The following is a 72,089-nucleotide window of genomic DNA, read 5'->3' on the forward strand; positions in this document are numbered from 1 at the left end:
CGGTCGTTTACAGGTAGAAATAGTGTTACCTGTACGTCTTACAACACACCAATTTTTATTCTCATTGCCGGTGACCTTTGAAGTTGTGTTAAGTATGAAAAATCTTTTCAGTTCTATTTTGTTTGAAGTATTACAATTAACGAGCTTGTCGCCAACCATAATGCCCCTTTAGCACAAAAGAATTCAATAACGTAGAGTCAAACGATAATTACACTACAACACGAATACGCTATATTAGTTACTGTATGATCAATCATTTTCGTGTGTAATTTATTTTCGCTCATTTCATTGGTGCTCTTAATCCATGTGTCAACGAAATGTTAACATTAGTAAAAGATAATTTATTGTGGAGAAATCTTACGTACTATAAATGCCATGGTTGCCAATCTACACCCTATTGTAAGCTCTGTTACAAGGAAGGACCACATACTTTAAGAATATTTTACAGCAACTTATTAAGAATATTAAGCAAAAAAAGAATGACCAAGTCATCGAACAATTTTTCAACTAATTAAATTGGACAAAATGTCGATGAAATGTTTCAAGTTATAAAAATAAAATGAAACTCAACAGAAATCGTGTGTTCATCTGAATTTGTGTAAATAAGTAAGTGTACTCTAATTAGACAGTTAAAGTCCAGTTCTTAAATTCCAAAATCTCTGAATTTCTTATTTCGCCTAGATCGTGGAATAGTCATCCCGTCAACAAGTTTAGATACTAGCGTGCGCTTTAAGTTACGATCACAAACAAATGGCTGACGGTGGCGTTTCATCTACTCATTGAAAGAGTCTATCCAAATGAAATATGAATCATAAAAACGGAAAACACAATGAACAGGTTCATGAGCGATAGAAAACCTGAATTAACATTAGCAAAAGCGAAATCAGATGGAAGATGACAATCAGAGCTGACCTGGTCTAAACGTACGTCTCTGATCGAAGTTACACTCGCTAACATCCAGACATGAAGACTTTGATTTACTCTATCAGCCACTTTAAGGCACTAGACACGTTTTTGTCGCTCTTTCATTTTTTTAAATCATATTTCAACTTCTGTTTGCATAAGACCCGTAGTTGTAGGGAGGGAGATTCCTATGTAGCACCATAAAGAAAAGGCGGAAGATTCAAGTGTAAACGCCTAAAGACAGCATCTACATATAACGTATTTCCTATCCCCCTTCCTGTTCTTACTATATCAGGCACGTGTATCAGTAACATCTTCATTATTGTAGAAAAATAATGACGTGTTATATTTCTGCTGTTAGAACAAGAAAACAAACTCTAAATCTACTGCTCTATATAATAACCGATTCAGCCAGTCATTAGTCAAGTAACTTTTTCTGCTTCGTTCATGGCGACATAGTTGCCAAAGCATTTGTATTATCATGAAACACCTGTGTTATATTACAGATAATTCACATACCTTTGCTCAGCTGCAATAACAGGCTTAGGAACAGCGCCCATATAACCATTATTTAAGAATGTGTATCCTTCTTCTAGAACAAAATCTGTTTCTCGTAATTTGGATCCAAAATCTGGGAAATCTTCCTGGAGATTACACATGTTTGCTGCTACACGAACAAATAAAATAATGAGTTAAGGATAGTTCTTCTGCCAAACGAAGATAAACGAAACATGATACACAAATCTGGTACGTTTATTCATTCTTCAAACAATAAATTTCACGCTTCGCTTCCATTTGAAGATTTGAGCGTGTTTACTTAGTTTTTAGTTGTATTACTTACGTTAAACAAAAATGTATGCGTGTCATTATCTAAGCTAGACAACGTGGTGCAGTAGATCGTGAGGCAATACCCGGACTGAGAACAAGTCAAATTATCTTATTAACCTATTACGTGTATAAAAAAAAATTCAAAATAAAAAAAAAAATCACCCGTGTCTTATCATGACACCAATGCAGGGTTTACGCCAACACATGTAAAATTCATGATTACTAGAATTCTATAGCGCTAACATATAAGTTGCGTGTCAACATTCAATAAGACTTGTTTTTGATATAGTATAGTCGGTGATATATCAATATCTGTTTCGTGTAAATCATTTCAATACAGTAATTTAGAAGGTAATTGTCAGTGTGTGTCAGGTACCTGGGTAATATTCAAGTGTCACGTCATTTCTTCTTGTTTATCTGAAACCCGTATCAGATCCACTGTTACAAATAAAAGCCACTCAACAGCGAATTGAAGTACCATATACGATGAGGTCCAAATTAGTCAAAACTTCCATAACTTTCAAATTTGACATATTTGTAGGAAAGATTATCCCTGTACTGGATTATAACCATCAATGTGTTTAATGTATCTGCATGCCAATTAACAGGGGTCAGTGGTTAAAAGAGCATCTAATTCAATTCGACTAAAATACAGATCGCCATCATACACTACTTTATGAAGGTCTGAAAATGACCGGTATTGGGTCACGTTCAGATGACTTTTCAACCAAATAATCAAACCGCGACTGGCAAAATCTTACTAGTGTCTGCATCTATTCGGCTCTTAGCGTGGTAAGTGATTATTAAATAGATGATAACCGAGTGTACCGAATGGCAACAATACCAAGATGCCAAAGCATTTGTATTATCATGAAACACCTGTGTTATATTACAGATAATTCACATACCTTTGCTCAGCTGCAATAACAGGCTTAGGAACAGCGCCCATATAACCATTATTTAAGAATGTGTATCCTTCTTCTAGAACAAAATCTGTTTCTCGTAATTTGGATCCAAAATCTGGGAAATCTTCCTGGAGATTACACATGTTTGCTGCTACACGAACAAATAAAATAATGAGTTAAGGATAGTTCTTCTGCCAAACGAAGATAGACGAAACATGATACACAAATCTGGTACGTTTATTCATTCTTCAAACAATAAATTTCACGCTTCGCTTCCATTTGAAGATTTGAGCGTGTTTACTTAGTTTTTAGTTGTATTACTTACGTTAAACAAAAATGTATGCGTGTCATTATCTAAGCTAGACAACGTGGTGCAGTAGATCGTGAGGCAATACCCGGACTGAGAACAAGTCAAATTATCTTTATATTTAATTGTTGCTATATATTGTTGACTTGTGCAAGTCTCAAACATGTTGTATTTGTGTTTGTAAAAAAATATCTAAAGGGCAAGTAAGCTTCTAATGTCCAGGGTTATCCGTCCAGCTATGACTAAGAGTTTTTCTGCTATATTGTTTAACCATCTTCTTTCCTGGACTTAAAAGAAAGCTGTTAATTATATTTAACTGGAAACATCATAAGAAAGTCTCAATTCAACATTGCACAGATGAGGGGGCAGACTACTATGGAACAGAACCCATATGGAGTAATTTGTCATATTGCTTGAAGCATTTACTGTGGAACATATGCACAGATATAGTACTGTTAGTCATAAAGATCCAGGTGAGCGATACAGGCCCTCTGGGCCTCTTATTCATATACATAATCCCTCATACTCTTGAATAGAATGTGAATCTTCATAACCAATATTGTAAAATCTTCACATTTTTAGTAGAGAAAAAATATGTGCTGGGGCCTCAATAACAATGTTTTTGTTGCTGTGACATCATAGAAATCGTCTTAACAGAGATAGGTAGCATTAAATACATTTTACATGTGATGCAAATGACGAAAAGGTAAAGAAACATTTAGGCAATGGCACATATAGGATGCAACACAAAAATATTGAAGTATTAGTGTCCTTAAGATGTAAAACTGTATAACCATTTCACGAGATCAACAATTTATATAAAATAGAGAAAATGTCTTTAACGCCATACATTTGTTAACTAATTTCGGATGAAGCCCATGGCTTTGAACTTACAAACACAAAACTATTCAATTGAAATCGTCATTAATGAAGAACATACTGAATATTTCAATTACTAAGGATCTGAATGCAAAATACGTCATTTAGGTAATCTCCCCATTTTAACCTGAACGATGCTTTCCCATTCTGTAACGGTGATATTTAAGACCAGAAGGAATTAAACCTTAACTGGAAAAATAGTTGGGTTCTGACAAATTTACCACATGTCTTACATTGACACGCAGTTGCATGACTTTGAAAGATTGTTTTGTGACCTGTTTTGGTAAGCTCTTCGATAAATTCAGCCTCGTATGAAAACAAAAAACAAGTCAGCCAACAGAGGGTTTTAGTTAGTTCCAATAGGTATGCCGATAGTCTGTTGAAAGATTTAACCACAAAAGTCGACAAAGATGTTATTGACAATAAACTAAATCATTTTTATGATTTCGTCCTCCGTATATTTCTTCTTTGATTTGGACGTAATTTTTACGCTTCAGTATAGCTCACAACCATATATTCATACCGCCGCTCACCTTTCTTGGAGAAGAAAATTCTCTAAACAAGGAAACAAAGGCTTTCCTCCAGTTTAGAATGGGGTTTGGTGGTGTACACGGTGGAAAAATCAGTTTTTTACAGACATTATTGTTTTTAGAAAAGGGTGTTGAAGATTGGTCAAAAGCTCTTTGGAGTTCTTCAAAATCAATATACCTTTAATTCCACTCTTGAGTACACAGTATCACAATAAGATTGCAACCCTGACTTGCTAGTACTTAGAATGATGGTCAGTACATTAAAAATCGTACAAAAGACACACAAGTGAATAGCAAGTTTTTTATAATTAAGAGTGAGATACAGTAGAGCCAAACAATGAATCTGTTTCGTCCTTCTAGGACTCGTCAGTGATGCTTAGGGCCTATATTTTAAAGTCTAGGAGGCGACTAAGGGAAATCCAAAGTGATCAAAAGAAAAGTCAATCTCTAGACGGGGAGGTACAGCATTCCCATTATAGGATAAATTTCGTAATTTTCATACAATAGATAATTTAAGGAAAGAGACATAAGCAAAAGGCTCGGTTGAACAGTTAGACGACCCCGTTATAAAACGTTACTTTTAGGGATTCTTCTGCAGTTTGGGGATCCAGTAAAGTAATAATTCCAATTAACAGAATGGGTTTTTACGATATTTTAGAACCCTTCACTAAAAACTCTCGTAGTTTAACACTTTGAATAGTGCTTAAATCACCAGTTACTATGTGCCCAATTGGACAAATTTACAACTAGGGGTAGAACAAGAACAGGCTGACGGAGGATGGGTTCTAAGGTCATCTACATTCAGTTATGGCAGCGGTTGCTAGTGGTTGAAAATATTGGATGCAATGAGTTACTGTAGGAAATTATAAGGGTGTTTCTACTTTGAAAGTATGGTGGAATATTAGCCTGAACAGACTTCTAGTGTAAAATATTGCTGATGTGTTTAACATCCACTCCCTTTTTTACAGAATTGATATTCAGAAATTGGCGAGTGTTTGGAGGATCGCGGCCATCTTTACGATAGGTTTTTAAAAGCCTGATGTGTGCCACAACATCACCATTATTTTATAAAGTCTCCAAGCTAGATTTCACGGGTCACCAGAAACAATATTTACTTAATCAACTTGAAGCTTTCGTAGCACGGAGAGAGTAAGCGAATATAACATAGTTAGAACGGGATCGACACCTAGTGTTTTCTGTAAAGTATCCATTTAATTTCAAACGTGACAGTGCATCCGCGAGATTTATGATAATGCCTCGTGTTCATGGCTATGAATATGACTAGTTTGAGGAGTGAATAAAGCCATAACGTTAGTATTACTACATCCAGGACTGTATAAATGTCCTACAGAGTCCACGTGGTCAGTATATAACAATCGGCTTGACGTGAAAGTGACACGCCCCTGATGCAACCTGACTGAATTATATTTTTCCTGATTGCCATGATAACGTTTATCGTTGTAAAACAAATTTTGTTATGGTTTGTTATGTCTTGACAATCAACAGTCCATGTGGTAATGACTATGTTATCATGTACAGACAATATCAACTGTGTAAAACTAGGTTATCACATTGCAGTTTACATATCTAGGACATTTCAAAACAGTTCACGGTCACTAGACAAGAAATAAACATATGTCATCGTTAAATAGTGTGGTAATGTAGTTATGTAGCACATGACATGTTCATAACCTCGTTACTTAAATTCGTGTTAGGTTAGTTTGAGCTTACTATAAAAAGATCATATGACAGAGTCACACTTACAACAAAGTTCAAATAAACTGTGGACAGGTACCCTTTACATTTGAGTCTACTATAAGGTAAGCAGTACTGTCTCTTTATAATTAAGTAAACATCCGACATTTTAGATAGCAACTCTTTCTCTACTGTCATTATATTGTATTGATAGCCTCAATTGATTTTTCAAGGAAGGTAACCACAAGCAGTTTTTACCGTTAGATAACAACAACTGAACTCACAAGAAATGTTGTCCTTGCTGTTTGTCATATAACATTTATTTACATTTAAAACTCGAAACAAAGTCGATCTAAGAGATAAACCTATTCTGAATAAAAGCTTGTAGTTACTAACAAAATAAACTTGCATTTGCTTACCAGTAAAGGAAATAAGCCGCATCTTACTGTCGGGTTTTTTATCGTGACTTATGCCCAACAATGTTTGCTTAGGTCATTATTGTTTAATACATTTACGTTGCATATCAAACCATCATTTACACGTATTACTTAGTAATTTGGTATTAACTGTTATCGTCCCAGGACATCCAAACGGCTCGAATTAACGAGATGGAGTTTGTAGAAGTATCTGATGAATTTCAAACGAACAAGTACAGCTTTAAGCGTTATAAAGGTCGACCCTTCCACAAGACAACACCAGGGAATGTCAGGGATCAACTCCAAAGGTTCTCGGAATTCCAATGTAGGGCGGATGACGTGCTATTATGCACATTTCCAAAGTCGGGTGAGAGTTTGTACCAGTTACATTGCATGCCATATTCCATAAATACATGGAGGTTCGAGTAACGAACCATCTTGTTTTGAATGAATCATGAGTGGTTTTATGTGTATTGGTATAATATATACTAAACAAAAAAGGAAAGGTAACACTACTTTATTCTGTGATTGATTAATTAACCCCTTCATAAATCCTTACCAATCATGTACGAATAAAGGAATTGATCAATTCTGATAAAACTGCAGTCATGGTTCATTATAAAATTTTGCGTTCAGTTGATTTTATTCGACTGTAAAGGACGTTGGGGTCAATTTCAAAGGTAACACCATAAGTAACGGGTATGGCCACCGTTTGCGAAGTAAACAGCATTGCAGCGTCGTCGCATGGAACTCGTAAACCGGCGGATAATTCGAGGAGAGATGTTGTTCCATTCAGCGATCAAGGCTTGGGCCAGCTCCTGCAAGTTTGACGGCTGATTTTGACGTTCTCTCACGCGTCGCCCAAGAACGTCCCAGACATGCTCAATCGGTGACAAATCAGGTGATTTAGATGGCCAATCTAACACCTGTACATTATTCTGCTGCAAGAATGTTCTGCTGCAAGAATGTTCTGCTGACACGACTGGTGTGCGCTGGTGCGTTATCCTGTTGCAAAATGGCGCCAACGCCATGGCGTCTTAAGAATGGCAGAACCACTGGTCTTAAAATTTCGTCCCGATATTGAATGCCGGTTAAATTGCTGGTACGAGTCCCCCAAAAATACCACCCCAAACCATTACACTTCCGCCGCCAAAGCGGCCCCGTTCTGCGACGCAGCAGTTCGCAAAACGCTCCCCTCCCAGTCTGCGCCTTCCGTCACCGTGTTGCAGACAAAACCTGGACTCATCTGAAAACAGAACATTGTTCCATTGTCCTAAGGCCCAACGACGGTGAACACGGGTCCAGTTACGCCGATTATTACGGTGACTTCGCAACAAATTGGGTCCTGTGTAGGGACGCCGCGCTTTCAATTGGTAGGCCCTCAACCTGTTGCGGACTGTTTGGGGAGACACACGACGCCCAAACAATGTCCTTGTAGTCTCTACTGCGATTACGAATCGATTGCGCAAGTGTATCAATCGTATACGACGGTCATCCATGGCGGTCGTTTTACGGGGTCGGCCGCTTCGGGGACGATCGGATGTTGACCCAATTTGGCATAAACGACTTACCAAAAGGCAAATTGTCTTAACACTGCAACCAAAATGCCGTGCAACTCGACGGCGAGACTCCCCAGCCTTGATCATGCCTACAGCCCTTTCTCTCTGTACTTGTGACAGCCGGGGCATAATGATAAAGTTGATAGATAGCAAGATTCGGTGATTTCTAAGTCCTAAGGATATAAGGAACAGTTGTCAGTTTGAATGTTTATGAAATTCGAGCGAAGATACAAGTTAGTCGCAGAAAACCTCGTGTAGCTCTTTCGCTAATACAGACTTTCACGCTTGAATGATTTTGGTAACCCCCTTGCATTTTGTAATGTAAAACATTACCATTTTCTAATATTGCACAAACGTCATTTTGTTTTCACTCATTTACAAGTATTCGCCAAGGAAACATGTTAACCTTTCTTTTTTTGTTGAGTATAGTATTGATTAATAGGCAAAGCACAAAATTTTGTAACGAATTTCAATTTGTATTGTTCATGATATCTACAATTATTAAATAAATATCTTATAGCTTTGAGAGTTATCTTATTGGTATTTTCTATACTACATTAATCACAATTTTTGATAGAAATTTTGGATATCAAAGTTCGTGCTATACATTTATTGACAGCGCATATAGCGATTTTTTTTCATATAGCGAAATTGGACCCCTATTGATTATTACTATCCATACATTAAAGAGATTTTGTAGCCAAAGAACTGCATACAGCTCATTGTAAACCACGAATATATATATTAAAAAACGGGTTTTTATATTATTTTATTCATACCTATTCATTCATTTACACCTTTCAGTATATATTGACTATAAACTCTTTCCTGGAGGATTTATTTCCATTAATTTCGTGGATACTCTTGACATACTCTCGGCCTACGAGTCGATATTTTAGTAGAAAATTAGTTTAAAGAAGAGTTATTGAGTTACAGATATCCATCAAATCGTATTTCCACGAAATAGTCATTTTTAAAAAACACGAAAATAGATCAGTTTTACAGCATATTTTTGCGCTGGCTCCATCATGCCATGATCGTTGAGAATGCCCAATATTTAAGATGACTGAAATTGATTGTAACAGATATTCGAATACCAAATAACATTAAATTCTGTGAGATTGCTTATTTTGGATTGATTCCACTTTCGTGTTGTTTTTTATGAAACGATTTTGGGGATGATTATTGCCCAATGAACATATTTATACTCACAGTTGGTGGGCAAATGATTTTGCGGATTTAGAGTACCAACGAAATCAACAAAAGCGAAAACTTCACAAAATTAATGTTTTTACAGTATATGTATTTTGTATTGCAGGTACTCATTGGGTCTATAACACTGTACAGATGCTAAGATCAGGAACATTGAAATACTCTGGTACACCTCGGGTAGCTGACGCCGAGGATCTTAAATTAATAGAACAAATGGAGACACCCAGAACATTTCTGACGCATTTCACATTTCCATTGATTCCAAATGATGCTAAGAGAGGAATTCCAAAGGTCATCTTTGTCTCAAGGAATCCGAAAGACGTGCTAGTGTCTGCTTTCCATTACATTGACAATATGTGTAACACTGGATTTGAGGGAGATTTCAATTTTTTCATGAAATTCTTTTTGTCGGAGGAATGTAAGCAGACATGGACTTAATTTTCACGATCACGTTAATGTACCGCAAAATACAGCATCATGCACGCGAAAATAATTAGCATCTTTCGTTCAGAAAATTTTGCGATTGACATTGGTACTGCTATACCATTTTCCTTAATACTAAACAAATGAAAATTAATTTTCTTTAATAGACATTCGCCTTAATTTCTTTTAAATCGATCTAAAGTAAATGATATTATCTTGTTTAGTATTACATGTTATGCAGAGATTATGCATAATTTGAATTTATAACATCATATCGATAGTCGTTATCGATAATGTTTTGTCTCCCCTAGTTTACGTATCGGGTGCATCCTGGTTCACATATATGAAGGAATGGTCAGATGGGCTTAGACAGCATCCAGAAATGCGTGTCCTGTCACTAATATATGAGGATTTCAAGAAGGTATGTAATAACAAAATACTTACACACGTGCTTGCTAAATATGGTATGCAAAGTCCATTGCCTTTCCAGAGGCAGAAGTTGGCTACCTGTTTCTCTTAAGAAAATCAGAACTGACATCTAAATCCTAGTTTCGTTTAAGAAGAACGTTTATGATGACAAAATGATATGTCCAGTGCGCATCCGAGCGCCAGTTCCGTTTTACCTCACACGGAACTGGAGCCAGGTTCCTTTTTCGGTTTAATGTTTAACGGACCTAAAGTTTGAATGCGAGTTCCGTTAGGATAAGTTCATTTACAAACGCTATGGTAGTTTTAATTTCTGGCTGAATGGTTGTGGGTTCAATTCATGTACCGAATTAACATAATATCATTGGCATGGGACTTGTCGCCTTGTCAACGTATACACTTTTCTTAAACAGAATTCGATCTGGTTCCAAGTTCCGTTTGTCTTCAGAGGGAACCTACTTCAAGCTCACACGCCTTGGCTGCTTCCTATTTGCCAAATAATTAAATTTCTTTACATGCATTAACTCTGAACTTTCTGTTAAGAGAATGCCCATTTAAAATAGTTATATACCATGGTGGTTTCACTTAAAGATTTACATGATAGGTATGTCATCGTGCCTGCAGACAAGACATTGTATAGCTTAATCCTTGTTTGTATACATTTTTCATACCCTGTATACAAAGAGAACTAAGCAAGCTGAATAACCCACACATTATCCCTTCCTTCTACAGAAACTACCACCTAATCACGCTTCAGCATTACAATCATTCAAAATGCATATGAAAGATAAGGGTACGGACCTGCCTTGATAATACTAAATTCCTTAACTTTACAAAAATCCTCATATTGATAGCTCTTCAATATGTCCAACCACTCCTTTATCACAGCTTCTCACTATCATTCTAATTCTAATTAAGTACTATAAAATCATGGTTATAATCTTACTGTGATACTGTTTCCTCAGGAAATGAAATGAATAGTATGTGGTTTTCAAAGAACGTTTTAACCAAGCTTGAAAAACGACTCCAAGATAAAATCTTTCCTTTCTGTACTCGATTACAACTCATTCCAAACTGAATAACGTGACGCCACCCAAAACGATACCGTATCCAAATTGATATCTCTTACGGAAAAAAGTTTCCGTCACATTGATTACGCAAACATTAACAACATCTAGTTGTTCATTCAACATTGATTTATTCTACAAAGCATCTAAGTTTCTTTGCAAGACCTTTCGAAATGGGCAAAAATGTCATACATGTTCCTATCACAGATCACATCGTTGTAAGACGGGTGTTTTTCTAGTCCTTCTGGGGATTTTTAAACATATAACATGGTTCGATTTTGTATCGACGTAAAACGACTGTTGCCGTCTCCGTCATCTTGTTTACACTGCTGCTCTGCGCACGGCGCCACTAAAATAACGCAAGGTGCCCGACAGAAAACCCGGATATGCTCTTCGTGATGTGAGAGCTGGTTTTGCTAAGCTATAAAATCATTGATTGTCTGTAAATGATAATAAATTCTTATCCAAGCTTCTTTTCTTTCAATCTTATATACAATGATCCCAAAACTTCAGACTAATATACAAAAGATCCTAATGCACGTAATGTAGAAAGAATTATATCGCAACTTTAGACAGAATAAGCTGTTGTGGTGGCTGTTTTATCCTCTTTTCTCGCAAGATATCACACACACCTAGTTTGATACCGGAAGTGACGACATAACATATTTACTGTTCTTTTAATAAGCACACGCGCTCTTAAAGTCCTACCGACACACGGAGAGAAAGTTCTTAATCACTCTTTGTCAAAATAAAACAAACCTTTGGTAATTGATTCGCGGCAAACGATATATGAAGGTAAACCATTGAAAATTGGTATCATTTTGAGTAGCGTCACGTAGGTGGTGAATTATACTGAATCATATTTTCGTCAAATCCACAAGCTATAGAAGGAGGTTAAGGTTAGTGGTATTATTTACAAACCTGGGCTCAGATAAGCGAATGTAGTTAGTGATAAGGGATATCCAGATACTGACATTGTGGATGGCGTGATAAAGGCTCTACCTACTACATTATGACTCCATCATTATCTTGAAGTTCGTCAACATCTGACTCTTGCAACCTTAAAGGGAATCGTGAGAATACTACTCGGAGCTCGAGTCCTTGACTCGGGGTTCAAAGAGGTCACTTGTAATGTTCTTGCGAGTGCTATGAATTTGCATAGATACATCAGAAATAAAGTGTCCAAAGGCTTGGTCGATAGTCTGTTCACTAGATAGGTCCGAACGCTTAGGGGTTCTGGGTTAATAGTACATGTGAATCCTGCATTTCAAGATATTCCAGGAAAGGGAGAACTCAGACTGCAAAGTCTCCGTCAGTTTTAGCAGTTGAAGTTAAAGCGCTGCAGACAGAGGTCGCTGAGCTGATGAAGGTTGTGACTATGCAGAATAGGGGTAGCCACAATAAGAATTGGAATTCACAGTCACTCGACAAGGATTAGTGATGGACAGGGACATTAGTGTTGGAAATGTGGACAAAATGGACATCCGAAGAGAAAGTGTCCATTGCTGAGGTCGGGAAATGGTCAGTGATTTATGCGGAAGGGGGACGACTACACCCAAAAAGGAAACTGACAATATGTGTGACTGTTGTAAACAGGTGGTGCGAGGTCAATGTACAAATCTAATTTCTAGTAGAATCTTTTTGTTAGGAGGTAAAACTTTGGCTACAGAGGTAAGCAAACAAACCGGTTCAGTGTATGAGCTGTCACCATAATGACAGGAAAGATTGCTAAACTGGTTAGGGAGAAGCGTATGGTTGTTCTAAGGTTTGATGAAAGAGAGTAAAAGGTAATGTGGGACACTGGTGCCGTAGCGTAGCGTAGCGTAGTGAACCTTAATTGGTTCCGTACTCAGTTTCCTGAGAAACCAATAAGAGAGGGCTGTGAGTTGTTTGAAAGTGACCTTTGTCTGAACGGAGCAGTTAGAGGTGTGTTTCAATATACTGGGTGGGTGAATTTCATGGTGAGTATAGAAAGCACAAATATCAATGTACCAATTTTTGGTTACAAATATGGCCATGGATAACCCAATTGTAGGTAATAACATTATCACGAGACCAATATATTTCAAGGTAAAGATAGCGAAAAGGTTAGTAAATTGATCAAGGTTGTCAAGGAAGAAGCAGCCGGTGAAATATCTAAGGCAAAATAAGAGCGTAGACATGTTGTGCCACCAGGTGGTGTCCAAGTCAGACCTCGGACCAAACAGGTGGTTCTATTTGTGCCTGCCAATATAGGTGAGTCATGTGATGATGCCATATATATCCGAAACACTTGTGAAGTCTAGTCAAGACTCATCGTGTATGGTAAATATACCTGTAAGTTATACCTCTCAGACATTGATAACTCAGGGGAAGGGGCAAGAATAAGGTAATTCGGTAATTAAGTCGGTCGTTACTAGGAGGTAACCAGGGCCAGGTAACTGTAAGAATACGGGTATCAGATACTACCAGGGCCAGGTAACTGTAAGAATACGGGTATCAGATACTCAGTGGGTTGTGCAGAGTCCTGTGTTGCGTAAGGAAACGTTATTAGTGACCTGGAGATAGAAAGTAATACTGAAAACGCTGTTGAGAGAAATCCCAGGTTGTCTGATGTTTGGGACTCTCTTGTTCACATTAATTGAGTGTTGTTTCCTGAATAAGTACACCAGGTGAAGCAGTTGCAGGAGGAGTGAAGTGCTTATACTAGGGATAAGGATGACATTGGTGGCAGCATCAACACTGGAGCTGGATATTGAGTTAACAGATAAGGTGCTAATACAGAGGACATACAGAACCCCCTCCATTGTATAAAGAAGTCAAGAATTACGTGCTAGATCTTTTTACCAGAGGATGGATTCAGTAGAATCGGAGAATGGTTGCCGCATGGATGCAGAAAACTTGAAAGCTGTTGTTAAGTTGAAAGAGGAGATTCATAAGACGGTAAGGGAAGTGCAACAGCTGTTGGACCTCTTTTGCTATTACAGACGTTACATTCCAAACTTCAGTCATAGAGCAAGCTGTTTGTGCGAGGAAGATGTGATGGTTGAAAAGAAGCCTAGGAATAAGGGTTACCCCAAAATCGACAAGAAGCAAGGATACTCTAAGAAACCAGTTAAATAGCCAGCAAACATCAAGTACTAGAAGATTTATGCGATGTCTTGACAAGTCCAAAGATCATAGCGTTTCCTGACTTTAACAGGTCCTTTGTGTTGAGCAATGGTGCCTCTCAGTATGGTCTTGGTGCCATATTTTATCAGAAAAGAAAAGATGGAACTTACGGTACCATTGCATATGGGTCGAAGACCTTACCAAAAGCAGAGAAGAACTAACATTTACACAGTGGCAAATTGGAATGTCTACTCTTAAATGGTCAATAACTGAACGCTTCAGGTAGTTTTTATACTGTGCGCCAAGTTCTGATGTTTTCACGGACAATAATCCGTCGACCTATAACGAGATGGACTGCTGAGTTAGCGGATTATAATTCCAAGGTCCACTACACACCTGTGTGAATGAAGTTGAATACCTACCAAAGGATTGTACGGAGATGCGTTTTAAGGAGGAAATGATAGCTATGATGGAAAGGATTTCAGTAGAGAAGTCTACCTTTGAGGATTGTGTCAGTGTAGGCCAGAAGTAGGCAAGTCAAGTCTGAGGAAGAAGAGTATCAATACTTTGACTGGGACGGCGATTGGCCATTTGCAGGATAAAGACGCGGTTAAGAGAGTGGAACATAATGTTAAGGCAGGACAGGCTTTAGAAAGAAATGCCTTAAGAAGGATTCGGTGCAAGTATGGAAAGAGATTGGAAAAAGTTGACGATTGATGGAAATATTTTGTAGCGGGTGCGACAGGGAGTTGAGAATAATAAGATTTCATATATTTATCTTCCGCAGTATCTTAAGCAACTGGCGTATCAGGAACTCCACGTGAATATGGGACACTAAGAAGTAGATAAAGTAGTTTCCTTGGCCAAAGACAGATTCTACTGACCTGGGATGGCATTTTATACAGCTCATTGTGAGAAATGTGTGTTCATGTGTGAAGAATCGACAACCCAACCTTCTTCATCGAGCTGAGATGCATCACGTTAAATCATCCTATCCTTTTGGAATGATTATCACTGATTTTGGGCACTTGTAGCGATCTAAAAGGGACATTGATAAATTCCAATACTGATAGACCACTTTACTCGATTTGCACAAGCGTATCCAACAAGAAATAAACAGACAAGGAAAGCTGCTGGTCGTCTTTTATGCATTATGCGTTATATCATATTTATGCATAGGTTCGGTTTCCCGAAGAAGATTAATCAAGATCAAGGTGAGGAGTCAAAAAAGCAGTTATTCGAACGGCTTCAACGCAGTTGTGGGGTAATCCATTCAAGAACCACACCATACTATCCCGCTGGAATTTGACAATGTGAGAGGACAATATTGGGGATGCTCTGAACACACGCAAAGGCAGACAGGAAGTGTCATGTAAACAAGGTTGTACACACATATAATTGCACCACTAACGAGGAAGCTTTCCTTCTTATCATTCAAGGGATCTCTACGACTTTCAATATACACATTACACATCTGGATAAGGAGAAGAAGGAAGATGTGATTAAGTGGATATAAACCATGCATGAAGCTTACACTCTTGCACTGCAGAGGGCTAAGGATTCATCAGTTCTAGTAAAGAAGCGGTATGACAAGGTTTTAAGAATGCTGTCCTAAAGCCGAGATAAAGATTATTGGTACGGAACATCTGCCATCAAGGAGGACCGGGAAAGCTCAGATTTCACTGAAGGACAATGTCCACCGGGTGTGTCGGAGGATGTCACCTGACTGACAAGTCTATAAAGTTGATGTAGAATATGGAACAGGGAAGAGAAGATTTTACCAGAACCTGCTTTTCAGGGTGATTACTTGCCCGTTGAAGTGAAGCCAATAGAACCACTGAAGAGGAAGTTTATCAGAACTGAACAGAATACCTTACAGTTAGGATAAATCGATCAAGCTGGAGATCATAGAACACTTGGAAGAAGGAATCTCCGTCTTCGGATTCAGGAGATCTCGTAATCAACACTCCGAGATGTGGGTAGACGATGTCAACACGAGCTGGCTAACATAGTTGGATCTGATATCTTGAATCCGTTGGTTGAAGCCTTCCGAGTGGCTATGGAGCAGGTCGTTCAGCAGGGGTAGAGTGGACGCCTATCAATAAAAGCAGTTCGTGCGGTTCAGTAGAGTTTCGATCACGAAGTGATCAGTTTGGATCTTTAGAGGAAACTGGAGAAAACAAGGAAGATAAAGCATCAAGGAAATGAGGATGCTTGGTCAGAGAGGGACCTTGCTGTTGAGGGGGGAGGGGGGTTGATACTTCCATTGAAGATGAAGAATCAAGTACAAGGCCTCGATACAAAACAAGACCTCCTCAGATGTTGGCATAAGATGCAATCGGGAATCTTTCATTGGTACCAAAAGTTTAAGCAGTCTACGTTCAACCATATGGAGTGTTACGGTTCAATACCGCTTAAAAGCAGGAGATTGATTTATTACTTCCAGGATAAATTTAGAAACTGTCAGTTGTTATATTTCTTAGATCCACTAGTTAAAGAACATTAGATTTTATTACTTGTATTGTACTTTTATTGTACAATTAAAGCTTGCAAGCTCTAGTTTAATCGACTGACGTATACTAACTAGAAGTTTATATTTCATTTTCCCAAGTCAGTGGTTTTGATTGACCCTGAATTATTTCCAGGGGGGTTTTGTTGTGAAGTATGTATGCAATGAAAAGTATCTCTGGTAGACAACGGCAGCGTGACTGAAACGTGTTTGCCCAACTCTAAGTCCGGAAATAAACGTTATGCTGATGGTCACCTTATGTGCATTTTCTTCACATTTTCTTTACAGGCAAACAAGTTTATGGATATTGTCATCTAATATGATATAGTTATATGAGTTGGTAAATGCATTAGTTACGTTTGGCAGAATGTTGATGTTCGATGTACAGGGAAATTAGTTAAAAAGCAATGTTTAGTTTCGCTATATTGGTACATTGTGTCATGTGATGCTTTAGTGTGACAATCGTACATTAGATATCTGTTGTAGACATACATCGATTATTGAAGTATTAGGATGATCCAAGTTTATTAACAGTTACATTATCTTACTTTTTACGCTGGGTTTGCGAGGTAGTAGGCAACTTGTTACAGTTATAACTAAGATAAGCACGAGTTGTTTCCCTTTACGATCGGTTTGCGAGGTAGCAGTCAACTTGTTACAGTTATAACTAAGGTAAGCGCGAGTTGTTTCCCTTTAAGATCGGGTTGCGAGATAGTAGTTAACGTGTCACAGTTATAACTAAGGTAAGCGCGAGTTGTTTCCCTTTACGATCGGTTTGCGAGGTAGTAGTTAACTTGTTACAGTTATAACTAAGGTAAGCACGAGTTGTTTCCCTTTACATGGTGTTAAACACTGTCACTGTCACACTATCGGTGCCAAGAAGACTGGTAGATAATGTATAAGTGTCAGTGTGGAATTGTTATGAACAGTTTCCTATTAATTAGTATAACTAATTTGTATGGATTTTGTTTTAACTTAAAATAAGGAACCAAATAGATTACTAGAAATAAGGAACAGAATAGATTAAAATTATTAATTGGCAAAATTAAGTTTATTTGAATAATGAACAAGTCAGGAGTGTATTATTGTAAATAAATGTAATTAAAAAGTCATTCTAGAATTCATGTGATGCTGATGGCCACGCCTTATGTGCATTTTCTTCACAGTTCCGATGTAACAATATACGATAGAAGAAATATTTACACTGTTTAAATTTTTTGATTGACAATACATTTGTAAGTCTGAGTTTGGCGGTATGATATCACAACAAACTGTTGACACAATTTTGAGAACAAATTGTGTTCCTGATTTTGTTGACTTAATTTTTGTTTCCATACGAGGCTGAATTTATCGAAGAGCTTATTAAGACAGCTCTTAAAAACCTTAAAATCTCCTTCGACTTCACTTTCTAGTTACATTGATGTTGTCTTGTCCTTAAATAACAAGACATTAATGTCCATCCAACATACCCAGCGGAGTTGGAAATCAAGGACACCACAGACTCTTCTACATTCGCTTAACATATCTGTTCTTACCAGTAAATCAAAATTGTATTTTTTGTCCAGCTGTATGATTAGCACCATTCCTGCATCACCAACTTACAGCGTTTACATGTAAAATATGATATATATATCTTGGTGAGATATGAAGTAGGACATGTTTGATGCTGGTTAGTATACCTGCTGGTTTCGTTGTTGTTGACCATGTTTTCGTTCAGGTACGTGACATTACTTGCCTATATTGACCATCAAATCACTGGTGTCGTTAATGAAGCAAACGACTCTTACTCTACCGGAACAATCAGTCTTATTCTCCTTGTCCTTTTTTCAGGAGTATCCATATCAATTTCCTGTTTTCATATTTTGTCTATTTATTTAGTGAATTTGAGTTTTAAACTATGGTTCTGTAGGCATGTAACTTTTTGACACCGATTTAAATATATATATATATATAATTTAAAAAGATAAAAACTTTGTGTATCGTATATACAGAGAAAATTAATCAATTAACATGACAAAACAAATATATCACTAACGTTTTCAGGCCTCTCGGCCATCTTCAGGTAATTAGGTTACTAAGTAACGTACATTGTATATGTAATGTAATCACATGAAGATGGCCGCGAAGCCTGAAAACGTTTGTGTTATATTGTTTGTTATGTTAAGTAATTAATTTATATATATAAGTGTGTGTGTGTGTGTGTGTGTGTGTGTGTGTGTGTGTGTGTGTGTGTGTGTGTGTGTGTGGATAATTTTATCTTTGCGCCATACTGGGTAGTCCTTTATGATTCAAAAGGAAATATAACTAAGACCACCTTTAATGGAAGCATCTATTAAATGGTGCTGGATGTAATTTCACGTACAAATAAACCGCCAATTCCGTTTCCTTTCTGAAGTCGCATATAATAATATGTTTAAGTGATATTGATATAAATTCAACGTTTCTACAGGACACGTACGGCACTATTGAAAAGCTAGCTGATTTCCTTGAGGTTAAAAAAGATGCTACATTTTTACGAGAAGTAGAAAAGAACATCACTTTAGAACACCTGAAGGAATGTCATGCCAAGATAACAGGAGAAAGCGACAGATGGTCAATGGTGGACAAGAGTGGTAGGGTACCTATCTACAGGAAAGGTGAGATACTACTTTATGTTACATAGAATACGGGAACTTCAATAAAAGATGTATTGATGAAAGTTTTGGATTTTTTGGATTTAGTTTCAAAATAATTATTGTATTTAATCAGATGCCCATTAGCTAAATAGGGGAGAGAGCGAGAGAGAGCGAGAGAGAGAGAGAGAGAGAGAGAGAGAGAGAGAGAGAGAGAGAGAGAGAGAGAGAGAGGGAGGGAGAGAGATAATAATATTTGTGTCTAAGATTTGCCTGTTCATAACGATTTATAGAAGTGGAAAGTCATGGGAGAAGTTAGGAACATCTAAACCTATTTCTTTGTGTGATATGAAGCTGGATGTGTTTCCTGCTTGTGAGTTTTCGTGTTGGTTCCTTTGTTGTATACCTTGTTCTCGTTTGAGAATATGACATTACTTACTTAACTTGACCAAGGTTTTCATGTCACGTTTACTCTTCCGGAACTCCTGGTATTATTCTTCTTGCAAATTTCAGAAATCTCCTTGTAGATATTTGTTTTATTCATACGTTGCCCTAGTTTTATTGAATTAGAGTTTGAATTGTGATTATGTTGATATGTTGGTATTTTCTTATTGTTTTTTCGGAAAGGCAAAAACAATATTTGTAAAGGTGTTTTATTTTCATTGATTGTTCAGCAGTCATGAGACTGGCTGTTGTTTCCCTTTCTATGTTTAGCTCACCTGGTGAAAAGGATGAAAGTGATATCATGCTGAACCTTGTCGTCCGCCGTCCGACTGTCGTCGTTCAACAATTTCTTTAAAATACTAGGCACGAACGACTGAGCGGACTTTGACCAGATTTGTTTCGAAGCATTCTTGGTTTGAATAGAACCACATTTGTATGAGTAGAGTTTCTGAAATACTTCTTCTTTTGTGAGGAAAACATTTTATTCTATCCCACTTAGGTCTGAACCGTCCGTGCATGAAAAGGAATTAATTTTGTATAGATGATAGGTTTCTGTCGCCAGGGACAGAAGAGTCGGGGCCGAATAGAGGAAATAAGACATATTCTTTGAAGAAGAAAAAAGCTCAGTATGCATATCAGGATTATATCCCAATTTGATCTTTAGCATCCTTGTGTGAAGTAGAATCAGTTCTATAAAACATCGGATATTGGCTCTCTAAGACAGGAGGACCTTGACAGAACAGAGGAAATAAAAGGACATTATCAAAAATCCCTCTGTAGCGATTTGTAGGTTTTTCCCACTTTGATCTAAAAATTCTTGGATGAAGGATAATCAATTTTGTATATGTTTTGGGATGGGAGCGCCAAGCATGAGAAATAGAGCAAATAATCCAAATCCCTTTTCTCTATAGGAAAGATAGGATTCTGTCAAAAGTGAATTTGAAGAATTCTCAGGTGAAGGACACCTTTGTGGTCGTTTAAACATCTAAACGCTTACGAGTAGAGGTGTGGATTCTACAGGGGAAATAAATGGCAACCTTTAGAATTCCTTTTCCTTCTGTTTGAATTAAGCAATTTCAGTCAAAGCCGGGTGACCCATACGGGCCCTACGGGCCCCATGGGCCTCTTGTTGAGTAAATATATTTATTTTTCGAGATTTACTGTCTGTTTTACAGTATCTCCTTCGATAATGCACATTATACGGTATTAATACACAGTATTAAAAATTTATTAATAAAACACAGTATTATCTTTAATTTCATATTATTTTAAGGTAAAGTTGGTGATTGGAAGAATATGTTTACTGTAGCACAGAACGAACACTTCAACGCCGTGTATCTGGAGAAGATGGCAGGATATGAATTTGCTTTTGAGTACGAGTAATTTCTGAGTATCAAAAGAAATCAACACGGAGAAATATTCGTTCAAAGATTCTGTACCTGGAAAATATATTCATTTTCGGCGTGTTTTAATTCACCTTCGGACACATCAACAGTATTTTTCTACTTTAACCTGGAATATCGACGTCATAACGCCAATCAGTATCCAGGCTAGATATGCACTTGAATGTCTACTCTGGATACTGATTGGCGTTATGAAAATGATGTTAAAATGATGCTAAAACAATAAAGTGTTTCCTTTGTTTCATATTGTTACTATTATTATTCTTTTTTAGAAGGACCTTAGAAATAAATCTAAATAATCGTGTTCTTTCTTTTATTAAAACGGTACAAGTTATAATATCGTGTTCATACTGTTGCAAATTTCCATTTAACGTTCTCCACCACTAAGTTTAATGTCAAAAGTTTTGAATACTCCACCATTAATGGAGTGTGTCTTTAAGTGAATTATCCTATAAGTAATGTCTGGAGTACATAGATGATATCATTGTCTTTGACAAACCATTTTATGTATAGTTGGATCGGAAACAAGACTTAAGGACACTGACCTCAAATAAAGTATCCATAGTTGGGATGTACTTTTTCCACTGGTCGTAAGATAATAGCCACCGCCAAAACATGGTCGGTTATTAAGAAAACGAAAGATAGAAGCTTCGTGATATTTAATTCTATATTAGACATATCATTGATACTTATACTGACAAATAAGGGATGGGGAAGTTCCCCCTGGTTCAGGACGATATAATAATTAGCTACTTCAGTACAACATTTTCTAAGGCAAAAAAGAAATACGGTTCAGCTCAATTACCATTGGTGTGGTCTCAATCAGACATTTTCGGTATAACGTATATGGGAGACAATTTCTGAAATAACCCGGAGGCTTGAGGTTCTTCCAACCGATGATATTAAAATAGAGCAATGTACCGGTCGCCTACATTTTAAGACCTATACCAATAATGCATAGAATATGACTGCCAAATAAAGCCATTAAATTTTGTCATAGGTGTCTAAGTTAAAATCATGAAAGGCAAAAAGATAATTGTCAGAAGTTCAAAATTATAATAGTTATTAGTCCGCCGTGATCAATGCAACCCTGTCGATGTGATTCTGGCAAATAATGACTACATGAAATAATGAAGAAGTTTGTTGAACGATTTTACTTTCATTTTACTGTTATATTGAAAAGTCATGCTTTTATTGCTATGAGTCAGCACGATCACTTGAAGACAAGTGGTTAACAAAATCAGTTCACATGAACTGGAAGTTTAATGATATGTAAATTTGTCACATTTATTTGACAGAGTATATAATTAATTTTAATTCTCAAATGCCAACTAAATAAAATATATCATCTTTGCTTACAATACATCATTATAAACAAAATGATATCACTACACGCCCATCTATAATGATATGGCGCTTTACTCTTGGAATTAGACAGTTGACCATTGCTAACTTTTGCTGATATATAAATTGTACACATTGCAAAACAAAGATAATTGTTTCACTGATCTCTCAGATGATACTAAAATGCTCATATACTCAAAACAACTAAAGAAATTCCCCTATTACAGCGTCCCGGAGTGAGTGGAAGACATCCTGAAGGATTTCCTAGAAATGGTCATCTACACAACACTACTACAGGGAAAACAAAATAGCTTCTCTACATTTACCAACAGTGTTCACCCACTGCCACCACTAAAACTTTTCACCAGAAAGTAACCAAAAGGGTTCTGCATTATTCGATTTTAACGATTGGGCTCAAAAGAAATGCCACCATTTTATTTATTTTATGTTGATGCAATCAGGAGATATTAAGTATGTTTTGAAACGTCTCCTCGTGTATAAATCATTAACTTGTGTCAGATCAACAAAAATAAGTGTCTACTCTCCAGTAGATTCATACAAACAGATACATTATCCCGTTCTATAATCATTCAACGCTTAAACTGATGTTCAATAGAAATTCAAACATACTTGCTCTCAGCTAACTATTTTGCTACTTTCAACTGTTGATAACGTAGAGTCCCCTTTGAAGTTGATGCTTCGTGTTAGGATGAAACCACGCTAATATCCACATAAAAATGGTTTACATACTTCTCTGTGAGGAATATTTGTCAAAAAATTGTTTATCGGTTCCTAGTGTATATGTCTAAAATTCATCAGCTTTTTGTCATTTTTAGTTATGATTGTTCACTAGCCTAGATCGACGTACATCGTGGAGCGACTTCGGATTTTACAATCAAGAAGTTAGGGTGTTGTCAGAAAGTTTATTTCAAATTAGATTTCTTTTATCCTTTTTCATATGGTTTTTGTTTTCAGTAAAGGTAGTATACAATTCTATGTGACGGTTGACTTTACGTTGTTACGGTATAGTAATTGTAAAAGAAAGACAAAGATGTACTATATAAATTTAATGTTTTGTTTGACTCTAATGTATCCAATTCTAAATTTGTATCAAAATGTGCTATTCACATATGTGTGTTTTGTACAATCTTTGATCCAGTGGATTGAAAATTTAACTCGTCATATTTCCTGACTTTCCAGAACTAATGTTTATGTTCGGCCTTTGATTTGCTCAATTAGTTGCAATTGTACTAAATCAATTGAATAGAATTCAATCGATATTATCACTCTTGAACTTCCACCAGTTACAATCACTTACGATATCTTCACTGAACAACAGTATCATATAGAATTGATATATTATTACCTTGATGTTATGCTATAACACGTTTCCAATTCTCATAATTATTGTAATTGCTCCAAGTGTATTCATGCACACACTTAGTTCGAGTTGATTTTCACTGGGCGACAATGATGTATATACTTTGCATATTTTCATGTCATTAATACGTTTATAACTATTCTACATATCTGAAGTTCTGCATAATATTCCAACGCCATTTACTAACTGCTGTCACCTTAGGACGTCAAAACGAAAAAACATCGAAAAACCTAGAGTTCCCATCTATACATGTATCCTATCGAGATGGAGTTTGTTGAAGTATGTAGTGAAGACAAAACAAATAAGTATAGTTTTAAGCGTTATAATGGTCGGCCCTTCCACATGATAACGCCAGGAAATGTCAGGGATCAACTCCAAAGGTTCGCAGAAATCCAATGTAGGGAGAATGATGTGCTATTATGTACATATCCCAGGTCTGGTAAGTGCTTGTTTTTGTACCATTTACATTAGCAGGGTTCGAGACATCGTGCTTTAACTGCATAACTTAACGACGATATCAACAGATATGTGTTCAAATATCAATTGTTGGTTGATGTGGTAAAGAGTAATAGTTGTAATGTGTTTTGTTTTAAAGACACATCCAATATCGTATATCTATAAATCCTTTAAATATTGTATATCAATACTGTTTTTTACGAATTCGAAATATAATTTATATTTTGTCAATTTCATCGTAAACCATTCAGATATTTTGAAATTAAAACCTATATATGTCACTTTTTCTATGTATCACCAAAGTATATCTTTGTTTGTTTTTCACGTCATCAAATGTATTTGATAAAATTCAATAATTAATTAGATCGACCAAAACGCAAAGCGTATATATATATATTCTAGATCAAAAGACCAAGGCAGAATAAACAACGAGAGATTGGTAGATAATCAAAAGGATGAAACAATTTCGATCGTTTTGAAATGAACACTTGACTCAAATTGTAAGGTTAAGCAAGGCTAGGAAGAAGAAAGCCATAATAACATAATAACAACATGTACACTTTTTTTTTAATTTATTATAATGATCAGGTTATAATATCTTAAGTCTATGTCCAATCTTTTCAAACACTGATATTTTGAAACAGCTACTGACGGTCACAGAATATAAATATTAGATCTGTCAGAACATTTTCTCCAAGCTGGTAGTATCAATAGAATAGAAATTCTCATAACACAACCAGTAGGAGGTTAAAGTGTGTCGATTCGATGGCTACAAACAAGCTTTATCAGACTTATAAACAGTATGAAGCATACGAACAGTGACGTGTGCAGTTTAAGAGACGGTAAGGAATTGACTGCACTATGTATACTAAAGTAGAAATAGTGACACACTAATTTCTGATATCTAATATTAGATATGATTATATATATTTTACAGGTACTCATTGGGTCTACAACACTGTGCAGATGCTAAGGTTAGGAACATTGACCTACTCAGGGACACCTATTGTGGCTGACTTCGAAGATCTAAAACTAATAGAACAGATCGCGACACCTAGAACATTTCTGACGCATTTCACCTTTCCATTGATCCCGACAGATGCAAAGAAGGGTGTTCCAAAGGTCATTTTTGTCTCGAGGAATCCGAAGGATGTGTTGGTGTCTTATTTTCATTTCCTTGACAACATGAGAAACACTGGATTTGAAGGCGATTTCAATTTTTTCGTGAAGTTCTTTTTGTCAGAAGAATGTAAGCAAACAACACCAAGGTTCAGTTTTGAAGTGTACTTTGTGACACTTCTGGGTGATGTCACTTTATAATCAATATCCATTCAAAACATGCTTCCTTTCAAGCATTCATATATTTGAAATGTCACCGATTTATTTATAACTTTGTACTACTCTGACATCAATTAGTAACACTTTCTTTTTGAATTGTCAGAATAGTATTGATTATTTCAAGCTAAAATGCACGAAAGGCGATATGACAAGACATGGGGTTTTAAGTTACCTTCTATGATTGTAAAGATAAAAGAATACTCCAGCCGGAATAAAACCTCTGAAAAAGTTTTTTTTTTTTTTTTGTCCTTGGTGCAGCTGTACAATTACGCTTCAATTGAACACACGAAAAATGATATTATTTGTTGATTATACTTATTCAGTCGCCTCAATCTAACACACTAAACGTACACGATGAAACCCGAAGATATTAATATTAATCTTCATTATATTTGCAATGAAGAGAATAATTATCAATAGAAGAATGTAAGCAAACACCACCATGGTTCAGTTTTCAAGTGTACTTTGTGACACTTCTGGGTGAGGTCACTTTTAAATAAATTTCCATTAAAAACATGTTTCCTTTCAAGCATTCATACATTTGAAATGTCACCGATTTATTTATAACTTTGTCCTACTCTGACAATAATTTTGTGCTGTGATTGTCTCCCTTAGATTTCACATCGGGTGCATCCTGGTTCACATATATGAAAGAATGGGCAGATGGTTTTAAGCAGCATCCAAAAATGCGTGTCCTGTCCATAGCATATGAGGATTTCAAGAAGGTATGTCATTAAACAGATATTAAAAGACATTAGACACTCAAGTCAAGTGAATATTATATAGAATTAGAAAAAGAAGAGCAATATAATGAGTTTAACTGCAATGTATAGGTGCTTCGTCCTTCCAGGTCTCAGCGAACCTAAAAGCCAAAATTGTTAGAATAGATGTTTATTTAAGAGGCAACTGTGAAAGATCTATAATGATCACAGTAAATCACAAAAAAAGTGTAGAAGTGCACTTGCACGAGAACTTACTAATTTCAGATTTTTTAATATTGAACGATTTTAAAATGAACATGAATATCATGTGTATATTCCACAATTTAAGTGACTTTAAACGTACATGATTAAACGTTTGCTTTATGTCACATGCTAATTCAATAATTTAGTTTTAACTATTTTTAAAAATAAATGAAACACTTAACACAAAACTGTGAGTTATGACAGGTAAAGGAAAAAAATAATCAAACGCGATATGGTGATTTAATTTCGAAAAGCGACATCTTTCCATTTTAAATTTGTAATCATGTTTGCGTCTCTTAGTAATAATAATAATATTTATTTTCCGTGTTATATGTTAAGACAAAGGTCCTCGTATTAGTAAAACATACAACATAATAGGTTAGTAAAAACAACAGATATCGGGGAAAAATAATAACACATTAGTATTTGATATAATACACACACACACACACACACACATACATACATACATACATACATACATACATACATACATACATTAACAATTTATAAAAATAGTAGCTGGGAAATTGTATGAAATTCAAGAAATTGATTTATTTTACACCGTAAAAGGAAGGAGTATCTAGTGGTACATTAAGAAGCATTCTGGCTTCTTGTCTCTGAGCCTTCAGGAGCTTATCCATTAAATTCCCAGAACACTCTGACAACACAGTATTATAATATATAAAATATGGGTAAATGTAAGCCTGAAAAAAATCTGACTTTTCCTTCCGTGGGTAGATATGGACTTATAAGACACAACAGGCCTAATCTTGTTTTGCCCAAAATAGATGAAATATGATATCTGACCATGGCAAGGAATCAGTAACAACACCAAGTAATCTATCTCTCACAACCTGTTCGTGAGCTTCGTTATACAAAGTAAACAGTTTCTACCTTTGATCTATTTGGAAGTAATACACATAATTTTATTTTATCAAATGTTTTTTTAATTTTACGATCATTTTATTTTCAACATACCATGTATGAACATTGTTTAAATCAGATTGTACTTTGATTTTGATCTAATCTAATGGTTTGACAGCAGCAGAAAAAGTAGAGTCGACTGCATACATATATGTATCAGCTTTCACATTTAATGACAAATCATTTATGAATACTAGAAACATCAAAGGACCTGAAATAGATCGTTGTGGGACACCACGAGTACCTTCACGTTTGCCAATATACGACTGAAGCCACAATAAGGAACTTATAAATTTTGTAAAGAGAGATAGTTTCTCAAATAAAACAGAATGGTCAACTAAATCGAAGACTTTTATAAGTCTAAGAATATGACTCCTGTAAAAAGTCAATCGATGTTCCTAGCTCAGCAGTTTACAATATTCAGCAGTGCGGTTTCACATGAATGTTTGTGACGGAAGCTAGAGAGAGACAAAACAATAAATCCATGAACTGTAAGATACCTGTACGACAAACAGAGAACATGTTTATCAAAAATTTTGGAAAGAACTGGTAAGATCGATATTGGCCAATAGTTTCAATAACATCCGTGCTTCCGTTTTTATTAATGAGGAAACTTTAGCCATTCTCCACTGTTTAGGGCATTTATCTGTCTTGAGACTAACATTCATTATATGGGTAAGAGATGGAGCTATTTCAGTATGAACAATTTAACAGCTTAGTGTTTATGCCATCAAATACCTTTAGCTTTAGCTTTATGGACACCTATATGTTTGAAAATATTATATGAATAATGAAATAACGCTGGTAAAATAAAATCGATATCAATTTTCATTTTCTGAAATGATATCAACTTTGATTTATATATGAAATAACGCTTAACTACATTTATAAGTAAATGTGCAATGGTTTCAATTAGATATATATCAATACCTATAAATCAAATCTAAGACTAGATGCTCTGGTTCTTTAGGACACGTTTGGCTCTATTGTAAAGTTAGCTGATTTCCTGGAGGTGCAGAAAGATCCGACATTTTTACGAGAAGTTGAAAAAAATGTCACTTTTGAACATCTGAAGGAAGGTCATTCGAAAATAACAGGAGAAATAGACAGATGGTCAGTGGTGGATAAGAACGGCAGGGTACCCATTTACAGGAAAGGTGAGACAAAACCTTAACGGTATACAGAAAGCGTGAAAAGAAGAAGATTTTCTGACATGTTGCTGATGCGCTTTTATACTACAGCTTGCTATCTACTTATCGGTTAGGTGTTAATATGTAAACACGAAATTATGTGAATGTCGGTTGATAATTAAAGCTGAATTAAGTTTGATCTTCTAATTATCCAGGCAGGAAGTAATGTCAGTGTCTGTCTCGAACACATTTTTTAAAATTTCGCCTCTGCCTGCAAATCATGTCTTTTGACAACGTTGCAACATTTTATCTATCTGTGTACAAAAAGTGCCATAATTTCTTTCAACACATTAGGAAGTACCTAGCAGGCGTCTTTCAAAATGCTTCAACAACCGGTGGACTGCCTCCAGCTTTAGGCATGACGATCTCTTCGACATCTCTTCTCCTTTTTAGACAGACCGCAATCTCATCATCTCACTGTCATTCGCATTGTGCATGTACCCTTTGCACTCACCTACCATTTTTATATAAGTGTCTAGCACTTAGGAAAGGGCTCTAAGGAGTAGAAATTCAGAAGTAAATTTAGGAAAGTCTAAATTTTTTCAATGAAATGTGAAAACAAAAAACACACCATTTATTGTGCAACTTATTCCTGATGTCTCTTTCTTTTTCGTATGCAGCTTATATATTTTCTTTTTATATTAAGGGATCATATTTAATTTGAATGTAGATATATATCCTATGGTTGATTATTTAAACAAAGTTTTCATTTTATCGATTTCTTATCTTTAAGGTAAAGTTGGTGATTGGAAGAACATGTTCACTGTGGCACAGAACGAATACTTCGACGCCGTGTATCTGGAGAAAATGGCAGGATATGAATTTGCGTTTGAGTACGAATAACTATTAAGTACAGTAGTGTATCAAAAAGGAACAATATTCGCTTAGAGAATTTTTTGAGCTTGATTAAAACTTCGTTTTCGCCCAGTGTTTTATTCGATATTGAAAATATAGGCTTTTGTTTGAGCCTAGAATTTATGTGTAGCCAGGTGTTTATGTGTACATCCATCAACTTGTATGTAGTGGGCATAGTAGTGTGACGTCATTAAATTGTTTTGTGTGTCAAGTCTTTGTTCTGCTCCATAAATATTTCATAACCGTGTTATTCTGTCAAGGAATATGGAATTGGAGTGAACAGTATACGCTTGAGCGGCGACACTTGCAAGGACATTTTACTCGAACATTACCATATCACCTATACATAAAGACATGCCTTGCAACCTTTGGTCATTTACCGATGCCTAGCGAAAGGACCACGGGATATTTCTATGTGATATAAATTAAAATTGACATAGATATATTTAAGCAGTAAACGATAGGGGATATTGATTGTGCATTACTTTGGAGACAGCTGTTGCCGGTAGGTGCACTTGTATTGTGTATATATTATCTGCTCATTTGCATGTGATATTCAATAGTCTACTGTTGTAATCAATCGTGAGCTTTATTACAGTTAGTTTGATTGTGTTATATTGTGCTGTAGGGTATTTGACTCATCGTTTTATCTAATTTTTTTTTAAAAAACCCGTAAACAAGATTCTGGGTGTTGGTTTGATATCACATGACCTTCAGAGGGTTTCGTTTACAAAACGTACAAAGGAACGAAATGATAAGATTTTGTCTTTTCTTCTTATTCTTAGAATTTTGACAAACCAATCTCGCTCATCTTTTTATATAGGCCCAAACCTTGCAAGATTTTACTAATGCTGTAATTTTGCTTGTGCTACACTACAGGTAACTTTAGATGCGATGTGAAAGGAAAGAATTTCTCGTCTCAATGCATAATCGTGCCTCCTTACAAATGATAATATAATTACCTATCCATTAATTTTTTTTAAAAAGTAAACACGCTTGAGGAGTTTACATTTTGCGTGATTGATACTAAGGATGAACAGTTGTGGATTATGGGTAACAGTTTAGCTTTGAATGTTTGAAAATAGACATGGAGTTGGAGTTATTACAGAAAGAATTTCCAGACTTTGGACCTCAATTACGACAGACAGACTTTGTCCTGGAGGAGGGTTATACATTTATAAACCACGGTTATAAAGGTGCTGTTCCCAAGTCAGTAATTAGAGCTCAGCAAAGGTGAGTAAGATATATCTCATATGTATCATATGTAAGAAAACAAAAGTAAAAAAAATGTTAAACGCCAAGAGAAAACACATTCCATAAGAGTCAGCGTAGTGTTTATTACCTTGATATATGTTTACAGCCTAGGAGTACTGCCTTCTAGGTGGTAATCAGTAGTAAGAACGCTGTTGTACTTGTGATTTCATAAGGTGAAATTAATATTTTCTAGGGATTCTAAATTCCAATGTATTCGAAATTATCCACCTTATTTTGGTTATTATTAGTATTGACCTGGTCATCATTTAAATCTTCTGTATCCTATGAACAAATGGCTGTTTCGATGTAGCGACATTACACACTAGGAGTTTGAAATAAATACTGTGAACTTAAGCCCTAGGTGCTGACGGGTTTAATTAATGTCCTGTAACTTTCAAACGGAAATACCATTCATATGTCAGAGTGTTTTCTTCTTTTTGATTAATATCATTCAAGGTTTTTTAAAAAAAAATCTTTTGATTTGGGGAACGTTCAAACCACCGTGTACATCAATACAAACTTTATGGTTAGATATCTATCATTAACAGTCCGTCACACGTTGGTTAACCATAAACGTATGTTTAAATCCAATTTGTAAGACATGTGCAACTGGTGTTTTGCGATGTCATTATTTTTTGTAATCAAACAATTCCTCATTTAGAACTTGACCGAGATATACCGGTAGACTATTGTCTTCGGAGTGTGACGTGCACTTGTTTTCGTCGCGATCACATATATGTTCAGTGTCTAAAGTGCAAAACATACCGAGATTCAAATAAAACATTACTGATATTTTATTGCATACAACCAATTAGGATGATTTTTTGTCCGTTATAAAGGGCCTTCGTCGTCCACCGGCCGAAGGGATTATCGATACACCTAAATTGACACCGTCGCTCTCGATTTAGATTTATAAATTTGTAATTTTTTATGTTCTATGTATGTGATGTAATTTATGTAATATTTGTGTTTTAATAAATTGGTAGGTTGTCGCGAAAATTTGACAATTCGCTTGTCCGTAGTGTTGCTATTACTTCATTGATGTATATATATTAATATCATGTAAAGCTGGTCATTGGAAGGATATGCAGCATATAATGAATACATTGTTACATGTTTCATTTAGATTTAAAGCTGCAATTCATAAGATTTTCTGGGTAGCAAAACAAATAAAACTAACCATCCAGTTTTGTGTAAAAACGTATAGCATTTTTTTTCTAACGAATACGTCTACAAAGTCCCATTAACCTATTCTAGCATGTTCACGTAAAATTAGACTCATTCATGATATCGTTAAAGGACATGTTGTAAATAAAGATCTTCTCTAGCATGCCTTATATGTATAGTATCATATTCTACGTACACGTCAACAATTTTAGTGCATTTCATTTTCATCGACATAAAGATTACGTTATATGGTATTTACGGGATCAATTCACATTGATCCGTTTGTCTTGCTGATGAGTAAAATACAATGAATAGAATACTGCCCATTCTACATATAATTTAGATTCGACCTTTCACAGAACTGTAATTCAAAAAGTACATATTTGCCTGTAATTTCTGCAGGTAGAATGCATACGTCTGGGAAAAAAGCATTCCCATCTGATGCAAAATAGATAATTCAATATGATAAACGCGTTTTTTCCAAATATAACCTATATTTTACTTTGAACTTCTCGATCATTCACTGACAACTGTTTACTTATTCTTCTTCTCCACCAAGCGTGTACTAAACTTGGTGGACACTTGGTATATGTATATTTATGTCTGCTTTTTACATACAGGTTCCAAGATGAGATGAGAAGACAGCCTTCCAATTTCTTTATGAGGAAGAAGCTATCTGAGTGGGAAAAAGGTCGGGACTCCGTGGCAGATTTTCTAAAATCTGACTCAGAAGACATTGTCCTTGTTCCAAATGTCACAACAGGTAAAATTATAATCACAATACTGTAATAAACTGTCAAGTTTTTTTTTTTTTTTTTTTTTTTTGGGGGGGGGGTATATATTCTCGATTTCTCCGAGGATTATCTTTATGTATGAATGTACAAGAATGTAAAATAATAGATTTAAGTTGCTATACACATTAAACCATTTAATCTGTAATCCAATAAGTCTTCTTCGTCCTAGCATCTGATTGGTCATGTCAGTGCTTGTCTACATCGTACAGTACCATACCTAATGCCCTGAAAATGATGGTTAATAGCGAAATCAACATTGAGGTTTGTCTTAAACTTATTGACTTTTGGATGAAAAGGCTTACTGGTTTCCAAATGTATGAAATATCCTAAATAGTACAGGATACTGGCTACGTGGGTAAATATCCCAAAGTTCTCTGTCCAGTAGGACACTGGCAACTTTAATCCTTCATAGTTACCATTGTATTGTTAACTTCTCTTGTTGTAATTCTGTATTCAAAAAGAAATCATATATGAAGAAAATACTAGTTTATGATAGAGCAGATTTTGATAAAATGAATAGTGTTGATTGGGAATTACTGATAGAAAATCATAATTGTGAGGAATTTAATAGTACTTTAACAGAAACCATTATCAAACAAACAATATTATGTGTACCATGTAAACTTATAACGGTCCGACCTAATGATAAACCCTGGATGAGAAATAATATCAAACTGAAAATTAGACAGAGAAATAGAATACATGCAGACTGGGCTAACTTTAGACAAATTAGAATGAGGTAGTGGATCTTGTTAGGGAAGCTAAAAGTAAACATATTTGATCAAATTAGATGAATCTCTCCAAGACAATTCTATTCCTGCTAACAAGTGGTGGACAATTGCTAAGTCAATAATGAACTCTAATAATGTTTCTACATCTTTACCACCTCTATATGTAAATGATCAGTACGTCCATCATCCATTTGATAAGGCTGTGTGTCTAAATAATTATTTCATTTCGATTTCAATAACATCTGAAAATCTGGATCCTCTACCTCAACCTGATAGTAACTTCCCTTTTAAACTAGAAAATATTACCATTTCTGAGCAGGACATTAAAGATCAACTTCTCTTACTTAATGACAGAAAACCACCTGGTCCTGACAATATGATACCTAAAATAATAAAAAGATTAACCCCCTCATTAGTACGCCCTCTTACTCTTCTATGTAATAAAACTTTTGAAACAGGTACTATACCAGCATCTTGGAAATCAGCTGATGTTAATGCTATTTATAAAGGGAAAGGCTCTGAAAATGATGTATCTAATTATAGGCCCATATCTATCACATCTTGTTTTAGTAAAATTATTGAAAAAGTAGTTTTTAAATATATGTTTAATTACCTAAAAGATTGTGAAGTAATTACTAAGCATCAATCAGGCTTTTGACCAAAAGACTCTACTGTAAATCAATTACTGGAAATATATGAAACTATTATAAGTAATTTGGATAAAAATAATGAAATTAGATTTGTATTTTGTGATGTTAGCAAAGCGTTCGATAGAGTTTGGCATGAAGGCCTAATTTTTAAATTAGAATCATATGGTATAAGTGGCATGTTTTGAATTTGAAATTGCACAGAAATTAACCCATGACTTAAGCAATCTAAATATATGGGCTAACAGATGGGATATCAAGTTTAATCATCAGAAAACAGAATCTTTACTTTTCTCAAGAAAAAGGGAACAAATTAATCCTGATATATTGTTTACAGGTGATTCAGTCAGCTCTGTCAAGATTCATAAACATTTAGGTTTAACTTTTAGTAGTGAGGGTAAATGGTCTCACCATATCACTAATATATACAATAAAGCCTACAAGAGAGTAAATATTTTGAGATTACTTAAAAAAAAGTAGACAGGAAAAGCCTAACAACTATATGCGCTTCCTTTATTAGACCAATTTTAGAGTATGGGGATGTCATCTGGGATAATTCTACAAATCAGGAAAAAAACTTATTAGAATCAGTTCAATTAGAAGCACTTAGGATAATTACTGGGTTAAGAAGGGGGACATCTCATTATAAACTCTATGCAGAAACTGGAATTGAAACTCTTAGTAATAGTCGAAGCCAACATAAACTTCTTATTTAGAAAGTTACAGAAATAGTTATTTCCCATCAACTCTAAGTGATTTTAATATGCTCCAACCTGACTTAGTAAACATTAATTCAAAACAGAAATTTAAGAAAGTTATAAACCCCAATGTAAATAATCAAACAGGTGCCATCAAAACTTTTTAAATACACAGGACCTAGAAAATATAATGTTATTATGCCAGCTTAGAAACAATGCTAGTAACTTCAACTCTGATTTATTTAATGACCATTTGCTTGATACTTCACGATGTATATGTAGTCATGAAACTGAAAATGCTCAGCACTACCTACTTGAATGCCCATTATACACTGACTATAGAAACCGGTTAATTCAAAATATAGCTGAAATAGACATACACCTAGATCATGACCACTTAAACATTGAAACTCTTTTGAATGGTTGTAAGGTATGTAATGCTGACATCAATTTAGCCTTACTTCATATAGTATTTGAGTATTTCCATCTTACTAATAGATTTAATGTACATTTCTCCATTTAATCTTTATCTACGGATCACTGAAATAATACCTGATGTATGTAAATCACCAATATCAAGCATTTTAATAGCATTTCTGACTGAAATTGATGAGCATTTTGAAAGTATTTTTTGAATGTATTCTTTAAATTCATGATTACTACTTATACTTATGTAGCAGTAACTAATTTGTTAACTTATTATATACTATGTTAAGAGGACCAACTCCAATATAGATGAAAAAAACTGAAATACCATTTTATGAACCTCTCAAACTTAACCATGATCTTACCTATCAACATAGAAAATGCAGAATTGTTGATAAGTTATTATGCATATCCTTGGGTGGATGGTCGAGGTGTTTACCTGGATTCTTGCATGGTAAATCATTAGTAAACCTGTATTATTTCAACTTATTTATAATCCTATGAAAAATAATCTGACATAATGAACTACTTCACGTTCCACAATAAATTGGAGTTACCTCCCTTTACCTATTATATCCTAATTTAATATGTCCATTATTTTACTCACTGGTTTTTCTTGCAGATAAATGTAATGTATTTATGTATTAATTCTGGAAAGGACTGATATAGGCTCAGCCTGTTGTCCAATCCGTTTAACATATGGAATGTTAATAAAATTTTGTTTAAATTGATTAATGGCGTTGGAGCTGTCATGCTGGATCAAAACATTGTACTTCACACTGCTCTTCTAACTCGAGTGGATCTGTCATCGCACACTGTCTCGTTAGTGCCGATAGATCCAGATCTCGTCGTCATCAACACTGAGATGTTCAATTTATGTAGACAGCTGTCAATGATATTTGGTATGTGCCACATGATATTGTATGAAGGTAGTCTATATCTAACAATTATCCTCAGTAACATATAGTTTGACAAATAGTGACTTGGCCCTTCTGGTAAGATCTGCCTCTTCTTTTCACACGCTATCCTTTGCGTCTCGCTCTTGTGTTTTTATGCGTATATAACCTCGCATTTCATTACTACATGCTATTACTATTGTAACTAGTGCCTCGATGACACCAATAAAATAGTTGGAGGCACGTGGTGTTTTGAAAAACAACCCTTCTTTGAATCGTCCGTGATATGACGCCATTACCCATCTCTCAACGTAAGTTTGTATGTCGTCTGCCCACGTTTTAGATAAGACGTTTTATTTGTTGTCAAACCACGTGATTCCAAATCTGTCAAAACATCCCTAAATCCTCGATCAACAAAGACGTTGTTGTCTTTCTCCAACCAGGAGAGACTATCCGAAATTTGCCTTTGTAATCGTCACATCATTATCGCTTCTAGGAAAAGGTCCTATTGTGTCCAGAATGTAACCATAAGGTAGGGCTATGCCAATGAAGATCAAATAGTTCCGCTTCTTCTGACCACAGTACGAAATTCACCGAAGCTTGTGATCAAAACTCTTAGGAATAAAGATATATATACCGTCAAGTATGACAGTCGCCCGCAGGCCAAGAAAAGCTTCTGAGTGTTGTGCTACAAAATATTTTTTGTAATATGTTCACACCCAAAGAAGAAAGTAACAATGATTATTTCTACTCCTATTTCTGTGGAATGTAATGTTTTCGATATATTGTAATTGACATGTTAAAAAGAGTTGAACACTGTTTCTATGATATGTCCGAGTGTAAATATCAGTGCCAATAGAGGATGAACAACAAGAAAGAATTTTTAGAAACCTGTTTTGTCCAACCAGTTCATGCTTTACAATCTGCATCAGCTAGAGAGGAGAAACGCAGAGTAAAAGAAGGCTCCAGTTTTGATAGCAAATGTGATATCTCCAAAAGAGCATCGATGATTTCGTTACACCCTAAAGGTATCTGGGAAGTCAACATTTCTGTTTCATCAGATCGGATTTCAACGTTAGGGTTAAGATCTGTGGGTGATGTGAACAAATACGTGAGGACCAATGACACCACAGCAGTTGGTGTTTTGCGCGCTTGGGCAATGTGGTTGAGTTTTGATTGAATCTCTTCATACATAGTATGCATTTTGCGTGGGACGATTTACCATGATATAGATCATAGATAATATAGATATTAGGAAAGGCATATATGTACATGAAGTTTTGAAGTGACACTGAATGGTCTTCTATGCCCCCTTTCGTTTCTTGATAGTCATTGGGGCGATACACATTAAAGTAAAAAAAAATCTTCAGATCTTTCAGCAGGGTTAGGGTTAGAGATAAAGCTATCTATATGCTAAATAATTTTGAATGGATTGAATATGGAAGACATTCACGTTTAAAGCACGTATTGGTTTCGCTCCCATCTAAAGCCAGTTTTCAGTGACAATGCCAAAGCAGAAAGTGTATTTTAATTTTAGGTTACATTAAAACATTATCATGTTCTAGCAACTAATATTTTTATTACAGGTATTCATTCCATTTTGATGTCAATTCCGTTAAAGTGTGGAGACGCCATCCTTGTCACCAACCAGGCATTTCAGGCCACCAACAACTCTTGCGCACAGATTTTGCATCATAAAGGTCAGTGTTTTTATAACGATGCACGATTGTCTTGCACAACTTATTAAATATTCAAAACCTGTATGTGATATTAATAGGACAACTTTTCGTCAAAGAGTTCAAGCAGCACTTATTTATTTCCACGATGCTAAATGAAATTATACGTATCATATGTATATACTTTGAAATATTTCTTAATATACAAGCATTCAAATAGAATATCATCAGTTCATTAAACTTGGACAGTACATTAACAAAAGAAATACTTACACGAAGACTCCCAACAACGTACAAGGAGTATAGGACCGGGTGTTCCGGAAGAGTAAGCGCCTTCTGCTTTATCGACGACACCCGCCATGTAAATCTTTGTCAATCCCAATAACTAATGCCACGTTCTCAAATGAGAACAAGATGTACAACAACGAAACCAAAAGGCAAACTAACAAGCATCAAACAAATACATTTTCATATCGTATAAAGAACTATAATATTTCTGTAATTTACAGGTAAATACACTAAACTTCTTTAATAACGGCGACATTCTTTTCAGTTTCTAATAAGAATGAGAAAAAGATGTCAATTTCCCCCTTCTTCGTCTGAAGCAACGTGTCAACAACTGAAGAAATTACACTATTGTTCGTCAATTCAAGTAATTAAATCAATAATTCTGTAACTGAAAATCATCATTCATTTCTTCCACTCGTTTCATAACAATATTAAATTTTCATTTTACGACAGATTTTGTCTTCCTCCCTTTTTGAAAAAGCGCATAATTAGTACGGCTTCTGCATAACTGTATAACTTAATAAAGATGGAATGTGACTCTAGTGACACAATTACATCTTATACAGTAAAACTCACTTGTGTCGAACACGCATGAGTCGAATACATCGGATGAGTCGAACGTTTCGTTAGGTCCCGATTTTTTCTCCTCTATATCAAACACGGATGAATCGAACACTGTTGAATCGAATACTGTGGTTGTGTCGAATATATTTTGCAGTCCGTCCCTTCTAAATCGTACAAAAATTCCATGTTTGTGTCGAACATTCAGACGCCACGTTGTCTCAGGTAAAACTTCCTGGTCGGTAACGAGGGTGATCGGTGACCTATATGCACAATGTAATGTCAGGGTACCCAGGTGCACAGGTAAATATCTCGTTTAACCAAGAACTACGCGATCAAACAACCATTGAAATAAAACATCTCATGTTTACTTTTTGCCCGTAAGTTGTTATTTTATTTGAGTGAAAAGTCGGGATGTGTCATTCATTCCACACTCTCAATCATGAGTTCAAATGAGCAATCTAATGAGGGACCCAAGTCATCTGGGGGGATTACTGGATCTACTTTTAGACTTCGATGGAGAATATTTGTCTCAACGATACAAATGCTATAAATGTGAGCACAATATGTGTACATGTATTTTTAAGTATTGTTTGCACGAAGTACCCAGTGTAATCCACGTGTTTGTGACAATGATGATTACAGTAACTGTCATTGACCTACGATTTATTTGTATTTCAATAAAAGATAATTGTTATTATAAAATATAGATGTTGTCTTGTTCTTTTCATTAACACCTTGCTATATAAATAGGGTCAGTTTAAATATACGAAGTCTCGATTACAAACGATAGACAAAAACACTGTTGAGTCAAACCATCGGATAAGTCGAATATTTTACTTGATCCCATCGACTTCGACTTATCCGAGGTTTACTGTATGTAGAATCAATAAAAGGTTTCTTTTTAGTCGTGCTTCTCTCTTGAAAAAATATATTATAATTGAAATTTTATTGTTGTGAACAAAATGGCGTGCAAGTCCATTTATGCAGAGGAATTTGAGGACATGTGTTATGGGCTCTGATACAATTGTAGCGTCATTGTTATCAATGAGATATTCATAACTCATAATAGAAAACTGCATTATTATTTAGAGTATTACTGAATGTGCCATTGAATATTGATCATGTTTACAACTCAGGTGTGCAGACTAAGGTAGTTAACATTACTCTACCTATCCAGGATACAGCCCAAGTGCTCAACATGTACAGAGAGGCGCTGGACAATGATCAAAACATCCAGGCTGTCGTCATAGGTACGATCAACGCCTTTGTGCCCTACTCTTTGATAATCAACTTCTGTTTTCTGTGATATCAACAACGGCTACTCCTCTCATTATTTGCAATTGCACTGGCCCACTGACTACGTAAGATCACATAGGTACTTTACATGTGTTTTCAGATTACATATCTTGTGCATGTGCAATACAGCTTCCGGTAACAGAGATCGTACAGTTATGTCAACAGTACAATACTATAACCGTTATAGACTGCGCCCATGCTCCTGGACAAATTCCACTGAAACTTGAAGATATGGAAGCTGACTTTCTTACAGGTATTAAGTCACGTGTTCGGTCTACTAAAAGTTGTCATAAAACAGAGGTTTATTTTTAGGAAAATGCTTCTAGTCGTCATCATAAGTTCACTTGCAAATAAACCTAACTGTTATTTAATATATTATATCTATTAATGCTTAATTCTTTCTTCTTTTAATAATTATCGATACATGATGCTATTGACATTTTAATTTTGAAATTGTTCAGAATGAAGAGGCAAATGACAACACAGATTCTTGCATAAACTGACAGTAAGATCAAATATTTTGCAAGTTTGAAATTCTGCGTACATCAGTTTTGGTGTCTGCAATGATTATATATAAAACATTTCTCCATTTCAGTGTATACTCAAATACTACAGTTTGATATATATGACATTGCCATAGCAACGATTTTCGTTTCAGGAAATTTCCATAAATGGATGTTTGCTCCATGGGGGTGTGCCTTTGTGTGGAAGAATAAAAAGGTCACTTTCCCATTGAGATCGCTCACGAGTTCCTCTTCAAAAGATGATCTTGAACTACAATTTTGTCTACAAGGCACAAGGGACGACAGCTGTTACAACTCTTTGTCTGCCGCTGTAGAGTACATTAAGAACAAAGGAGGCCATGTGAGTTAACAATACCGTTATGAGGGATTATCATTTGATGAGAATAACCTGTGTGGAATACGAATGGTGAATTATTAATTCATTTCTTCTATCAAAATAATATGTTTTTCTGATATTGATTTTAATATGGTCTCATCAACACAAAAAAAATTGCAAGTAGCATTGGGTTGATACTCACATGAAAGCTATTTTCCTTATTTAGTTGTTTATATTCATTGATTGTATGTATCTATTTCCTCTTCTACAGGAGCGAATATCGGAATACAACAAAAGACTTTTAGAAATGGCGTCAAACTATTTAGTATCGTTGTGGCAGACGTGTAAACTACCAATTCCGTCCTCCATGGAGCCGCCATTTCTCAGAATGATACGTCTCCCAAAAATCGATAACTTCGGGACCTCGCAGGTATATAATGATGCATTTATATTACTATACGTTATCACTTAGGGCTTTCGTTAATATGCTTAATGTGTTTAGTAAGTCTTGAATATCAAATGCAAGCTCATTGGCTTTTTAATGTTTCATTGTTGTTATCATGTGTTAAAGTATTCACTAGTCGATGCTGATAAACACATCTGTTAATTGTATAAAGTAAACAGTATTTTACGAAACAAAGTTAGTTTAAAATATTTAATTTGATTTCAATTCTATGAACATGAATTTTTCACGGAAACGAAAATTGATTTTGCTATGTGTAATACCGATGTATTCAATTGTGTTTTGATGGAGTACTTTAATTTTGTAATTAGGAAGATGCTAATTTACTGATGGACCAAATGTATAATGACCACCATATAGACGTCTGTCTGAAGTCCGTTAACAGCCATCTGTACGTTCGTCTGTCAGTCCATATCTACAACTGTCTGGATGATTATAAGAAATTTGGAGAGTTGATTATGTCACTGGCGGTGAATGGGAGAACTAAGAATCTAGGATAGCAAGGAGAGGTTTGTAAAGAATACTTAATATACTCCCATAAAAATTGCTACAACCACACTCAGTTTTAAACGAACCAGTATTCCTGGAGTAATGTACGAAAAGGGCAACCGTACGTGTCTTCCAAAGTTATGAGGTTTTGCACTTCAAATATTGCAGATTTGTAGTTTTTTTTAACATTTTGAATCTAACATATATATATGAATGTAAGTGCCTTTTAATGTAATTTCTACGAACCAACAATTTCACAATAATCCATCCTTAGTGTGTTATCGCATATTATACATTGTGTAGTATAATCTTTTTCTGCTTTGCTGATTACTTTCTATATTGTGATAGCGACAGATCTGTATTCACTGTTTCAACACATAGACATGGTCTTCGTGTTGTTGTCAAGTCAACCAAAAATCATAATCATTATTCTTATATGTTTTAGATTTCGAAGGAATCAATCGCTGGTATCAACTACGATTCGTCTTATCTAAAGATATTTGGTTGAAGTTGGAACAATTATGAAATGAATGTGGCAACACTATAAACAATACATTTATTAAAGATATATCTTAATACATAAACATTGTGTCTGTGTTTTATAATATCATTACGATATATGAAGTAAACATTGAATTACTTAATGTTTATAATTTATTATCTATCTATTAGATCACAAGATGTCCGTGAATGTTTTTATACTGACAAGTCAAAGGGAAAACACAAGTCTTGACCTTATAACTGCAAATCTGTGGATTATTTATGAATATTTTCAACCCTTCTCGGTCATTGAATAAAACAGGAAATCTTTAGCCATTCGACTGTGAACGAATTTGGATCTTTAAATAAAGTATAAATGCTATATTTGAATCACTATGGTACCTCATCTAACTGTACCTTAGTATTCATGTATTAACAAAACCAAAAAGTCTTTCCAACGTTTGCAGGACTGAAATCTTGATAAGTAGCACAGAAAATGTATATACATGTAAAGACGATTAAAATAAGTAAATCGAAAGGTCACAAACATGCAAGATTGCCAAATAACAGCCTGCTTGATATCTTTGGACGTCGCGTTTTTCGACGGTGAAATTTATTACAATCAACCAAAGATGACTTTACATGGAACTTTATTTTTAATGTTGTTTAAAAAAATAATGAACAAGATATGAAATGTGAGAACTGTACAACATACTATTTCTGTAAGTTGATCAAAAAGATTTTTTCAATATATTCTTTTGTGTATTGATAGAGACATATTTTCAGGGTTTTTTTTTTTTTTTTTTTTTTGTTTTTGTTTTTTCCAGTTTCATAATTGACAGTTACATTATTTTAAAGATGCAGTTTAATTTAGAAAAAATCAAATTGCACGGAGAGGTTTGTCACAATAAATGTCCATTTTAAATATAGACGCCCATAAAAGAAGACCTATATATATATATACAGACCAGAAAGGTTTTAATTGAAACAAGCAGTCTTTCAGAGACAGGTTGAATATCTTTATCAAGACAAACTTCGAATTTTGACGATGAATCATGGAAAAGTAAAGTAACAAGAACTAGGGACATAGAATTAGACTGTTTGTGCTTCCGCTTTATGAAATCATGGTGTTGTCATTCGAACAGCCCATTCCTTCCAGACTTGTTGCGCAATGGGAGTACCGGAAGCTGCTAGATCGTGCAGCTTTAGGACGGAACTCATCGGAAACACAGTCGGAACCCCTCTGATGTTTGCAATTATTTTTACGTTACCGTAAGACGCCATTGTTGGATCAATCACAGTGTTATCGAATTCAACCTATGGGAAAAAACAAAATACATATGTACAATTATTTATAAAATGTGTTAAAATATAAATAGCCTATTTAGTGACATATATTTACATGTAGTAAATAGTTCAGAAACTTAAATACAGATTCCCATTTCCCACATAACGCAACTAAGTTTAAGTTTATATAAGATTCTTTACAGATGTTCTAATGCTGGCACATCTTAATTTTTGAAACAAAGACAGAAAAAGAAAATACGGCAAGAACTGAGAAATCTGAACTGTGTTCTTCTTGTTTCTAACTAGGATAATTGCACAAAATATCCAACTAATCTTCACCAAACATTTCGCCGTCATTCAAGGAAAATTCCAGAAACATTTGAGATTTGATTAATAAAAATCATTTACTTATTTTCAAATAAAATCTTTTTGGTGACCCCAGTTATATTTGTATAAGGTAGAATGAAAAATGTATGTTTTTTTTTTTTTTTTATTTTTATCGTTACCATGGTGATGATGTTTTTTGCGTTAATGACTTCCTCGTAGATCTGGCTCATTTCGTCCATGGATTTCTCTACGGCCTGGACCTTATCCACGAGATCCTTCCCACAAACTGCAATTTTGTTCAATTAAAATGGGGTGAGCGAGTAAGATTATAAGGAAATCTAGGTATTGAATATAGCTGAGATAGTAGCCAAGACAGAGTTACTCCCCTTCCTCTATGTCAATCAGTCTGCCACAGTTTTATAAAAGAATGGCTAAGAATATGTTCATTCAACAATAAACAAATATACCAAACTAGCATACCAATATGCTGCATTGCCTGATTCGAGCCATTTCATTGTTCGTCCTTAATTTTCGTCCTTTCAGTCGTTCAGCCCAGAAGAACTTTACATCTTAATAATCATTTTACCGTTCCTTTATCCTGAAAGGGCGACATTGAATATATATATATAAATACATGTAAGTTTTTAACTGGGTACTTAACCTGCTTCCATGGTGTCCTGTCGGTTGCTAGGACACGATGAGCACTGTGACGTCAGACTTGCACAGTTCTGATATAGATCACCAAACAGGAAGGTGCATTCCTGAGCTGCCCTTCTCCGTCTCTTCCCCAACAACGTCCCATCTGTATGTATTTACAACATCATAATCACAATTTTATATATATCTACCATTTAACAAAATTAACAATGGCATTCATAACAGCTGTGAATGTCTACTGGACAAATCGGTAACATATCCGTTTTTGAAGCGTAGGACAATCTATTGGCTTTCATACTTATCAAACAAACTAACATTGTTATATGTTAATGCCAATATTTGAAATAAATCATTACATTTATAATTATTGCACAATAACATATAGGATACACAAAAAAGAATATATTCACTTTTTAAAAACCATTTGAATTTCTTGAAATGCTAAAATACCTTAAAACGTCTAATCAAGCATTAAAACTGATCTTAAGAGGCATTTATAGTCATCATGAAAGTCAGGTGGACTGATATAACATGAAAAAGCACGGTGGACCAAATTTTCTGATGAGATAAAACCTATATATCGCGTTGTTTCTGAGTTCAATAATCAACATGAGCTCTTCAAAACGATCGATGTTTTGGATGTTGGATGAAAGCCTACAGGAAACCCAACAACATCATCTGTTTTACGGGAAAGTTAACTGTAGATCAGCGCATTAGCGATCATAGCTACCGAGAGAAAAGGAAAGAAAGAAAAAAAAACTCGTCTCAATGACTTTTTAATCGATAAGGCAATAAATGACCTGCGTTGTACATGACCATTGGTCAATTGAAGGTAGATGTCAACTTACCAAACATGTGTGAAAGAGACTGTGAGAGTTGTTGGCCAAAGTTTTGTCCCCATTGTGCCATCGAACTCCCAAAGTTACTCAATTGCTGGTGCATTTGGCCCATGGATTGTTGCACGCTCTGGCCGATATGATGCCCCATGGTAGAAAGGGACTGACTCAGATGTGACATAGTCTGTTGCAGTTGTGCTTTTTCCGCATTCGTCATATTTCGGACAACGTTGTTGGCAACGTTCGTCAGGCCTCCAACGAAGTTCCCAACAACAGTGTTTCCGAGATCACCGTACACCCGCCCAAGGTTTATTCGGAGGTCGTTACCGATTTGAGATATAGAATTGACCATGAAACCTTCAGGGTTCATGATCGTCGAGCACGTGCGTGTAAACTGACTTCCGGTCAAGGCGCAGACGGTCACCTGACTTTGTCCGTTTATGCTGTTGCTTGACACTGACATTCCACCAGGAGAGTGCATGTTAAACGTTAATGACTGGCACTGTTTGAACCTATAAAACACATTGAAGTAGACATAAAGCAATATTCTTTATATAATATGAGTATATGATGTCCCGTAATATCTTGAAACCTAAGGACCCTGGTACCCTAAGCAGGTAGAGCGTTGGCCATCGTAACCTCAGGTAAAGTTCTCAGGTGCCTGATTCGACGCTTTGTTACCTTTGCAGTTTGTGTTTCTCGGGAAGCTGAGAAACTGACAGTCTGTAATGATATGTTGGGGAAGAAAACCTATCCTCATTCTGTGGACAGTATGTGATGGGTCTCCTGTATGTCGTTCAGTGAAGTAGTCACCGGGTGCTATCAGGAGACCTATTATATACGGAAGTCGAATAGGAATTTGTCATTATGAAAAAGAAGATGTATTCTGACATCCAATCCAGCTTCCATATAGCATGTTTATATAATCATTATATATATATAAATGTCTATATAGCACAATCAGTATTGAAGTATGACTATTTGGTGTCTTGTTTGATGGACTCTCTAACTTTTATCATACAAACGTTTAAAACTGTGACAGAAGACAACAATATGTTTCCCTTGAATCATTTTTACGGTGTGAGGGTACCTTTGATACAAGTTATTGAAACATCCTATACCAACTTTTTACTTCATGCGATATATCATTTTGTTAGGAGTGAAGACAGTGGAAAAGAAATTAAAAATTACTTCGTTAATGGACAACAGTAAACACATTTTCCGAAATAAAAATTTGCAAAATAAAAAGCGATGACGGGCAACATTAATCCGGGATTTCTGACAGGTTGACACGTGCATTTTTCATTGTTCTACATCCGGTACATGGACTCACTTCTCTTGACAGGCGTTGTCAACACACTGGAGGCAATGGCCTAGCGAGTCGTTCACCTTGGTCTGACAAACGGTCAGCTGTGGCTGCAGATTCGCCATGAACGTCTTACTGGACTCCAGTTCACTGGTCACTTTGGCTAGCAAAGCCTTCCGAACTTGTCTGTTTAAAGCTTAAACAAATGTATATGCAAAACGAAGTACTGACACATCAATAATTGATATATTTATGTTCACCTTCCAAAACAAACAAGAACAACAGAAGTATATTTAGAACTAATGAATGGTTCCAGATTACAATGTTTTCATTGTTTTTGTAAAATTTGTTTTTGATTTTGTAAATGACACATATCTGTAAAACATCTTAAACGGCGAGTTTAGACGAGGAAATAATGATGTTCAACATGTAACATAAATTCATTTATGTCTGACACTTACCTATGCTTGATCTAATAAAGTAATGGTATATTTCACTGCCACATGTCAGCTACATGTATAATTACTTTTTGTTACAAGTATGTGTTTTTATTAATCTTTTCGTGTAACAAATTTTGTAGGGGACAATCGAGACTTTGAAATTGTTTTCGAACAATGTACCTAAATTGCACTTTCATAAGTTGTGTGTTTCATCGGCATTAATTCAAAATGCAGATATGCTTCAGACATGTAATTTTACCAAAGGACAGTAACTCTGTAATGAAGGAGTTGTGGGTCTCAACTTTAGTAAACTCTACATCGTCTGAGTAAGACCAATGCATACACAAGGTTTAATTATCCTAATATAAATGCAGGCAAAGGTATGCTCCGGACATTATATTAAAACAAAGGGCATTAACTCTGTAATTAAGGGATTGTGGGCCTTGACTTTTACAGCTTTTATTGTAAATGATCTGCACATCTAATTACACAATCCTCATTCATCTGTGAGCAAAGTTGTGATCTGTACATGAAAAGTACAAACGGAAAGACGGACGGAAGAGAATACAGCAATTACATGGTATCCCGAAAACTTTCGATAAGCATAAGAATCAAATTGTGACACGCCAAAAATGTACTTACTGTCCAGGTTTGCCGGATCTAACTGCCTCCTTAGGGATAAAGTTGGTGTAGGCGGCGGTACTGTGGCTCCCCATACCCCTTCAAGAACCATCGACACAAATATCAATCTCAGCATGTCTTCAATATATTCCAATATTTAGCCGTATATGTATATCGCTGTCAAATTGCTCCGTATAGTCTACAAATGCGATATGCTGTCTGTTACTGGAAAATGCAATGCTTTAGATTAACCGCATGCTAAAGGCCAGACAAGTCATTTCGCCTGAGGCGTATTTCTAAGTGAACAAGGTGTAAACATATATCATTTTGATATATGCCTATAAATGTTTATTATATATACATGTACTGTTTACAAACAGGTCTAAATATTGATAGTTTTTTTAAATTAAGATTTTCTTCATTTTTTTTCTTTAATATTGATTAAAATATTAGGAAATGATTCTTAAATTTTAAAACAGATCTTTAGTACAATGGATTAATAACATGTTTATCTTAACATACAAAGTAATTTTTGTTACATCTGAAATTCTGTATTCTATCAAAAAAATCAATGAGATGTCTGTTATCATTAAGATATCGATTATAATTTGTGATGTCCTTTTGGTATTTTACCCTGTTGGTGCCTCTCTGAAGGTTGTTTACGTGCCTTGACTTCTTCATGATGCCCATTTTTTCTGTTTTTTTTTTCACTCCGACATTTGTCAGTGGTCTCATGCCTCTACAGATAAACATGTGTGCGGAGATAAGAATATATGTCTGTCTGCATTACGAGAGCATGACTCGTTTATTTATCTATACTACTGTTTGTTATTTGCTCTTTTGGTTTATCTATTCATAAATAAATTAATTTCTGACTGTACAATACAATTTATTAATTTATCTGGAGTTCAAATATATATATACATATTATCATTCAGTCGAATTTAAATGAGACGAAAATATTAATTATCCATGGAAATACTTAGTTTTCAATGATGAGATACAGTTAATAACGTAATTCCTTTGATGGATGTCACGGTATTGTTTGGTCTACATGTTGACAAACAATAGGTTGTCATATCAGCTGTTCCACCTGTTTGCCACAACCAAACGATAACGGTGTTCAACGTCTCTCGGATAGCATTTACATAAGACCCACACGAAAGCAAAACAAAAGCTGCAGTTTTATGTATAACACTATTCCAGGAAAGCATTTTATTTTTACATGAATCGAAAACTAAAATAGACTTGATGGTGTATGCATGTACACATGCGAATATTTTGTTACAATCGAATTGGAGTTGCTTCCCTTCGTAAAAATTTGGGCGTAATGTTCAAACGCCATTAAACTCGACTTCTACGATTACGAAAAGACAAAAAGTCGGTATACTGGCAAAATCCAAGGGTTCCACCTTTGAAACGTCTATCTTTTCTGAATATGTGCTGAATATTGATCCGACACTAGCATAATGTTAGCACAACAATCTGTGTCTCAAATAATCGGACATCAGTATAATGTTAGACCCAGAATGAACCAACAAAAGTACAATGTCCCACAGTCTATGTCGGATAGACGGATACCACCCGGTATCAGTAGAATGTCAGACCCAGAATGAACCAACATCAGTACAATGTCAGACCCAGAATGAACCAACATCAGCAGAATGTCAGACCCAGAATGAACCAACATCAGTACAATGTCAGACCCAGAATGAACCAACATCAGCAGAATGTCAGACCCAGAATGAACCAACATCATACTGTGTTATGTCTCGACGGATACCACCCGGTATCAGTAGAATGTCAGACCCAGAATGAACCAACATCAGTACAATGTCCCACAGTCTATGTCGGATAGACGGATACCACCCGGTATCAGTAGAATGTCAGCATCCCACAATCTGTGTTTCTTTTAATGTCCTGACATCAGCATAACGTCAGACCAATTATGTATGCTACTCAATCCTATTAGTTATGAACCGACATCACAATGTCATGTCCACAATCTGGTGGATATCACACAATATTTTCAGGCCCACAATTTGTGTAAGATATGACCTGGCATCGTCTACCAAAAACTTGATCTGTCGGAGTAAGATATTTGTACGTGAAATTCCAGTCGTTTGTAAAACTTCGTTTTAGACATTTCACAATCTTAACCTATAGGGTATAATTTTCTGTTTCATTGTCAAAACCTTTTGTTATTTCGAACACAAATCTGATTAAAATGCACTCCTTTGTTATACACAACATCATACACAACACACTTTCCTAGGTCGACTTCGATGTTATCTTCATTCAGTAATGGCATATGTAATTTATTTATTTACATATATACATTTTAATATTTACGAAATGAAAATAAGGAAACCACTGTTGTGCATGTTCCTTTATTCATCAAAGTAAACATAAAGTACAGTATGCAGTTATTCCAAAACTACAAATAAACTACACATATCAAACAATATACCAGCTGTTACAATAAATAAGTACACTCAATAAGGATTCACTACTAATACTTAAACCTTATTACCATTCATCTCTGTATAGATACATAGCTTACATTCACTTCGGTTAAATCATGATGTCAGTTTCCGTCAGCAGAATCCTGATGACGTCATTGCCTGAATGGGACATATTACATTGTAGTATATAAAATTGTACCCCATATTGCTTTTACCGTGAAAAATGAGTTTATATCCACGGCAAAGAATTGTACCGGAAGTGACGTCTTTATCCGACCAATCTCAATATTCCGTACAAAATAATTATTTATGTGAACTAAGCATATGCAAACATTTTCTACGGGAAAATATTCAGGACAGAGTTTTATTTGTTATGTCTTTGGTTAGAATCACTCTAATTCACGCCAATCCATTTGACGCCCATTAAAATTCAGTTTGAACCTGATGCTTATTGGGTTGGGTTTTTTGTTTCATGACAAATACAAACATCCGATATTGTTGCAGAACCGACCAAAGACGGATGAAGAATTAATCAAAATGATTATACTTTGGTATACATAATTTCAGCTCTTAGATCATCGTGAACTGGGAATATCAAATCGAATCATGTGCGTGTTAGCTTTGGGAACGGCTAGTAGTGTCTTCTGTGGAGCTAACGTAAATGACCTTCGCCTGTTTCGTTGCTCGTCGAACAGGTTCCGAGGTAACAAACCAGCAGATTTTGGTACAGTTTTCACTTTCTGACCAAATACACGTCTCCCATACAGTTTGTGTGTCTCGCGGAGCCTGGAATATATATCATTTCCCGTAAATACAACATGACTCCCGTTGTCCACACTGGGTCGCCTTTTTTCCGAGACAGTCGTCGTTGTCATTTGCGGGATTTTTATTAACAATTTTTCGAGTTTCTCCGGAGCTACCAATGACCTTGGATGAACTTCGATGTTTGGAAAGTTTTTATTTTGTTGTTGCGCACTCTTGCTTCTTTTACGAATTTGTGTACAGTCTGTACAAAAGTATGATCCAAGCACCTCACAGTGTGACGTTTGTTGACATTTGTTTACGTCACCACCGTTGTTTAATTGTCTGGAACATACCGGGCCGGAACTGAGACAAACTCGTCGCTCACCTCCAGCGCTTACGACCCGATCACGTATCCGGTTATGATAACAGGAATTTGTTGCATTGTTAATAATCTGGTAGTTTTTGCTTTGAAACGAATACTGTGTTGCATCCTCGTGAACAGGTGTATTTGGGCGAGCGAAAACTTTGTTTTTCTGCTGTCCGACCATTTGTGTGAGTATACGAAGATTAGTTTGAAATGCAGCTTTTTCTACCTGTGTCTCCAAACGGCTGTCCAGCATAACAAGACCCAGTGGCCGCGTTCGGCCTCGTCTTCGGTGCAACATCCGGTTATTTCCGGAAGTAGCCGAGGCTGATTGGACACGCCGCCTTATTGAACTTGAAGTGACAGGTATATCATCGTTCGTACCTGCAATTAACAAAAAACAGAAAAGATATTAGATTTTGCCAAACACGACTGAAATGGAGAAATATGTCGGTGTATACAAAGAATACTCGGCAATACAATATCTAAACGATAACAAGCATTTGTAGTGGTGCATGCACCAAAGATGACCGTGACGTTTGCTATCCTATGGTAGAAAGCATTTTGTCTACACAGGTAAGAAGATTAAGTATGGTAAGGTTCTTCTTACATTGTATATCACTAAATCAATATAATCAGGGTTGTTTGTGGTGTACCAGCAGTCTACTGCCAATGATAATTGACTAGGTTCTCACTATTTGCATTTTGCACACAGGCATCAATGAATTGTTTCACCAACAAGCTGAAAACCCTTATGACAATCTATGTTTTAATGTTGTATAGATATGTTTACAGTTAAGGGCGCACAGTTGGTTCTACTGCACGTCGTAGAAATTCGGAAAAAAAGTGTCGGTAAACTGGAAACAACGGCCATATTGCCGGAAACGTCGTATTCAGAAGTCGTGTTCAAATTACTGATATCACCGATTTAAACCAGTTATATCGGTCACTGTGTCTCTTTGTTATTTGTATGACTAATGTTAATTAGAACTAATCGCCCATCAGAATTAGCACATGTCCAACCCCTTAAAATCAACACGATCTACAATTCAAATCGGTACATCATTTAGCTTCGCAATAAGTGACATCTAAATTTAATAACGTGCAAGTGACGTTTCCTTTTCGAATGGGTAAGGAAAATGTATGTCTGCGTCCAAGCTGTTAAACAGCGATTATACATAAAAAGAAGAAACACAGACAGAACGTGAAATAAAGCCATTAAAACGTCCTACCTACAATGTTACGGTGTGTGTATTGTATCTGTACGTATACAACGAGTTCATCCTGCAAGTTCAAGGTCGCCGGTCAGCTATTTTACATATGTAATGTATACATATATATAGTTTTATCAATAAGTCAACAATAGTTTTGAAAGATTTACACCAAAAACTACAGCATGTTGTACATATAATATTATGACAACGATATTCTAAACGTTTACATTACACAATATTTAGAGTGATTTTTCTTTCTTTTTTTCTGTTTGCTTAATTGAAACCTGTGGAACTCCGTTTATTGTAATGTTGTTTAGAAAATATCTTTAACTAAAGTATAATTTTAAAGCCTACCTTCTATATTCTACTAGTAACAGGGTGTGGATCGAATCCTAAGAGAATTAGTACTTTTTTTTATAAAAGCATTCGAATTACGTACTCGTTTATATTCCATAGTTTCATTCTTTCGTTCATATCTCTTTTCAATATCAAATAACTCCACAATAAATGTAACTTTCTCTCGTTGGAATTTACAACCCATTTCGCTTGGACTCCCAGCCTTAATCTTTGGCTAAAAGAGCCTGATCCTGTATGTGCCGCTATTTAACTGTTCATATCACCTGAACACAATACCAGATCTACGTGGGATGTTTACTTTCTTTATTTACAAACGTGGTCATTGATATAAACGTTTATTTAAAATACATCAGACTGCCAACTCCTTTATTGGATATTAAGTCCTGTCAAACAGGCCTTGTGTGTTCGATATATCAAGTGTAATATTGATTTTTTTTTAAGTGACGCTGAGTTGAATATCATGGTGTATCTGTCCTATATACACACTATAAGTGACGATCCCAATCAATACAAAATTTCGACATCTTTACTCGCTATTAAACTTAACATTCATAAGTGGTAACACCTACATAGCACTGTTATACATGTATATACATAACACAGGGGCATGGGGATCAATCCGTCAATTGATCCCAATGCATGTAAGTTTTTATTTCTTAGGACCAACATTCGCTGAATAAAATCACCCCAGTCGTTGGTAAATGTAAGGTTAGATTGTGTATATCATTGCATATTTTGAAATTATGATCGCGTCTTAAACTTTAAACTTAAATGAATGACTGTCTGCAGATAAAAGATCAATCGGTAATATAAAATACCTTAAAGTCTAGTCCGGTAATATAGAATTTATTCCGGTAATACAAATTCTAGTCCGGTAATTCTAGTCCGGTAATATAGAATTTATTCCGGTAATACAAATTCTAGTCCGGTAATATAGAATTTATTCCGGTAATACAAATTCTAGTCCGGTAATATAGAATTTATTCCGGATATATAAAATCTAGTCCGGTAATATAGAATTTAGTCCGGATATATAAAATCTAGTCCGCGTTAATATAATGTAACATCTAGTCCGGTACTATCAAATCTAGTCCAGTAATATTAAATCAGGTCTGGTAATATAAAATCTATTCCGGTACTATAAAATCTAGCCCTGTCATTTAGAATATAGGCCGCCAATATCAAATCTTGTAAGGTAATATAAAGATCATCACAATGATATACTATAATGATAAACGAGACTTATTCTGTAATCACACATGAATTTAGTTCATCAATATAAAAGTTCAGTGATATTAAATATGAATACTACAGTAAACTACTACATGAAATATAATCAATTTAGTCCAAAGATATAAGGCTAGTTCGGCAATATAGTATCGAGTACCCGGATATAAAGGCAAGTTCGGCATTATAGTATCTTATCCCGAAATATAAAGGCTAGTTCGGCAATATAGTATCAGATCCCACATTATAAAGGCTGTAATATATAACATCGAATCCGGCAATATCAAAGCGATTTTATGCAATATAACATCGTTTCCCTAAATATAAAGGCAAGTTCGGTAATATAGTATCGATTCCCGTAACGTAAAGGTTAATTCGTCAATATAGTATCGAATTACGTAATAGGCTAGTTCCGCAATATAGAATCAAATTCCACAATACTAAAACTATTTTCTGCAATATAGCATCGATTCCCTAACTATAGAAGCTAGTTCGGCAATATAGTATCGTATCCCGCAAAATAAAGGCTAGTTCGGCAATATAGTATCGTATCCCGCAAAATAAAGGCTAGTTCGGCAATATAGTATCAGATCCCACATTATAAAGACTAGTTCGGCAATATAGTATCAGATCCCACATTATAAAGGCTAGTTCGGCAATATAGTATCAGATCCCACATAAAGACTAGTTCGGCAATATAGTATCAGATCCCACATTATAAAGACTAGTTCGGCAATATAGTATCAGATCCCACATAAAGACTAGTTCGGCAATATAGTATCGGCAATATAGTATCAGATCCCGCATTATAAAGACTAGTTCGGCAATATAGTATCAAATCCCGCAATATAAAGGCTAGTTCGGCAATATAGTATCAGATCCCACATTATAAAGACTAGTTCGGCAATATAGTATCAGATCCCACATAAAGACTAGTTCGGCAATATAGTATCAGATCCCACATTATAAAGACTAGTTCGGCAATATAGTATCAGATCCCGCATTATAAAGACTAGTTCGGCAATATAGTATCAAATCCCGCAATATAAAGGCTAGTTCGGCAATATAGTATCAGATCCCACATTATAAAGACTAGTTCGGCAATATAGTATCAGATCCCACATTATAAAGACTAGTTCGGCAATATAGTATCAAATCCCGCAATATAAAGGCTAGTTCGGCAATATAGTATCAGATCCCACAATATAAAGGCTAGTTCGGCAATATAGTATTGAATATAGAGTCTCACAATATAAAGTCTAAAGTTCTGCAATGCAGATTCTAAGTCGCATATCACAGGGGATTTCTTTTCGGTAAGGCACTCAGCGAGAGAGATATTCTACTTGGCAGGTGTCATTACCTGATTAGAATACAATTCACCAATCTGATACCACCGCACCAGATTTTTGATAGAGAATATAACAAATGAAAGCAGCATTTCTATATATAGGTAGTCGACCATGAATCTTACCTTATAAATACCAATGACGTCTTTACTTACTCTACTCTTGTTTGATTTGTGATCACTATTTCACATCATTAGCGTCTCTTAAATCAGAAATTTCGAACACAAAATAACATCTGCCTTGTATATTCTGTGCACAAATACAACCTTGATTCACCTGATAAGGTTGGCCTCCAATTGGCAGCACGGCTTAGAATTTGTCTATAGTCTACCTCCATGTGTGAATGTCAGAAAAATGCCAAGGACTACACAAGCAAGGATGTATAAAACAGTGTTATAATGCACCATGTGGTATTGATTGGGTTTGTCCACGACATCCTTTCACAATGTGTTCCAATCAAGTTAAGTCGGCATTCCACACCTCGTAACTACGTCTTTCTGGGCTTCCCAGACACCGTAATGACAAATTATCCCTCGGCAGGTAAATAAACCTATAAGGGCTTATACAGGTGACGGGGAGTCTATTTCAGGCAAGACTAGTTAGGTATACGCTCTTAAAAAGATATGTATACAAAAAAATGGGAATATAAAAAAAAATGAAGTTTAAAAAAAAATTAGATTCAGGAATGTAAAATATATCAGTGTTGAACAGGCGGGGATATCAATTTATACCAAAATTATGTTTTAGTAGCTGGATTTGGTTTGAAGCTGTCATTCGGAAACGGTTAACAATAATGTAAATATTTGTATAGGCAGTGACAATGTCTCCTAATCTCAATGTACACCAATGATAGAAAAGTCAGGTGGCATTTTCAATAGAGTGTTGACAAATGAGAAACTGCAGGAGACTCAACTGACAAATGATAATGAATGCATGTTCTTTTTCAATGATTGATTCACACGTCTGCTTTATGTAAACTAAAGCTGAGTATATCTTAAATATTGTATTGCGTGGCAGTTTTATAATTTAATTGATATAGACATATATTATGTCAATGTTGTTAAATAGATTGATATGTTTATATACACATGTAAGCTTGTGTATAGCAACAGGTACGTGTCGGATCTACAAACCAAGAGTTATAATCCAACAATATTAGATGGCCTTACAGATGCAACGTACAAGATTGAAATGTTAAATTGCATTCAGATATAGCAGAAAATGTACTACAATGCCTACGTAAATGTCTTGGATTAAATTTGCTGCAAAAAGAAAATATTTCTATCCACACAATGTGTGCTACTCGAATTTATTTTCATAAGTTTCTACAACTTAATTTATAAATGACACTAGGAATGTACAGAGCCCGATTTTTTAAAAATAAATCACATTAGTTTTATGTTTTCTGATTCATGTCGTCATGTGGATTATCTGAATTACGAGACCTACATAGTAAATGAGTATTATAGGTTGAGGCGGGTAAAATGTTACACGTTTACGGGGTTTATCACTTCGTGAACAGCCTTGGCCATGTAATAGGTGGCGGCTATCTCACTGAATATTATACAGAAGGCCTGTCGCATGCCATCCAAAGCAATAAGAGTAAAGTGTCTCACCCAAGGACACAACCACGACAGAATAAACCGGTGAATTCCTCAGTCACGAGTAAGAGTGTCGAACCACGCACCTGTAATATAAACTTTATTTATTTGTCAACAATTGCAAAATAAGTTATCCAGCTTATACCAATCACGCTTGTTGGCCGGCGATGGGTCTAACTGTTGGTTGAAACAAGAGTAGCCGGGGGAAGCCCATCGGGCAAGAGACCCCTTAACTTTTCACGTCTGTTCGGGGAATCGAACCCCGAATGGCGAGTGCATTGTCACTATGCCACCCGACGCATCTTGATAAAAATCATGTTTGTTTGTAGTCAAAAATCAAAACATCTCCTTCTTTTCTCGTATTATGTCTGCCATCAATACGGACTGATTTTTAAAACCGCATCATTCAGAAAAATAGATGAAATAAACAGCGTAACTCTTTAAAAACTAGAATATGGGAATTAAAACCAGAGACTTCTCAAGTTACCTCCTTCCCATATGTGTTACCTTTATTTTTGCAGGTCCAAAAACTGAAGCAGTACTCCAAGATGAGATAATTCCGAGCTAAATGGAGAATTAAAGCTTTGGTCTACATCAATACCACTATTAACAAACCAAGAAGCACGAAACTACATGTCCTATTGTCGCGAGAATGAAACAAGTACATTGTAAATTGCTCCTCTATTTTAATTCAACAGTGGCCCATACAAACAACTTTAATTTTGCACATCGACGCGGAATGAATCATACTTTTCTTTGCTTTATTCATATCTCGTTTCAGCACATTCAGTTATCGTGACTACGTAAGTTAACAAATGCTACGCTCTTTAATGCCCTTTGTCTTTTTAGTATTAGGAATCCGAGAGGCATCGACACGATTTCGAGGAAACCGGAAGTGAAGATGTTCTGGAAAGGGAACTACTTCACGCGCATATTTTTATAACGTATAGGAGTTTAAGATTACATGCTTCATACATCAACTATTGTCGTGTGACCTTTATACATATGTTTGTACTTGCGGTCCAAATGAATCGATTCCGATTAACATAGTGAAGATGCGTTGTCATTAATATCTGTATATCTACATTGCGTTTGTTGACTTAATAAGAAGTTATAACGCATATGAATTGTTGGAGATAATGGATATTTATTTATTTATTTATTTATTTATTTATTTATTTATTCATTCATTCATTCATTTTAATTTCAATGCTGAATAAGACTGAAATTCGATGCTTTGCAGTTGTATATGCTATACATATCGTGTAAAGTTAATTATTCCATGGAAGTTACAAAACAAACAAGTGAGAAATTCAGAAATGTAACAGTTCACCGTAATATTTGTTTAAATTTCAGCAGTATTTGAACTTTCAAATAAAACGTTATTGAATACCTCGGCGAAAACAGAACGTGTCTTCACTGTCTGAGACATAACTATGGCACTGGTCTATACATATAAGTTTAAGGTTGAATGTTTCAAATGGAGAGCTATGTGGACATTTGAAATTTCGGGATTGCACTTATGATATAAGAACGTAATAATTCAACGTTACAGGATTGTTATTGAGCATGTGTCTGTAGAAAACCCATGCAAAGAATTAGTAATATTTCAAATATAGACGTTACAATCCACACTATCCCTTCTACAGTCAGTAATACCGTCATTTAAAGGCAAAAGTACTTACATTCACCGAGTATCGAGTAAATAGCTGTCTCCATTCTATATGATGTGTTTGAAGACACAGGATGTCGACTTGGAACTGATTAGATTCTCTTTCCCAACCTAACAGTGTTATTGGTATTTTTAAGCCAATATATATTGTATCTCCGGAATTAAGTCGTAACCGAACCAAAATTAGATAACAAAGGTCAAATTACAAAAGTACGGGCCTTATAACATGATATGTGGACACAGGCGTTTGACAAGGGAAAAAAGACGACAGGCTATATATAGCTCTTACTGTTAAGATTTATTCGAGAAGGTTTGTATCAACAAATGAAATATTACTAAATCTAGTAAATTATATCAATGAAATCACTCTCGTGTCAAAGTCGAATAAGCGAAATAGAATGAACAATAGAAGTGTTTTTGTAATTGAGTTGTCCACCAAACGTTCACAAACACTGCTTCTCTACGTTTTTTGATTTAAATATTCATTTGATATATTTTGTCAATTATCATACAAGACCCTGTGTCAGTATTACGAGATATACAAACAGTAACAAAGTCAATCTGGCGAAATCAGTGGAGCGGAACCTTCCGCCGTTCATGTGTGTGGTACGACATTTAGAAGAATGTCAATTAATCCTGCTATCGTTAATTAATTGTTGATTACAATCATATTTATTTGGGGGTCATTTCTTAATATGTGCGAGACACCTAGTCTGTCGGCCAAGAATTAATGAGTGTAATGATTGATCGGTTTTGTACCTTTAAAAATTCCGAGCGTCGATATTTAATTCTTTTGTTTCAGTTCGATATCAATAAATCAATTTTGAATGTACTCTAGGTTAAATAATTGAGGCACGCGTATGTGTCGCAGACAGAATAATAGCTCACAGTGTATTCGTGATTTTTTTCATAGATTTGTTTACTAATTAGCATGCTTGTATCTTATCACAATTAATATCTATTATTGAAAGACAATCTCTCTCTCTCTCTCTCTCTCTCTCTCTCTCTCTCTCTCTCTCTCTCTCTCTCTCTCTCTCTCTCTCTCTCTCTCTCTCTCTCTCTCTCTCTCCCTCTCTCTCCCTCTCTCTCTCTCCCTCTCTCTCTCCCCCTCTCTCTCTCTCTCTCTCTCGCTCTCCTCCCGTCTCTCTTTCTCTCTCTGTTTTCTTCATGAAAATGTGAAAATCATATATATTATGACAACGGAAAATGAGGAAGGGGGTCTATATTAAGGCGTTATGACAGAAAAGAAAATAACGTAGGTTACAAAGCAGCAATGTTGACAAAGACCGAAACCATTCACGTCTTTATTTAGGCGCATTGCCAATAGGTAAAAATGGAAGCACAGGTCATAATATAGGTTCATTGTCAATGACTAAAATTAAATTAGGCACCAGTGAAATAAGGAAAGTTTAAGAACATTCCCTGTGTTTTATATTCCAAACAAATCTGCCGCTGTAAAACAATCATAATTGCTTCTGATTTTATTACGTTACACGGCGAAATCTCAGTGAACTTGATCGAACACATTGCATGCCTCATCGGTCAGTTCGGCACTCTCCGGGCAGGTAGTCGGCTAACATCGGATGACGTTATTTTTGGTTAACATGTTAAAACAAAAGGGAATGAAAACTGCATGTACATGTAACAAGAAGCACATTAAGATTAATTAAACCGCTAAATTTGTCTTAAGATACGATATGATGCATGCGTTCTGTATAGCATTATGTGGTACACAAACATGCTACTGTCATACTAATCTTGACTAATAATACAAATAAACAAACGAAAGAAAAGAAATTGTCTGGACATGTATAATTTATGACATCCTATCGACTTACTCGCATCATCACTAGGTTCTTCGGGTCCGAAATTCGCAAACAATTTACATGTACGCGATACAAACGTTTCTGTGACCGAACAGAGCCGACAACGTTGTGACGGGTCCAAGATACAAACGTTTCTGTGACCGAACAGAGCCGACAACGTTGTGACGGGTCCAAGATACAAACGTTTCTGTGACCGAACAAAACCGACAACGTGGTGACGTAACAAAGTACAATAACGAAAGCACCCAACAATATTTTCGTTTGTCCATAAGACGGAATATTCCAGGCAAGAACTTTCATAAATGGCAAACATGTCTCTTATGATAAGTAACAAAATTCTGTCATTCAAAATGAAGCGGGCACTTATTTTTTATAACGAATGTCGGTTCACAGAGACAAGTGTCCGAACACCTTCAATACCGCTCTACATTGTGTCTATCTCTTTTTTTTCTTCCAATCCATTCTATATTTTCTTTAAAATGTAACTACATGTTATCATGTATCAATGTTCATTTTGTTTTCAGAACCGACAACCAAACAATTGAAGATAAGCCGTTTCCAGCCAAAAAAGTAGTTCTCCAAACGGGCTGTAAAATAATACCTTATATGCCTCTGTAATTAGAGAATGGAGAGTCTGTTTCTGTATTGCCCTGGAAACTGTCTATACAATAGAAATACTGTAACGTTAATGTATAAACATTTAGAGTAGCATACGGCCATTTAGGAGAATAGAATCGAGATGTCAAGAGCACGTGGATTTCAGTGTGGTGTATATACATAGTTAAATGCTTTTCTATCTGTTAAGGAAGTTTTTTTCCACTATTAAGTAACTGTTACTGTGCGATGATGGTCTTAATTAAGTATTACCTTCTGCTTTGCAGCCAGATCTTATACATGCGCATGCGTGGAATACTTCTCGAAGTAACAACTGATATTGCTCTTGCTGGGTAAACATTCATTTTTGTTCCAGCACAAAATAGTCGATAAATGCTCAAACACGATTTGTGTATCCTTAGACCAGTAGTCGGCATGCTTGCCAAATGACATATAATCCATGTTACTGCGTTAGGTCCTGGGTCGAAGTTCTGAATAAGGATGGTCGATAATACCCTACATGTACTCGTAAAGTTAGATATGACACTATCTCCCCTTTGATAAGAACACAAATAAACGGCGAAAACGTGCTATCAAATAAAGATGTATCAAATTTTGGTACATAGCCCACCATCTAACGGTAGGTAAGCACAAATATTTGACCTTTCAAAGTCATTTTCCTTTCACCGACTTGCCGATAAAATATTTAATGTGCCTATATAATCATGGTACCGTCCATTAAATAAACTTTTCTTTTTTCTATCAGGATATAAAGATATTCTTTTCAGATCAAAAATCATTCTCATGTCTTTAACACATCAGCATATTTCCTTCCGTTGTACTTGCGCCCATGTTTATTCCTGAACGATTCGGAACACTTTCCTTTCACGGGAGATTAAAACAGTTTAAATACTCGCTTTTATCGATATTGGAATTTCACCATATACTGCTATCAGACACGGGTTACCTTTTATTTCATTCACTTTCTCAATACCGCCAGACCAGTATACATATGTATAATATATGGCCCAGGTACAATGCAGATTTCATTACATCCACTTAATGATGCCTATTACCTAACTGTACTTGAGCCTCCATTACAGAAGAGTTCCGCATTCTGAACCATATTCCACTACATAACAATAATATCTGTTTGGGATTGATAGAGTGTTACAACTTGTAACGTACACACCGAAGAAAAATGTTAATAAAATAATGAGATTTTTTCATAAGAAAATGTATCACATTTCCCGTAATTATCTTGTTATCAGTGTAAGAACACCCGATACATTTCATGCGTAAGTATTGACTTGTAATATGACCTAGCGGATCTGTAATTGGCTGAAAATTACTATTGTTTCCATTCTGATGTCATCATTTCATGGCGTCATAAGCATGATTACATAGCCAAAGAATGCAATACATAATCAGGTCTGATAGAATGCTACTTTAACGGGCGCTTATATAAGTATTTAAGTTATGTGATAAACACATACATGTCGTTTCCATTTCATTAAATTTATTTTTCATTTACCTCGCCTGAAGTTTCTAAGTCCCGTTTCATATATCTCACTTAAGTGCAGATTTGGGTAATGACATTAGATCACAAACAAAATGTATAAAAGTATCATTAATATACAAAAATTGCCTTTATTATTAAGTTTAATGGTGTTGACATATGGACCTATTCAGTACACCTACATACAAACAGATATGTTAATGATACACCAATAGACCTTTGATCACAACTCTACCTCTTACGATTTTTTCTTCGGTTTGACAATGCTTTAAAGCATGTGTACAAAGTGTGTCTATTTAAAAGTTGGTGATCAGGCTTTTCTGTATCACTGGTATATTCTAGTATGGTTTCACAATGTTCTACATACTTTCTGTTTACTATTTACCGTTAAACATAAAATATCTTCTTATTTCTGACCTATACTTTTAGATTAAAAAAAACAATACCTTAATTTCCGATTTCTAAACCTAAAATCAAAGTGGCAAAACGAGAGATTCAAGACGGATCTTGACGCCCACCTTTAATTGATCTATATTTGCTCTTTGGAAGTTTCGGTCATTTCTCTTCTCTGTTCTTGCTCTTAATGATGAGAAATTTGATCATTCATCTGCAGAAAGAGCGACGATGATCTTTACCTTCCAAATCCAAGATGGACACCTGGAAGCCATTTAGTTTTTTCTCATCAGTTCCAAAACCAAACGGGTACAAGTAGATAACAAAAGGAACATACGTATGAAATTTGAGAGAAATCCATTCAGTACTTCTTAAGAAATGGGGATAACAATCTTTACTTTACGAAATCTAAGATGGCTGCCTGTCGGCCTTTTTGTTTGTCTTATCAGTCCCAAACTCAAACAGGTACAACTTGGGACAAAGAGGAACCTATACATGAAATACGAGAAAGATCTATGTTGTAGTTCTCAAGAAATAGCGGAAATAAACTTTCAAAATCAAAATCCAAGATGGCCGCCTGTCGACCATTTTATTGTTCTGATCAGACCAAAAATTTAAACAGTCACAACATGGGACCAAAGGGAACCTACACATGAAATTTGGGAAAGATCCATCCAGTGCTTCTAAAGAAATAGCATGACAAAAATTGCTTTCAGACGGAATGCCCACGGACCACAGACCATTGAGGTAGGGTGATTTGAATTGTGTGCTAATAGCAGCATGTGCTCCAAGATAGTATTGCAAATCCTTTGGACAAGCTAAAACGGCAATACACAGTATAACTATGAAATACAAGGGTATTATACCTACTTCATCATTTCAACACAAATACGGTGTACATTGTGTAATAAAGAGAGTGGAACTCTTCTATGTTTTCCCCAGGATTAATTGTAAGATGGGAAAAAAAATCAATTCAGAGATTTATTTTTTCATTTAATTTATAAACTTAATAATAAATGAAGTGGACATCAATAAACTCTGCTAGCCATCTGCATATTTTGTGACAATCTACTGTCAATTACAGTCATTTCTATGGATCAGAAATTATATGGTATCCATGCTAAAGTATTTACCATTCTATACTGTCACACCATTCTGTACTGTCATACCATTCTACATTGTCACACCATTCTATACTGTCACACCATTCTATATTGTCATATCATTCTATATTGTCATATCATTCTACATTGTCACATCATTTTATACTGTCACACCATTCTATACCGTCACACGGTTCTATACTGTCACAGAATTCTATACTGTCACACCAATCTATACTGTCACACCATTATATACTGTCACATCATTCTATAATATCACATAATTCTATATTGTCACATCATTCTATACTGTCACACCAATCTATACTGTCACACCATTCTTTACTGTCACATCATACTGTCATACCATTCTATACTGTCACATCATTCTATATTGTCACATCATTCTATACTGTCCCATCATTCTATACTGTCACACAATTCTATACTGTCACACTGTTCTATACTGTCACACCATTCCATACTGTCACACCATTCTTTACTGTCACATCATACTGTCACACCATTCTATATTGTCACATCATTCTATAATGTCCCATCATTCTATACTGTCACACAATTCTACACTGTCACACAGTTCTATACTGTCACACCATTCCATACTGTCACACCATTCTTTACTGTCTCATCACTATACTGTCACATCATTCTATACTGTCACATCATTCTATACTGTCATACCATTCTATACTGTCACATCATTCTACACTGTCACATCACTATACTGTCACATCATTCTATACTGTCACATCATTCTATACTGTCACATCATTCTATACTGTCATACCATTCTATACTGTCACACAATTCTTTACTGTCACATCACTATACTGTCACATCATTCTATACTGTCACATCAATCTATACTGTCACATCATTCTATACTGTCACACCATTCTATACTGTCACATCATTCTATACTGTCACACCATTCTATACTGTCACATCATTCTATACTGTCACATCACTATACTGTCACATCATTCTATAATGTCACACAATTCTATACTGTCACACCATTCTATAATGTCACACCATTCCATACTGTCACACCATTCTATAATGTCACACCATTCTATAATGTCACACCATTCTATAATGTCACACCATTCTATACTGTCACACCATTCTATAATGTCACACCATTCTATAATGTCAGAACATTCCATAATGTCACACCATTCTATACTGTCACACCATTCTACATTGTCACATTATTCTATACTGTCACATTCTATAATGTCACACCATTCTATAATGTCAGAACATTCCATAATGTCACACCATTCTATACTGTCACACAATTCTATACTGTCACACCATTCTATACTGTCACACCATTCTATAATGTCACACCATTCCATACTGTCACACCATTCTATAATGTCACACCATTCTATAATGTCACACCATTCTATAATGTCACACCATTCTATACTGTCACACCATTCTATAATGTCACACCATTCTATAATGTCAGAACATTCCATAATGTCACACCATTCTATACTGTCACACCATTCTACATTGTCACATTATTCTATACTGTCACATTCTATAATGTCACACCATTCTATAATGTCAGAACATTCCATAATGTCACACCATTCTATACTGTCACATCATTCTATACTGTCACACCATTCTATACTGTCACATCATTCTATACTGTCACACCATTCTATACTGTCACATCATTCTATACTGTCACACCATTCTATACTGTCACATCATTCTATACTGTCACATCATTCTATACTGTCACTGTTATTTACTGCCATACCATTTTTCCCTATGTTCACACTCTTCCCTATTGTTACATCTTCTATATTGCCATACCATTCCCTTTGGTCTTATCATTTCATATTGTCAGATCAGTCTCTATTGTCATAAAATTCCATATCAGATCCAATGTGGTACCTGTCAGTTTCTCATCTGTTACAGTGCCTCATAAAGCATTTCTTGCAAAAAAATGGTTGAGCTGATTTCATTTTCTCCAACTGGTTTTGGATAAGTATAAAAAAAATTAAGAAGGTAACAGGATAATAACTGATATAAAAATATTATCAATAATGTAACACATGTAAAATATCTGCAAATGATTTCAGAGTGAGGCTAGGCTGTTGTCATGACGAAAGACCTACATGAGAGAGGCTATATTTACGAATGAGTCCGTCTCTACAACATGTGTATATATGACTACCATCACTGGACACGCGATAAAGTGGATCACAATCTGCACCTGTCAACTCTACAGTTGTCTCCCCTTGACTGTTTACGTAACAACATGAGCCATCACCTGAAATTAAGATGACCTTCAAATTCAGACAAAAATTCCATAACCTGCATAATTTGCATCACTGATGATGATCGGTTTAATTCAATACTTGGCTCTACTGTATCTAATTCTACATTTGCATTTAAAGCAGTTATTCACTATTTTTTCAAACAATATTTTAGCAAATAAAGGCAAGGAATTAATGCATATACATATGTCACCGGATTTATGTATAAAATTGTATTCATGTATAAAATTGTATGAAAAATTCTCCTTTTTCAGAAAATGATTAACTATCATTTCTAAATCAAATTGTGACCATTGCTGCTGACTAATTAGAAAAGGATAGTGTTTTGAACTTGTGAAGCATATATCATGTACCTGCTGAGAAGAAGAATCCCTGTGAGAGCGGACACAAGGAGAGTATAGGACCCCTTGTATCTTTCCATTCCTTCAAAGGTACTCTGAAAAATTAAAACCGAAAATCATCAAAACGATGAGAAACATTTTCTTCAAGCTGGAAATTATGAATGTTAATAGACTTGAAGACTTCAATGTAAAACAACTGTTTAGAAATTCAAGTGTACCCTGAGGTTTTGCTATATTTAGCTATAAAACACTCTATATTATACAAGAAAGTGGAAACATTGTTAATTCCTTATTCTGATTTTTCTGAAATGCATACCGTTGACTCAGCGATGACTGCCTGGATATGAGTAACCTACATCTGTGAAGTCATAAGTTCACTGTCAAAACAGCCCTATGTACCAGGAAGCTGTCATTATTATCCAATTGGTCTTACAAAATTATGACAAACAGTGAATTTATACAACACAAGCCAACAACCAAAGTTTAGTCTAATCAATGAAAGTGCACCCGCCATCCCTTTCTTTACAAATGGAACTATATTGCTTTAACAAATACATCCGAACAAAAACCTATACAATCTATACTCATAATGAACAGCAACACATGTGTTTTAATCTGCACAAACTAACTTCAAGTTCTGGTTAACCCTACCCACCTGCTGACATCCCTTTGATCTCATACCTAGTCACAGGTATAAAGGTGTATGTTGGGCCTCTTGTCATGACAGCTTGTGACACAAGTGTGTTCAGTGTTTTTTACATGTACCTGTATACATATTTGATACCTTCGACGACTAAGGGAGTAGACCAAGATGATTTCATTAATGAATCAAGATAATAAATCATAAATTGTATATTACATGTACAGGTATAAGTAGAAAAAAATGGAATCTCAATTTTTTTTCATATTTTCGAGAAAATTGTAATTATGTAAATATTTTATCTAAGTCTGTGATATGATTTAGTATAACATGGATAAGGATTGTAAATACAATCAAATACCTTAATGGCCGACCCAACATAAGGAAAGCACAATGTCAATTTGTCATTATGGTATATACTGTTGTACATCTTATCATTTATCAAAAACAGCAGACACCAATGCTGAAGTTATTTTGTAAATATTTTTCACTAATACATTTCTGTACTTTTCGATCAAGTGCTACCACAGTACAGAACTTTGGAATATAGAAATTCTTGCACAAAATATGTGAATTCCTCATCATTTTGACCTTAAGTTTCTCTGATCTAAAATTTCTCTAATTTTAATGTTGGGTACAGTTTTGTTTGAAAATATTTCTGCAGACCTTAATTCAAAATATCTACAGACCTGTGCAGTCCTTCATTAAATCTAGTAACAGATTTTGACTTAAATAGCAATACTTATTGTAGATATATACATGTTTCTATGATAGTAATTGTTTTCCATATGTAAATATATATTTGGGAAAGGTGTAACGTTGTAATAACTTAGTAAGTTGTAATGCCTCATCCCTTGTTCTAAGGTTAACAATAAATATGTTCAAATTGATCACCGTCAGAAAGTTCTGGTAAATTCATTACGGCTGGATACTGTCTACATAATACGTTTGTAAGAATTATCTAATTCCCCAAAACTATCAAATATTCTTTTGCAATTTGATGTTGCAAAGCATGACTGTTCTCGATCTTGCCTATTCCTTCCATGACGGTTGCTACCATTCATTGAACCAGGTGAAAATTGTGCATTTTATACATTAATACTTCAGCAGATTTTGATGCAGTTGGATTTTGAATCATAGATATCCACTATTTCCATCCAAGGTACACCTTAACAAGAAATTTACTCTCTGTCAACATCATCAAACCATGGATTAGTGTGGGGTATGTACATATATACACAAAAATAGGGTAACGTGTTGCTATAACAGTGTGATCCTATATATATATATACTTTAAACGAAGAGTGTATATATACTTCACACATGTAAACACACTGTGAATGTCTGATATAACCAAAATACATGTACCGGCTCTACTACACAGTTCAACATAGTCACATATCTTACTTGACGTTTCTGTAGTCCACCACTGTGACGTGTCCATCCTGTGTCCCATAAACAGCACTCACATCAGACAGATGACAACAGCAGTTGACAGCATCATGTGTAGGCAATTCAAACACCTACAACAACAACATCTCTCAATGATACACCTGATGATGTGCCCCCATCAGGCAGTCTTATATCTATTTCTGCCAGTCAAGTATAAACTGTGCAGAAGCAAATTCAAAATGTTTGTGGTATCAACTTATTGGAATAAAATAATTTATCAAAACATGTAAAGCAATGAACATCTATATGAAATATTTCATAAATTATACCAAACATTATTATTTTTTTTTTTTTTTTTTATCTAGAATTTCTTTATAGTCTGATATTTTGTAGAACAAACAGCTGTTTGAGAAAAACATACCTCAGCTGTTGATGACATATTTCATGTAAACACAAATTTTACCTCTTAAGGCCTCAAAAGCATATAGTATATAGTTTAGCATCTTGTTAATAATTGATGTTGATGTTTGAACTATTTAGTGATTAGCTGTCAGTTGTCATTTGTGACCCTTTACTGCTTGACAAAAGTTGCATAAGAACATTTTTTTACATTTAAGCGGGATTCTGCCAATATCAAAGAGGAAACTTTATACTTCAAGTATTATGTTTTTTTTTAATTCATTTTATTTAGTTTTTTTATTATTATCACTTTTTGTTCCCTTGAAGTTTGCCAATATAGTTTACAGCCATCAAATATACAGCAAACATATATCTAAGAAAAGAGTATTCAATTGATACTGCATCTTAATTTCATGAATATCTAAAATCTCAGTCAAATTAGTGAAGGAGAAGTGCCAGAATTGAAAAATACAGATCTGCTTGGGAGAAGGGAGATAACTCTTAAAATTATTTAACTCTTTCAAAATTCTAAAGGTGGTTTAAGAAAACATGACTTTTCTGACTTTGTGTACAGAGTTTCTTGCAACAATTCAATAGTTTAAAATATGCTTTATACCATTCATCAAGAATTCAAGAAGCTCTAAATCATCATTTTAAGCATGCCCCTTGCCACTCTAACTTTATTGAAATGGCAAATCAAAATAGTAGGAAGAGCACAACAGCTGAGGCCAGGTGTAGTAATACTGTGACTGCCGACATGTTTTTTTTTAAATGGATAAGCCAAACTACCTTTTTGCGACTCTGTAGGCCATACCCTTGTAAGGTCTTGTTCTCACAGCCTAACAATAGCAACTTGCCTTCTGTCAGCACTTCTCTGTCACCTGAAGTTATATAGAGTCAGTTCCCTTCAGTCTCAGATACCACATCCTCTGATAGCACTAGAGACAATTGTTCCAACATTTTGAATGGATATCAGATATTTACCTACCTAGTATCACACTTTATATTGATCACTAACATCCATATTTATCCTGTAATAAGCCAAGGGATCAATTTGACAAATTCTGACACAAAAACAAGAGCCTTGTGTATTAGAAAACAATAAAATAATTTTCAAGCAGATTCAGAAAAGCTTTATTTTTGTAACAGAGGTCATTATTTATTTCAATGAGAGAAGTTCTCTCTGGCCGAGTGGTATATTGCAGCTAGTATTTTACCAGGGTTACATTTTCATGTCCATGTTTAATGACACACTTAACTATGTTTGAGCCATTTTTGTGTTTCCATGGCAAAAAATATGAAATCAGAGCTTTATAATATACATCATACTTGCTTGATTGGCTAACAGAAAGAGAGAAAGGGTGCAGAAATCTGTGACACCAAGAATCAAAATATCCTTTCTTGCAAAATAAATAAATTGAAAATTTTGACCTACAATGGATATAGGGAAGGTCATACTGCCATAACAAATGCTTACTAGGTGGCGCCGCTGGTTGTCCTAGATCCCCACAGACATCGCTAGGGACACCAATACTACAACAATTCACCTCACCACCACAATCAGAGAACACATCTAAACACGCCTGCTGTCCAACATCCCAAAGACGTGCAGTTCCATCCCGTCCACAGGAGACAATGTTCCGTCCACGATCTACAATGGCTGTGTCCTGAACACCTAAAGAACAACCACCCAATATTCATTGTAGCAAAGTGAATACTGTATTTGAATAATGTAAACGTTGAGTAAAAATAAAATCAGGCAAAACAGATACTTTGGAAAAGTACAATTGATAATGAAATCCATTGTCCAGTTCATAATTTACAAGAAAACTATAATTTTCATACCTTGGTATGACCATGAAATTTTTAACCCTACAAAAACAACATGAAAAATAAGCATCTACCTGCCCTGTGGCCAATGAGTGTTGCTCCACATTTGCCAGTTTCTGCTGACCAGATCTTTAGCTGCATGTCAGAACCACCCGACAACACAACCAATCCAGAGGGGAAGAACCGACAAGTGTAAACATCGCCGAGATGACCCTCTAACTCTCTCTGTTACACAATCAGATAAAATATCAGGGCAAGTGTAAACATCGCCGAGATGACCCTCTAACTCTCTCTGTTACACAATCAGGGAAAAATCAGGGCAAGTGTAAACATCGCCGAGATGACCCTCTAACTCTCTCTGTTACACAATCAGATAAAATATCAGGGCAAGTGTAAACATCGCCGAGATGACCCTCTAACTCTCTCTGTTACACAATCAGATAAAATATCAGGGCAAGTGTAAACATCGCCGAGATGACCCTCTAACTCTCTCTTTTACACAATCAGAGAAAATATCAGGGCAAGTGTAAACATCGCCGAGATGACCCTCTAACTCTCTCTGTTACACAATCAGATAAAATATCAGTGCAATCAAATCATTCTGACATTCTACGAAAATAATTAAAAGTAAATGATTTTCCAGCTGACAACAGGCGGATTAGAAATAGGAAGATTATGACAACAATAATGAGTTACCCTGATTTCTCCATTGCTTGTTTGCCAGATCCTCAGTCGTCCTAGACTGTCAGCTGACACACCTAGTCCTCCAGGTGTGGTATCTACACAAGAAATCTATCAGAAAAAAAGAAAAGAAAAAAAAGGAGCATAAAATTGAGTCAAACAATGATGACAACTTATGATAACTTTACTTAATACATGCATTATTAT

The 72,089-nt window shown here is 35.4% G+C and overlaps 5 protein-coding genes across 5 annotated transcripts in view; 3 read left to right on the forward strand and 2 right to left on the reverse strand.

The window, feature by feature from the left end:
- Positions 1–6,655: 6,655 nt before the first annotated feature.
- Positions 6,656–21,188, forward strand: LOC132559546 (sulfotransferase 1C3-like). The gene is made up of 5 exons (XM_060224175.1): positions 6,656–6,830; positions 9,341–9,652; positions 9,969–10,078; positions 19,199–19,385; positions 21,079–21,188. The coding sequence occupies exons 1-5, from the start codon at positions 6,656–6,658 to the stop codon at positions 21,186–21,188; spliced, it is 894 nt and encodes a 297-aa protein (XP_060080158.1).
- Positions 21,189–24,197: 3,009 nt separating this feature from the next.
- On the forward strand, positions 24,198–29,652 carry LOC132559562 (sulfotransferase 1C3-like). Its single transcript, XM_060224192.1, has 5 exons — positions 24,198–24,372; positions 25,327–25,638; positions 26,343–26,452; positions 28,590–28,776; positions 29,543–29,652. The coding sequence occupies exons 1-5, from the start codon at positions 24,198–24,200 to the stop codon at positions 29,650–29,652; spliced, it is 894 nt and encodes a 297-aa protein (XP_060080175.1).
- A 3,093-nt stretch (positions 29,653–32,745) lies between these two features.
- On the forward strand, positions 32,746–41,904 carry LOC132559548 (uncharacterized). The gene is made up of 7 exons (XM_060224177.1): positions 32,746–32,848; positions 37,864–37,977; positions 39,942–40,055; positions 40,202–40,354; positions 40,760–40,965; positions 41,213–41,371; positions 41,716–41,904. Exons 1-7 carry the CDS (start codon positions 32,746–32,748, stop codon positions 41,902–41,904), a joined length of 1,038 nt encoding a protein of 345 aa, XP_060080160.1.
- A 1,473-nt stretch (positions 41,905–43,377) lies between these two features.
- Positions 43,378–47,983, reverse strand: LOC132559561 (uncharacterized). The gene is made up of 6 exons (XM_060224191.1): positions 47,869–47,983; positions 46,814–46,982; positions 45,493–45,992; positions 44,649–44,789; positions 44,167–44,273; positions 43,378–43,690 (listed from the first exon to the last, which is right to left on the reverse strand). Exons 1-6 carry the CDS (start codon positions 47,981–47,983, stop codon positions 43,496–43,498), a joined length of 1,227 nt encoding a protein of 408 aa, XP_060080174.1. The 3' UTR covers positions 43,378–43,495.
- A 16,166-nt stretch (positions 47,984–64,149) lies between these two features.
- Positions 64,150–72,089, reverse strand: part of LOC132559555 (proteasomal ATPase-associated factor 1-like) — a 10,517-nt gene continuing 2,577 nt past the window's right edge. Inside the window, exons 5-11 of the mRNA XM_060224183.1 lie at positions 71,898–71,993; positions 71,276–71,426; positions 70,849–71,046; positions 70,161–70,252; positions 68,988–69,103; positions 66,953–67,035; positions 64,150–66,592 (exon numbers count right to left, since the gene is read on the reverse strand). Of these exons, the coding sequence (XP_060080166.1) occupies positions 66,420–66,592; positions 66,953–67,035; positions 68,988–69,103; positions 70,161–70,252; positions 70,849–71,046; positions 71,276–71,426; positions 71,898–71,993 (909 nt within the window). The 3' untranslated portion in view covers positions 64,150–66,419. The remainder of the gene's footprint in view (positions 66,593–66,952; positions 67,036–68,987; positions 69,104–70,160; positions 70,253–70,848; positions 71,047–71,275; positions 71,427–71,897; positions 71,994–72,089) is intronic.

This window comes from Ylistrum balloti, unplaced genomic scaffold (genome assembly GCF_031769215.1).
Source record: "Ylistrum balloti isolate Yb309-2 unplaced genomic scaffold, AGI_CSIRO_Ybal_v1 Utg370932, whole genome shotgun sequence".
Classification (NCBI taxonomy): Eukaryota; Metazoa; Mollusca; class Bivalvia; order Pectinida; family Pectinidae; genus Ylistrum; species Ylistrum balloti.

Excerpts from the sequence above, each read along its gene's own strand:
- LOC132559546 (XM_060224175.1), top strand. The coding sequence starts at position 6,656 with ATGGAGTTTGTAGAAGTATCTGATGAATTTCAAACGAACAAGTACAGC. Across the intron at positions 6,831-9,340 it reads ATGCACATTTCCAAAGTCGG|GTACTCATTGGGTCTATAAC; the intron begins GTGAGAGTTTGT and ends TTTGTATTGCAG. Across the intron at positions 10,079-19,198 it reads TATATGAGGATTTCAAGAAG|GACACGTACGGCACTATTGA; the intron begins GTATGTAATAAC and ends ACGTTTCTACAG.
- LOC132559562 (XM_060224192.1), top strand. The coding sequence starts at position 24,198 with ATGGAGTTTGTTGAAGTATGTAGTGAAGACAAAACAAATAAGTATAGT. Across the intron at positions 25,639-26,342 it reads GTTCTTTTTGTCAGAAGAAT|ATTTCACATCGGGTGCATCC; the intron begins GTAAGCAAACAA and ends TGTCTCCCTTAG. Across the intron at positions 28,777-29,542 it reads GGTACCCATTTACAGGAAAG|GTAAAGTTGGTGATTGGAAG; the intron begins GTGAGACAAAAC and ends CTTATCTTTAAG.
- LOC132559548 (XM_060224177.1), top strand. The coding sequence starts at position 32,746 with ATGAGGAAGAAGCTATCTGAGTGGGAAAAAGGTCGGGACTCCGTGGCA. Across the intron at positions 37,978-39,941 it reads ACAGATTTTGCATCATAAAG|GTGTGCAGACTAAGGTAGTT; the intron begins GTCAGTGTTTTT and ends TTTACAACTCAG. Across the intron at positions 40,966-41,212 it reads TTAAGAACAAAGGAGGCCAT|GAGCGAATATCGGAATACAA; the intron begins GTGAGTTAACAA and ends CCTCTTCTACAG.
- LOC132559561 (XM_060224191.1), bottom strand. The coding sequence starts at position 47,983 with ATGCTGAGATTGATATTTGTGTCGATGGTTCTTGAAGGGGTATGGGGA. Across the intron at positions 45,993-46,813 it reads GACAACGCCTGTCAAGAGAA|GTTCAAACAGTGCCAGTCAT; the intron begins GTGAGTCCATGT and ends TGTGTTTTATAG. Across the intron at positions 44,274-44,648 it reads ACAGGACACCATGGAAGCAG|TTTGTGGGAAGGATCTCGTG; the intron begins GTTAAGTACCCA and ends ACAAAATTGCAG.